Source organism: Tamandua tetradactyla, chromosome 23 (genome assembly GCF_023851605.1).
Source record: "Tamandua tetradactyla isolate mTamTet1 chromosome 23, mTamTet1.pri, whole genome shotgun sequence".
NCBI classification, from domain to species: domain Eukaryota; kingdom Metazoa; phylum Chordata; class Mammalia; order Pilosa; family Myrmecophagidae; genus Tamandua; species Tamandua tetradactyla.
This window is the reverse complement of record NC_135349.1, coordinates 10,402,955-10,471,651: the sequence shown is the minus strand read 5'-3', so window position 1 is coordinate 10,471,651 and position 68,697 is coordinate 10,402,955. Positions and strand designations below refer to the sequence as shown.

General features: G+C 55.7%; 2 protein-coding genes across 3 annotated transcripts; both read left to right on the top strand.

The window, feature by feature from the left end:
* Positions 1 to 14,336: 14,336 nt before the first annotated feature.
* SRRM3 (serine/arginine repetitive matrix 3) lies at positions 14,337 to 51,093 on the top strand. Of its 2 annotated transcripts, XM_077140199.1 has the most exons (15): positions 14,337 to 14,569; positions 20,869 to 20,970; positions 31,233 to 31,361; positions 31,451 to 31,531; positions 32,101 to 32,130; positions 32,531 to 32,593; positions 32,728 to 32,763; positions 33,758 to 33,808; positions 34,353 to 34,457; positions 34,902 to 35,079; positions 45,143 to 45,510; positions 46,538 to 46,762; positions 47,037 to 47,174; positions 47,682 to 47,760; positions 49,062 to 51,093. In XM_077140199.1, exons 1-15 carry the CDS (start codon positions 14,337 to 14,339, stop codon positions 49,653 to 49,655), a joined length of 2,412 nt encoding a protein of 803 aa, XP_076996314.1. In that variant the 3' UTR covers positions 49,656 to 51,093. The 2 variants fall into 2 exon arrangements, with proteins under 2 accessions (XP_076996314.1, XP_076996315.1); XM_077140200.1 differs by lacking the exon at positions 47,682 to 47,760 and having other exon boundaries at positions 49,062 to 49,398.
* A 6,358-nt stretch (positions 51,094 to 57,451) lies between these two features.
* On the top strand, positions 57,452 to 59,123 carry HSPB1 (heat shock protein family B (small) member 1). The gene is made up of 3 exons (XM_077140887.1): positions 57,452 to 58,009; positions 58,644 to 58,707; positions 58,819 to 59,123. The coding sequence occupies exons 1-3, from the start codon at positions 57,634 to 57,636 to the stop codon at positions 58,991 to 58,993; spliced, it is 615 nt and encodes a 204-aa protein (XP_076997002.1). The 5' UTR covers positions 57,452 to 57,633; the 3' UTR covers positions 58,994 to 59,123.
* Positions 59,124 to 68,697: the final 9,574 nt, after the last annotated feature.

Below are 68,697 nucleotides of genomic sequence, written 5' to 3'. Positions count from 1 at the left end.
GCACCTACCCAAAACAACTGCATTGGAAGCTGGGCATGGGGCCTAGGAATCTGCATTTTTTAAAGCTCCCGGGTGACTGCTGAGAACCCGTGCCTTACTGGATTGCATGTGCCATTCTCCTAGCTTGGGCACCCTTCCTCCCTCCTCCTCCTCCTCCTCCTCCTCCTTGACCTTCAAAGCTCAGCTCAAATGTCATGTCTGTGAGGCCTTGTTCCAAGCTGTCTCCTGGGGTCCCATGGGTGCCTGGGACTGCTTCTTTCTTGGCTCCCTCTATGCTCTCTTCTCTCTGGGTGCGAAGCCTCCTTCATTGTCTACCACGCACAGGCATTGTGCTAAGCCCTTCACAGGTGGCAACTCATTTAGTCCTCGCAGCAACCCTATGACGCAGCCAGGTTACAGCCGAGGAAGCCGAGGCCCAGAGAGGTGAATACCTTTGCCAAGGTCATCCAGCTACTGAGAGTGAGAAGTTCAGAACCAGCACTGCTCTGTGCTGCCGGGGCCCTTTGAGGGTGGGGCCTCTGCGTTATTCCTCATCACAGGTCCCCGGTGCCAGCTCAGGGCCTGGCGTGTAGGAAGCGGCTCGGTTCCCTCATCTGTAGGATGGATGGTCTGAGGGCTGATAAATTCCAGGGCTGCTCTGCAGCTTGGGGGAGTCCCTGGTCCCTGGTGGGGGTTGCAGGCTGCCAGGTGCTTGGTCTGGAGGCAGTAGAGGGGTAGAGATGAGTGCCACGGAGACTTCTCTGGGTTTTTAGGGTGAGGCCGCTTCCCAGACCGGAGGCATTTTTTCCCTCTCCTGCCATGCCCCTCCCACAGAAGTAAGATCGTCTCAATCCTGGATGATGGGTTGGGGCTGCAGCTGGGGTGGGGGCAGATGCCCTGATGGTCAGATGAAGATTCCAGGGCTGGGGGTGGGGTGGGGTAAGGTACTCAGAGAGGCCACTGCTATAGGAGCAGCCCCACTTCCAGCTGACCTTAGGGGGCTCACTCCTTCCCTGAGTAAAGGAGAACCCCCAACCCCACCATTCCTGCCTCCCACCCATGATCCCTCAGGAGTCAGGGGTTATTGTCAATGATGCTGTTAATTAACTGCTTAATTAACTATTTAGGCTAATCAGATTAATTGACATTAATTGGTTGCCATTTGTCAAGGACCCTGAAAAGCCGCGCCTCTGCAAGTTGAAGTGTGCGGTGGTGGGTGGGGAAGTCAGGGAGAGGAAGGGGTGCTGTAGAGCACGGGGCGAGCAGCTGGCAGGTGGGGCGGCCACCAGGACTCCCTCCCCGGGACACCACCCCCACCCCAGGCCCTTGGACTCCTGAGTGTTAACACCCCCCATTTTAGGGAACTCATCTCCTCTTCCTCTCCACTGGTTGTATCAAAAATAAATAAATAAAGAGCAAGAAACTTTCCTTCTTCCAACCCCAAGGGCTAGAAAGACCTCGGAGGGGGAGAGGCCTTAAAATCCTAAATAAGTCATGATCTAAGTAGGTCACCTCAGAGCAACTGCTGAGCTGAAGCGAAAGCAGAGATGAGCAGTATAGGGGAGATAAAATATGCAAAATATTAAACTGTGATAAAATGATCAGATTTGCATTATTTAGTCAATTACAGCCCCCAAAACCCACAGTACATTTTTAGGGCTGTTTAAAGACACAGCTTACAGTTTGAAATTATAGCACTTGAAAAAAAATAACTACTATGAAATGCATCCTATGTTTGGGGAGGAAAAAAAAAAACCAACCCACTCAAAACTGGGAGTGTGAATTTGTCTTCAGCACCATTCTCTGAGATGAAATGACTCCTACATTCAGTCCAATGCTGGGCTGGGAGCCTGGAGCCTTGTCTTGACTTTGACATGGGCTCCCTGAGGGTCCCTTGTCCTCTCTGGCTTTGGTTTCCTCAGTGGTGAATTCCTGCGAGAGGGCTTGCCTGAGGCAGGGAGGTGCGGATTTGGAGTATTCTTGGGATGAATACAAATGTGAGGGGAGAAAGGGGGTCCTTTGGGGAGGGAGGGTTGATCTCCAGGCATGGGGGACGCTTCTTGGGAAGAAGGGGCTTGCTGCTTGGTAAGGGAAGGTGTGAAGACATGGAGAATGCATATGGGGGTCTCTCGCTCCCCTTTCCTGCCCAATGCTGCAGCCCCTGGGGGAGGAAGGACCAGCAGAGACTGGAGACGGTTGCTTAGCAACCAGAGGCGCATCTGGATCGATGGGAATGGCAGGATGCTCCAGCCCCCAGCCCCGGTTCTCTCTTTCATCTCACCCAGCCCAGCAGAAATCTGGGGGGAATGCCCAGGGCAACCTGCCTGATTGGAGCTGAGTCAATAAAGGGAATTTTCCATCCTGAGATTGTGTGGCCAGTGGAGGCACCTGCCCTGGCTTCTCCCATCCCCCTCCCCATTGGAAGGAAGGGGTCAGTCTGTCTGTCCAGCATACACCCTTCCTGCTGACAGTTGCATATCCCAGCCCCAAGACTGCATATCTCAGTCTTGAGCTGGCAGGGGATCAGAACCCAGCCCTTTCCTGGCCCCACCAGCATGTGGGCCCCTGACTTCCAGTCCAAATGGGGAAATTGAGACTCGCCAAGGAAAACGGACCTTGTCACACGGCTTCTGGCCCGTTCTGCCCTTCCTGATCCTGGGAGTAGGAGGAACGAGGTGATGGAAGCTGGCGGGAGTGCATGGGCCCTTCTGGTTTCACTCAGGATCAGCCCCAGAGGCCAGCCTGCGAAGGACCTCAAGAGCATGGCATCCTGGCACAAACGTGGCCCAAAGGTCCTGTAGTTTCCAGCCTCCCCAGAACATGATCCCACTTCCCTGGCAGCCTGTCCCCTCGGTGACAGCTCCAGCATGAGGAGGTCCTTTCTTAGGCTAAACTGGAGCTTCTCCTTTGGGACACCCTCCCTCCATCTCCAGTCTAGCCCCTGCAGTACAGAGAAGGTGTATGCTTCCCAGCTGGAAGGCTGCAGCCTCCCTGTAGGCCACTGACCATCCTGAAAGGGAGCAGAACGGGGCAAGGATTTCTTTGTTCCTCTAGAGTGCAGAGCAGGGGAGAGTAAAATGCTCCTTGCTTTGCTATCTGCACAGTTCTGTCTCCTGGGTTGGACTGGGTTATTTTCGATGAACATGATTGACTGTTCTGATCTATGCCACTGGTCTATCACACCCGTCCACACTGGTCAGTGGGGTTGGAACTCTGGGTTTGGCTGTGGCTGTATATTTTACATTTCCAAGCTTCTGTGTGGACTGTCCTGGGCTACCTGAGCTGCATTGCCCATACTGTGCACACCTCTAGAGGGAGCAAATCTCTGGGGCCTCCTTGTCCCTGGGACCTGCCAGCCAGGCCCTCCACTTTGGGAACCGAAATCAGAGGCAGCAAGACCAGAGGGAACCCTGGGCTGATGGGTGGGTGCCTGGGTGCCAGGCGAGTCCTTTTCTCATATGTTCAAGAGAGAGCTGGGTTCACAAAATATGAACACTTTGACAGTGTGACCCATGTAAATGTCGGCACATGTAGTTCAAGCACATTAAGAGAAGGAATTTAAGACCTCCCACTGAGATCCCTGGAGGTGGTGGTGGTAGAAACAGGTAGTGAGCTCCCCATCAGTACAAATACAGGCTAGATTTCAACATACATCTCAGATGGCTGCTCGATGCTAAGTCCTGTGTTGGGCACCAGGGACACAAAGAGAGATGTAACACAGCTGCTACCCTTGCAGAGACTTCAGTGGTGATCAAATGAGGTGAGGGCTGACAGCAGTAATCAGAGGGCCAGGCCATGAGACCTGGGTAGAGGTGCATCACCCAGTGAAGGTCAGGGAAGGCTTCACAGAGGAGGCAATGCTTAGCTAAGTCTTGTAGGGTGAATGGAAGGGGAGGGCATTCCAGGCACAAGGAACAGCATGGGCCAGTGTGCTCCTGGGTAGAGCGGAGAGCAATGTGTCTGGAGCACAGGATGGGTGGGTCAGAGACCAGGCTGGGGCTGGATAGATTACCCAGAACCCCAGAACCCATGTGCCTGAACAAGCTGCCTGGGCTTTCTCCTGTGGACAGCAGACTTGCTTTCCCTGCATTGTCTGCCCTGGACAGCCCATCTTGGCTCTGGGAACGTCCCCAGCCAAGCTGCACCCACTCCACAGAACAGACTAAGATTGCAGGAAAGGAACTAGCCTCAAGCCCTGAGCAGGCATGTCTGGGCCCAGTGCTGGCCTGGATGGAGAGGCCAGGGAGGGACCACAAAGGCTCTGGTCACAGTTCAGCACTGTATTGTCTCCCCCCAGCACACAGCCCAGGTGCCTGCCCCTCCCGAAACCAGCCCTCCCACGCCCACCCAAGCCAGACCCTGCCTGGGAGCTCTGGCCAAAGCCTTCACCAGGCTCCAACAGGGGCGGCAGGAAGCTCCAGCTGCTGAATAATTGAAAGGAAGGCTTTCAGCGGCTCTCCCTCCCCCCTGCAGCGTCTTCTCCAGGGTTGGGTAACAAACAGCAGCGCCAGCATCTCCCGAGAGAGACTCTAAGGAGGCAGGGAGGAAGCTCACTCTACTAACCCTCTCCCTGCCGGCCCTTCTGAGCTGTCTTCTGCCCAGATTCCTCCTGCAGCATCTGCTTACCAGCGTATGCTGGTCTATACTGGTCCCCACGGGCTGGAATTGGTGGCAAGCAACCTGATTGGCCCCACAGTCTTACAAGTTTGTACTGATTTAGAATGGTGCTTTATCTACCCAATCTGTTCTGATTTATACTGGTCTATATTTCTTACAGGTGTCGCTCACTGCCCATTGTGGTTTAGACTGGTTGGCATTGTTTATAAATCAAAATTGTTATGGATAATAACAGCTAATAACACTCAAAACTCAGCTAACAACAGCTGAAAATTCAGACATAGAACTTACTAGGTGCCAGGCAATACACTGTATATATGTTGATTTGTTTATTCCTACAACCACCCTGAGAAGGGGCTATTCATCTCAACCCCATTTTACAGCTGAATAAAGTGAGCACAGAGATTGTCACTTAGTAAGAGATTTGAATCCAGGATTTGAATCCGGGTGGGTAAGGCTGTCTGCCACTTGGCTCTACACCACTTACAGATCTGCACAGAACCTTCTCGGTGAATGGGGACTGGGATGTCCTTTGGGGTCAGACCTTTCTCCAAAGGGTAGGGGCCACTAAAGTGAGGTACTGGGCAGCCAGGGGAATCTTTCCAAAATGTAGATCTGACCATGACCTCCCCAGCTCAACATCCTTCGCTGGCTCCCTATTGTCCACTCAATACCCTTCCTAACTCCTCAGCCTGGTCTGCAAGCCCCTCTGTGACTTGGCCTTTCTCCCCTCCTGGTCCACAGTGCTCATACTCTTTCTGCCCTTTCCTCAAACCTCTTTTCCCACTTGCCCCACACTCTCTGCCCAGGACGTTTAAGCATACAGATCTCTCCTCCAGGAAGGCTTCCAACCGCGTTTCTCCTCACACGTCCCAGCTCAGTTAGATGCCTCTGCCACTCATCCCTCTCACAGAACACTTCTTGCCGCATTATAGCCATCCATATGTGCTTCTGTGACCACCCATCTTCTTCTGTGCTTCTTTTAACCATCCATCTGTTCTTCCTTTCTCTTTTGTCCTCTGGTGGGCCCGGAGTAACCCCTCACTAAGAGCTGTACCATCAACGAGTGACTCACTCATGCCTAGAGCTCACAGGGTACCTCCCAGGCCTGTGGCCTTGACTCTCCAACCCCACCCCCTTGGGCAGAATGCACCAGGGAAGGTTTCCAGTTTGTCGTGGCCACTGCTTGATTACCTTTGGGCCCTCCTCGACTTGTGCGTCTGCTCAGAGATTCAGGTCTGGAGAAGCGTTGCCACAGGGAAGGGAGAGGCTGACAGGAGGAGAGCTCCTAGCTCCAGAAAACATGACCGTGTCGGGGGGGTGGCCTGGTTTCAATGTCAAGACATTGTGGACCACAGCTAGGTTCCATGGACATGATGGAGATGGCTTTTCTTTTCCAGCTTGATAAAAATATCTTGATACACCACTGTTGTTTGCACACATTTTTATGAAGACCTGGGCTTAGTTTCACAGCCTAAGAACTTGGTTTCATGTGTGTTTGTCAGTTCTGTCACGTTTCTGACAGTTACAAAGAATTTTTTTCCTCCAGGAAATTCAGGAAGAGGCATGTCCCTCCTCTCCCCCTCCCCCCACACTGGGCTTTTTCTCTGGATGGTCTGATCTTATGTTCTGGCCCCCACCTTCACAGGAATGCAGCTTCTGACATCATGTTTTCCATTCTATCCTGGCCTTCTTAGTCCAAGGTCCCTGGACCCTGATGTGTCCTTCCCTCTGAGCCTATCCTGTCCCCTGTCAGAGCAGTCATTTCCTTACCTGGGGAAGACTTATCTCTCAAAAGGCCATTTCAACCATCATTCCTTTAGTGAAGCCTTCCCAGATCATCCCAGGCGAAAGTAACCCCTCCCTGATCTCTTGTTTGTCCCCCACCCCCAACTCCAAGGAGTGTCAAGCTCTGTCCTCATGACAAGTTGGAAAATGAATGATTCCCAGCAAGACAATGGAATTTTGTTTCCATTCTGCAGTTGAGAAAATTGAGGCTCAGGGAGGTTTAATGATTTTCCCTGGTCACCCAGGCAGAGATGGTAGAGCCAGGATTCAAGCTTAAGTCTTCTGACTCCAAATCCAGGGCCCCTTGTCTATCACCCCCTTTTCTGGGCATAGTGGAAGACAGCAGACTTAAGTGCAAGAAGGTGGCTAAACTGTGTGTGACCATAGATGGAAGGCTTAGTTGAAGCCGTGGGAACCTGCAGCTTTGATGGGTGTGGAGGACCTGAGTCCTGGCATTTTTGCTGGGGAGATGGGGTCTCTGGCAATCAGGGGCAGGGAAAGAAGGCTCCAGGGAAATGGGTGCTGCCCTTGGCAAGAGAGGCTTCCAAGCCTCAGGAGCAAAGGCAGCTCCCAAGGCCGAGGATGTGGGCGCTGTCCGTGGTGCTGGAGGCCTGTTGTTGAAGGAAGCGGCCCAGGTCATCTGAGCAAGCTCTTCTGAATTGATGCTCACTCCTTACCACACCCTCTCACCTCCACACCCCCCTTGCCTGGGCTCCAGCTTCTGCCTTCTCCTTCTCTCCATGCATCCTCCCCAGACACTCTGGTTTCAGTTTCCAGCTATATCATCACGATTCCCAAATCAGGACTCTAATGTCACCTGTGTGAGCTCCAGACCACAATCGCAGTTCTCTTTGACATCTCCACCTGTATGCCTAGGCACTGCTCACACTCACCATGTCCAAAACAGGATGTGCTGCTGCTGACAATTAATAATGCTCATCAGTACCACTTATGAGATCCTCACTGCATGCCGGGCATTGCATGCATAGCATCTCATACGTATTTGGTCTTTATAGCAAACTTAGAAGAAGGTGCTATTAGTCCCATTTTACAGATAAGGAGGCAGAGAGAGTTTAAGTCATATGCCCAAGGCCGCGAGGCTCACGAGTTTCCAAATAGCACAGCCCTGTCTCACCTTCTTAGTAGGATCCCCTAGGCAGGGCTGGGTCTCCCCGTCAGACCCATATGTGACCCACTGCTTACTACATCCCTGCTCCCCCCAGTCAGACCTGACCAGGCCACCACTGACCTGAGTGTCCTTCCCCTCTGAAACCCTAGTCAGTGATGAGCTGAGCTGAGAAGCCTCCATGCTTGTCAGCAGCTGAGTTTCTGGAACAGACTGGACCCCACAGTACAGATGGACTGTTTCACCTTCAATTAATCTCCACCAGCAGGGCTGGACTCGCAGGCACCAACAGCCAGTGTGTAGTCCATCCTGCAGCCAGGTCTGCAGCCAGACCTGGTCAGAGGACACAGGCTTAGGCCTGGGGAAAGAGGACTAGCCTAGGAACCCAGCAGTGCAGCTTGGAAATCGGGGTTCTGGCCATTTGATCACTTCCTACCTGGAGACAGGATTCAGATTAGAGCCTCATGACTTAATCTGCACTTGGGGGGGTTGAATCCAGCATCTGCACTTGCTTAGGACCTGACCTTGTGTGCCTCTGGCCATTGGCTACCTCAGTAAGAAGAGGGCGGGCTGGAGGTTTGGTGGTGGGCATATGGAGCCGGTGTTGCCAGGAGTCCTTGCTTGCCAGGGCTGATGTAACAAAGTACCACTGACTTGGTGGTTTAAAAAAACAGGAATTTATTCTCTATGTTTTGAAGGCGAGAAGTCCAAAATCACGATGTTAGCATGATCATGCTGTCTCTGACATCTGTAGTATTCTGGTGGTAGCTTGTTGGCCATCCATAACTTAATCGCTGCCTCCATTTACGCACCCATCTTTCTCCCCATCTGTTTTCGACTGCTGTGTCCAAATACCCTCTGCTCATGAGGACACAAGTTCTATTGGATTAAGCCCACCATGATTTAGTTTAACTAATAAGTTAATAACTTAAGAGTCAGATCTTAACTAATAAGATCTTCAGTGAGATAACATCCACAGATCCAAAGGTTAGGATTTGAACATTTCTTTGTCGGGGATGTGATTCAATCCATAACATCAGACTTCCAGGGCAGGAAGGGACCTGTGGAGTCTTTGAGACTGCCTCTCTCATTGTCCAGTGGAGAAATCAGGGTCCAAAGAAAGGAGGGGACCAGCTCAGGACAATCAGTGGTAGAGAAAAGACTCCTTATTTGCTGCTCTGTCTCCAAAGAGATGCATGTCAATATCCCAAGGACCAGAGCAAGTTAGGGTTGGGGTTGGGTTAAGGTTAAGACTCTATACTCCTTATCTGCCTGTTCGGCCCCCACAGGCTCCTCTTCCTCAACACTCCCCCAGTAAGGAACTTCAACCTCCATGTTCCCCCATCACAGTAAATGTCCACACCATCCACCTGGTCACCCAAGCCAGTGCCAGCTGAGACACCTTCCTCACCTCCACATCCAGTCATTCACAAACCCTGTCAAGTCTTCCCATTTATCTCTTGAATCCTGGTCTAGACTTCACCTGCTCCAGTCTATGTCCAATTTCAACCCCTCTCCCACCCCTGCTGGGAAGCCTTCCTTGACCAACCAGGCAGGGCTGCAGACACTTCTGGATTTCCTTAGCTTCTCACATCATCTTCCAACACACCACACTGCTTTGTATGTGCTGGTCCCCCAAACTAGCCTGTAAGCTCCACATCCCCAGCCTTTCATAGGATGGGGCTCAGAGTAGATGCTGGGTGACTATTGACTGAATGAGTGAATATAGTGTCTATCTCCTTTTTGAACAGCTCCTATAAATGAGGAGCTCACTCATTTTAAAGAGCTCACTGCCTGGCTTTTTAAAAGTTGATTGCTTAAAAAAAAAAGTTCTTTCTTAGACTGAAGTCAACTCTAGATGACTTCCCTGCAGCAGTCTTGGCTTTGTCTTCTGGAGCCACCCACGTTGGCTAGATACTTTCTCCTCAAAGTGTGGTCCAAGGACCAGCAGCATCAGCATCACTTGGGCACTTGTTAGAAATGAAAATTCTCAGGCCTCACCCCAAACCTACTGAATCAGAAACCCTGGGGCCCAGTCGTGTTTTCACAAGCCCTCCAGGTGATTCTTAGTCCCAATAAAACTTGGCAAGCAGTGCTCTAGGCCACACTTTCAAAAGCCAATTCACAGATAGGCTGTTTTAGAATCACCTGAAATATTAGAAAGCTCATCCTCAGAGATTGTGATTCAGTAGGTCTGGGGTGGGGCCCAGGTAGGAGTGACATATAAAATACAGAACATCCTACAGGATGATCATCTAAATTTGAACTTCAGAAAAACAACGAATAAGATTTTACTATAAGTATATCCCAAATATTGCATGAGATTCAAATTTAACTGGGTGTCCTGTATTTTTATTTGCTAAATCTGGCAACCCTAACTAGAGCCCTCTACTTTTAGAAAGCTTTTCAGCAGATTGAGCCAAGTCTGGCTTAAATCATCTGCAGTCCTTCAAGTATTTGTATTTACTTTTTTTTTTTTTTTTTGACTTGGGCAGGCTCCGGGAATCAAACCCGGGTCTCCGGCATGGCAGGCAAGAACTCTGCCACTGAGCCACCATTGCCCACCCTCCTTCAAGTGTTTGAAGATAAGGATTCTAGGCACCTATATATTCTTTTCACCTCCCCATTCTAGACGTATTTTTGTTGATCCAGCCTAAGATGATGTGCACTTTTTGGCAGCCACACCATGATATTGATTCAAATTGAGTCTGCAATCATTTAAGATCCCTAAATCCTGTCTAAATATGCTGTGGCTAAATAAACTATGTCTACCCCATTCCAGTTTTAGAAAGTTAGTTTAGGACCCAGCATCAGAATAGGGCATCACTCACTGTCCTGTTTTGCCTTCTTAAATCCTCCCCCCCCGCCCCCATCTTTCCAGTCTTGACTACTTTTATGAGCCCTCCCTGGTTGTGTCCTAGGTTAATCTGATCATCAGGCTGTCATTGTTCCCATCCAGTCAATGCTAAACATTGGGCCAGACATGGTTAAGGAGAAGGCATCGTGGGCCTCCCCTAAATATCTCCATCTAATATGGCATTGACCCATTCATTAACCAGCTCCCTTTGAGCATAGATCAATCAACCAATTGCGGTTGTACAGACTATTAGTACCTGCCAGCACAATGTCTCCTTCTTTTTATGACATCTCAAAAGGATTTCATAAAACATGAAGTCAGATGCCTCACTGAGAGACCCTGTGCCTGCAGTAGCCCCCTGGTCCACTGGCCCAGCAACCCTGACCTAGGAGGAAAGAGACTAAGTTAGTATACAATGGCTCCTTATTAGGAGCTCAGAGGTCATTCTTTTAATATTCTGACTCAGAGTCCTGCCTGGCTCCTCTCCAAATCACAGGTGAAGTTGGTAAGAGCCACCATCTGTTCTAGTGAAAACCCAGGCTGCATCTGCCCCCTCCCGTCTTCACACCCTTTTCCTTTCCTCCTCAGTCATTTCTGCAAAGAGAACCTTCAGCAGCCTAGCAATCCCACCTAGCAATTCTCCCAGTGCTTGGGGTCTGAAGATCTGGGTGCATTCAGAGCTGCTCCTGCCAGCTCCCCCTCCCCTCTCCCAAGAAGCTCAGCTAGTTCTAGGATGGGGAGTCTTGCCCAAGTTAGAGGGAAGACATACAAGACAGCATTGCTAAGCACGTGGCTCCATGGACTCTCGTTGGGGCCTTAGCCTTTTCTCCCCACATCGCCAGATGCTCTGGAGAACCAGAGGTGAAGGAATGGTTCCCTCCTCTCAAAGGGCTCACAGTCCAGAAGGGGTGACTGACATGCAAACAGCAAACTGAACCCCAGAACCTGAGTGGCATATCAAAAAGATCTGGGCAGAACATATGGAATAAAAATTAATAATAGGGGGAACAAATATTAAAATAAATTTAGTTTGAGATGCTAGTGGTAAATGAAAGTGAGGGGTAGGGGGTATGGTATGTATGATCTTTTTTTTTCTGTTGTCTTTTTATTTCTTTTTCTGAATCGATGCAAATGTTCTAAGAAATGATGAATATGCAACTATGTGATGATATTAAGAATTACTGATTGTATATGTAGAATGGAATGATATCTTAATGTTTTGTTTGTTAATTTTTTTTAATTAATAAAAAAAGTTTAAAAAATTAAAATAAAATAAATAAATAAAAGATCTGGGCAAAACCTGTGGGAGCATGAGGAGGGAATGACTTATCCTGCCCCCTGAAGAGGAAGGCTTCCCAGAGGAGGTGACATTTGGGTTGGGCCCTGATGAGTGAAGAAAGGGGGTAACAGAATTCCAGCCAAGAGGAACTGTACGGGCAAAGGCACAGAGAGGTGAGAAGGCATATTTGGAGAATGGTGACCAAGGCAGAGGGGCTGGATGTTGGTTGCAGGATGGGGTGTAGCAACGGCTGAGTTGGTTAGATGGCATAAGGCAGTGTGAACGGCTTTATTTTAAGGACCATGCCATGGACTTCCTCCATCCCCCCTCCTTTGGCAGTTGTCTTTCATTTGTTCAACCAGCATGCTCTGGGCTCCACCTGTGTTAGGCATTTGGCCAGAATTGGGAATTAAAAGCTAACTGCCCTCCGTCCTGGGGAGCCAGAACTGCAAACCTGCAAGTGACAATACCGAGGAAGAAAAGCTCTAGGAGAGTAGCACCAGCCAGAGGGGTGAGGGAAAGCTTCTAGAAGACAGTGATGCCTAAGCTCAGAGACTTGGAAGACAGGTAGGAGTCAGGTGAAAAGGATTCCAGGGAAAGGAAGCAGCAAATGCAAAGGCCTGGAGGCAAGCGAGATGGAGAAGGTGTGTGAGGTGGGACACAGTGGTGGATGGGGCCGGCCTGGGAGGCAGGGCCATGTCACCATTTTAAGAAAAGGTGAAGGAAAGCTCTGGAGGCTGTCTATCAGTGTGTGGCATGGTCTGAGTTGCTCCTGGATGATCTCTAAGGTTGCTGAGGGCGGATGGACAGAAAGGATCTGAAGGAAGGAAGGCCAGTCAGGATGTTGCAGCCCTGGGTCACGGTGAGGATGGGGCTTGGATTAAGGTAGCAGCGGGCGAAGGGAGGAAGTGTACAATGTGGGTGATGTTGAGAAGAGGGGACAAAGGGCCAAACTTGATGACAGGTGAGATGCAAGTGGCTAGGTCAAGGGGGGGTCCCCAAATGTGGAGGGGTCACCTGGGAGCCAGGCACAGTGGCCAAGGCGGGTGGCGAGCAGGGCTCCCAGAGCTCTGTTTGGGGCAAGGTGAATGAATGATGCTATGGGCCATCTCAGGACAAAGCCTGGTGGAGCTGGTAGTGCAAGGCTGGGCTGGGGGCAGAGGCAGGGTTTGGGGGTAAAGGTAATTCTGAGGGGGGGGTGAGAAATGCAACTTTTATCTACAAACCCCAAGGAGCTGCCACCCCTTCCCCTAAAAGTTCTGAATGATGCTTCTATCAGAGGTGAGGATCATTAGTTCCGAGAGGGCCAGTGACTTCCTCAGGGTTGCACAGCAAGTGGTGGAGGAACCCAGCTTAGAACCCAGGGACTTGGGACTCTGGGGGATAGACCTGTAGAAGGAGCTTATGTTCTATCACCACTCCTAATCCCCTGTCACCCTGTCCCCTTCAGAGCCTCTAGTGCCTCTCACAGCCCTTCTTACTTTGCCCTTCCCTCTTTGTGGTTCTGAACATCCAGCCCGCCCCCATATCTGAGCTGTAGGGGATGTGTATTGGGGGTTGGGGGGCTTAGTTACAGGGAAGGCCCTATACTAGTTGCCCAGATATGCCCTGTTCCTACTTCTCTGCCCCCCTTCTCCACCCCTTCCCTCCCTCCCATCCCACTCCCTGGGAATGAGGCCTCCCTGTTGCCTAGCAACTAGCAGAGCCTGGGAGAAAGGAAATAGAAATAGCTCAGGAGGTGCCTCCCCCCCCCCCCCCCCCGCCCCGTTAAGATGGAGATCTTTGGGGGGTGGGGGGGTGCCTGTGCCTGTGCCTGTCTGCTCCTCTACTTTGGGCCTAGTGCACAGCTGGAGCGTCTCACCTCCAAAGCCATGCTGACCCCCACCCCATCACGAGCCGGCAGGAGGGAGTGGCTCACTGCAAAGCTAATGCCAGTGCCACATCAGAAGCAGTGTTTCAAGAACAAAGGCGAGGACAAAGAAAGGGACAGGCCAGTGGGTGGGCCAGACCCTTCCTGGAATATTGGCTCTGGAGGAGCTGGCCAGATCGAAGTGGGGAACTGAAACCGACATCTGGGCTGGGAATGGAGTTAATCCTGGACAAGGGCCACCTTTCCATCTCTGTGGGACTGCAGAGGAGGGAGCACAGGTGGTCTGTGACCCCACAGGCTAGAGCCAGGACAATGGGTGGGAGGGCGAGGGGAGGGAGGTTTAAGGTGAGCCCAAAGGGAAAATAAGAAAAAAACAATCGGATTCCCGAGGCCGTCTGGGTTGAGCAGGAAATTGGCGAGGTGTCAGGCAGGAGCTGGGTGGTGGCACCCCAGGTATTGGTGCAAGGCAGAGAGGGTGGTCCCAGGTAGCTGCTACTGTTCCCTGACATGCCACCGTTCCAAGCCAAGGGCCCTTAGAGGCCATCTAGCCAGGCCAGCATCCTCCCACCTTACAGGTGAGGAAAGCCCAGCGCCCAATCCCTTCGCATGCCCTGCGGTGTGACCCAAAGGTGCAAACTCGTCGCCTGCCTCCCTCTCCAGCATAAAGGGAAGCGGATTAGCACCGTGAGTGGACCCTTAAATCCCCAGGATTAACCAGGCGCAGAAAGGAGCTTAGCAGGTGGCCGAGAAGTGACCATCCCGCCTCGTGTCTGTCCCGCAGGGCCGGCGGCCGAGGCCAGCGGCTCCGGGGCCAGCCGCCATGTCCTCCGCGGTGAACAACGGGGCGGCCAGCATGCCGTCCCCGCCCGACGCGGCCAACGGCTTCCCGCAGCCCGGCGCCTCCTCCGGGGCCTGGCCGCGCACCGACGAGGAGCCGCGCGCCGCGGAGCCCGGCCTGGCCAAGCGCGCGCACCGCGAGATCCTGGACCACGAGCGCAAGCGGCGCGTGGAGCTCAAGTGCATGGAGCTGCAGGAGATGATGGAGGAGCAGGGGTGAGCCCGCCGCGGGGGTCAGGCCCCAGCCTGGGGCGCGGGGTCGGAGCTGGGACCGAGGGCGGAGGCGGGACTCCATGGGTGAAGGGGAGGGTCACGGTCAAGGGGCGTGTCCGGAGGGAGGGGCCGGCGGAGACGAAAGGGGCGGAGACAAGAGGCGTTGGGCGGGGCGGGCGGAGTCCCCGCCCAGGGCTGAGTCGCGGCGCCTGTTGGGCCCCAGAATCCCGGGCAAGAGGCCAGAGTGTCTACCAGTCGGGGTGGAACCAGCTCAAGCCCAGCTCCCCCTGCATTCATTTGTTACTCAGGCTGTAAGCCGTCTTTGAACGCCTGCTCTACGACAAATTCTGAACCGGACTGGGATTTAGAGTCCAAAGAGACACAGTCCCTGCCCTCCAGAAGCATCTAGCCTAGCGGGAGAGAGAGGAATATGAACATCGGTGACCACACGAGGCCTCGGTTTTCCCTTCTATCAAATGGGTGGATGGAGCTGCCCAGACTCTGGTAACCCTGTGCTGGGCTCAGCTGCAGGGAAACACCAGTAGGCCCCTACTGTAGGCGAGGACTGCCTGGGGTTTGAGCAAAGGGATCAGGTTCCACCCTGTCTAGCTGGGAGCCAGTCTCAGGAGCACAGCACACAAGTGTGCTGGGAACAGTGCTGGGCAGTGCTGCTGGGGACCCCAGAGTCATTTGGGAGACATTCCCTGCGCTCGAGGATGCACACGCACACCCGACTCACCAATCTAAGAAGGGGAACAGGCATATTCTTGACCAGCTCCACCTTAGAGCAGAGTAAAATCAGCCACAGGACAGGAGAGGGCTAAGTGTTTCAGGAGCTCAGCGGAAAGATCCCCAGAGGAGCCTGGGAAGGCTCCCAGAGAAGATACTAGAATGGGCCTTGAAGGATGAATAGGAGTTTGTGGACCGGGAAGGACCAGGTGCTAGAGGACACCACCAATCAGTTCATCCATCAGTCAGTAAGGGTTTAGGGAGCCCCCACCCAAGTCAAGTGGAGACAAGACAGCCCTCACACTTGGAGCTAGAGGCAAAGAACAGAGAGATCCCTGTTTGTGCAACACCAAGGAAAGCTGGTGGTTCCAGGAGCTCCCTTTGGCATCTGCCCTGAGTGCTATGAAATGAGTGGGCTGGCTGTGGAGGCAAAGTGGGGGGATTGATGCCTGGAGCTACATTTGGGCCACATGTGGCCCAGGCCTGGAGGTCCCCAACCTGGGCAAAGCAGGAGGCAGCCAAGAAGTGGGCCACCTTCCCTGTGGTGCTCAGAAGGACACTGAGGCCCAGACAGAGTCAGCCAGCCACTTGTCAAAGGCCATCAGGGAGGCAGAAGCAAGGCTGAGCCTGGACCCGGGCAAGGCCATGGGCAGGGGAGAAGAACAGGGAACAGAAGCGGGGTGCTCTCCTCCCACTGAGGACCAGGTGGGGCTGGGAAGGGTCCCTAAAGAGAGAGGTTCATGGATGAACGGGTGCTGCAGACAGACAGAAAGAAGGCCTCCAGCTGGCGATGCAATCCCGTTTGATGAGCTGTGGGTGCGGGAAGAGGAAATGAGATCCCAAGGGGCGGGGTTGAGTAGGAGGTGGGCGTGGAGTATGGACCTTAATTAAACCTGCAAATCCTGCTGAGTTGGCGGACTCAAGGAGGGAGGGGAATGTGGGCAGGTGGGTGGGGCTAGGGAGCCAGAGATGACAGGGACCGCCAAGGGCCAGCCTTCTGGGCTTTATTCTCGGAAATGGTCCCCTCCCCCGCACAGCGCCCCACTCCTTCATGGAACCCATGCCCTCCCTCAGCCCCTCTCCCCTCACCAGGCCCCCTCCCTGGACCCCCAGCCCCTCACTGCACACGTGGGAGTCCTTAGTGGCTGAGCATAATGGTATTGGGTGCCAGACTCTCGGCATCAAGGGTTGCTGCCTTTCTGGGAAGCACCCACTGGGTCTCTAGACGATCAGCAGGACCCCTCCCCCAGCCAAGCTCTCCCCCACAGCCCCCCAAGTTTCTCCCCCAAATTACCACCTCCCTTCTGCTGCCCGTGCCTCAGGCAGTCTGGCCAGTGAGTGGAGGGCACAGCCCCCACGTAGCCAGCAACCCAGCCCGTGACCTTGGCCACGCCATGGTTTTCTCACCTGTAAAATAGGCACGGTGGCCCCTGCCCAAAGTTGTTCTGAGGATCCAGAATATAAAGGCCCAAACGGGGCTGCCCAGCCTCCCGCCGGGCCCCAGGAAACGCTCCATAAACACTAGGTACCTTCGCTCTCTTGCAACATCAAGTCATTAATATCCATTTCCAGGAACACTGGTTCATTCGCATTTATTTACCAGATTCTCAGGCATTTGACAAATATTCGCGCCAGTCACAGGAATGCACATTCTTTTGGTCCCATTAAAAAGCAATCCCTCTCCTTAATATTGATGGATGGCCAGCTAATTCATGGTGATTGATGCTGCACTTGGATTCACCTTCCTGGGGAGCCTGTTTACACCCTGCAGTCACCGCGGGGGGTAGGGGAAGGGCCCCCCAAGTTGTGTGATATGATGCTCCCACCCCCGCCTCAAGCATCCCCTCACCCAGTTTCTTGTCATGTCCCTTTTTGTGAGGACACTTGGAGGTGGCCACAGCATGGCTCTCACCCTAGCTGGGCTTGGGGCCCTGAGCCCTCCTTGCTCTCTGTCCTGTTTCTCATCTGTAAAATGGGAATAACGATACTTCCCACGCCCTAGAGCTGTGGTGAAGATCAAATTCACGACCAAGGAAGTGATTATCTAGGGCAGACAAGATTAAACATTTTCCACTCCAGAGACCTCTTTTAAAATGCAGCCCCTCCATCGTCCACCCCACCACCACCATCACCAGTTCAGAGGGTGACTCAGGAAGTCCTCATAGCAACAATGAATTTGGCGTGTCCTTTTCTCCTGGCCCATGGAGTAAGATGAGGGCCGCAGGAGCCCACTGGGGGAGGGGGCAGCGTCTGAGCCAGGAGGCTGGGGACAGTGAGGCAGACATCGCTGCCCTCCCCATTCCCCACCCCCACCTCTCCCCCTCCAACCCCTCGCCCTTTAGGCTGAGGCTTTGGCACCCCAGTCAGGCCTCCTGCATGCCTTAAGTTGGCAGGTGCTGCCCCCTCCAGGGAGTGCGGGGTTGGGCATCAGCCCCCTTCCCCATCTCAGCCTCTGCCTCCTGGGAGAGCAGAGAGAGAGGCCAGGAGATTCCCGAAGTCCTGGCCCTGCACTGACCTCGCAGGGATCTGGGGTGGAAAAAGGCAAGGAGTCTGCGGCCACTGGACTCCATCCCCACTGCTCTAGGGCAAATCATCACCAGCTGGTACCATTTATTGAGCATCTACAACATGCCAGGCATGGTGCCAAGTACTTTATGCACTCCTCTCCCTTAATCCTTGTCATGGCCTTGAAAGGCAGGTGGCTATCCCTTTTCACAGACTTAGATGCCAGGCTAGGGGTGGTTTGTGGACCTGCCCAAGGTCACAGAGCTAGAAGGAGGGGCTTCCCAGGGTTCAGAAATACCCTGCCTGGCTCTACTGCCTCATTCCTTAATCACTGCCCCACATGGCCTCCCAGACAGGGCTGACCTCAAGGAATATGGTGGTCACGCTTGAGACCTCTTACCCAGTAGACAGGTGTCAGCCCTGGGTCTCCAGCCTCTGCCAACAAAGGACCTGTGGTGCAGAGGAACGTCCCCAAGCCTCCGTGCTGGTTCAGTCCAGCCTGCCCCCCAGCCACTCCAGCAGGCAGGGGTAGTCAATTCACCTTAGACCTGCTGGTTCTGGGTTGAGCCCTAGCCCCCTCCCCCATCCCCCCCACCCTCATAAGTGCTCCTCTAGGTCTTAATGAAACCCTGGGCTTTGCCCCCGCCTCCCAGCCTTCACACATGCCTACAGACCCCCAAGCGTGGGGCTTGGACCCTGCCTGATGCTCCTCCCGAGAGACTGGGGTTCTGGCCCAGCCTCACCCTTGGGACATCTCCTCCTTCCCCCGCCTGGCCAGGACCCTTCCCGATGCCCCAGCCAGCCCTGCCTCCCTCCTGGAGCTCTGTAATGGGGGCTGAGCAGGGCTGAGGGACCTGTGCCACGTTTACAGCCTCTGTGCTATGACCATGTCAGGTTCATCTCCTGAGAAGGCGAGATGAGGAATCGTTCCTCTCAGCTGCTGCTGCTCGGGGGTGGGGGGCACCCCCTTCTCATTGGGTACCAGGCTACCCAGTGAGCAACACAGGCCCAGGGGCCTCCAAGCCAAACGCCCAAGCCTGGACCTAAGGCGGACACTGATAAGCCAGGACTCAGAGCGTGCTGAAGCTGGGTTAGAGATGTCAGCACAGGGTGGCCCAGGCTGCATACCCCCTGCCATGGAGGTGGGGATTAGAGGAGCTGGGTGCCCCCTACCTCGCCCTTGCTGAGCCAGGACCCAGCTCTCCCCATGGTGGACTATGCGGGATCTGGAATCTACAGCAGGTCAGACCCTTAGTTGGGGTCAGATGTAGCCATGGGGACACTGGTTAAACAGTGGCTGGTACTCCCCATCCAAGTCCCCAGTGCACAGTCAGCCGGTCCCTAAGTCCCAGATGGGACTTGCTGTTCTTAAGTCCCTCCTCAATGTTCTAAATCAATTACTTCCCTCCACCCTTGGGGCCACTGTTTAGTTCCCTCACCATCTCCTCCCTGAACCTTTGAGGTGGCCTAATGCAGGCCTCCCTGCCTCCAGCCCCCTCCTCCAGCCATGAGCCACTGAGGCCATCGCTCCAAAGTGAAAGTCCCACCTTCAGATTCCAAGTGTTGTGCCACCGCCACTCACTCATTTATCAAAAAAATTTTGGATGCCCCAATGAGGCAGGCCAGACGCTGACAGTAGGGATGCAATAGTGAACCAGACAGACAAGGCCTCTGCTCTCAGGCCCCTCCCAGGCCATGCAGAACCCAGAGAAGTCCACCCATGATCACTAGAGCATGAACTACCTGGCAGGATCCAGGAGGTCCTGTTTGCTATGGAAACACAAACACTGGCACCTAACCCGGTCAGGGGTATTCAATCTGTGGTAAACATCCAATGAGTCAAATCTTTGTGCTTGACCATAATTATTTCCATAGAGTCAAACTAGAAGTTAATTTATGAGTCAAAGGATGTGTTCCTTTTTTTTTTTTTTAACATCTTTTCAAAGGAATTGCTGATTGCCTTCTAGAAGGCTGGGTCAATCTGTGAATGCTTATTGCAAAGCGGAGAGGAAGAGAGGGAGGAAAGGGAGAGGGAGAAAAGAGATGGATCCCAGGGAGGAAACAAGACGCCATTTCCATGGACAGGCCGAGTGGGGAGGGCTGGCCCTGCCCGTGGGACAGACTGTGGGTGGCGAGCAGGTGAAAGAGATGAGACAGGACTCCCTTTCCCCTTATGCCACCATCTCTCTGACAAAGGCAATGACTTTAAGCACAGGAAGGGAAGGCAGAGGGTTTGAAACCCCAAGATTTGTTCAGTAATAGCCACTGGATATCTTCTCTGAGCTGGGCAAAGGTCAAGGGGCTTGTTGGGCAAAACCACTTGAAGGGCTGGAAGGGGAGATGTGGGATGAACTACGAGACCCGCAGTGCTGCAGTGAGGGGGGCAGAACCTGACCCCATGGTGTGGGAATAGGGATGAGGAATAGACAGGACTTTGCTCCCTAGCCTGAGACTGGGCTCAGGGAGGGAAAAAGAGGGGAGTCCTCCATTCAAGGTCCAGACTTCCCCCACCACTACCACCCACACCGACCCAGCAGCATAGGGAAGCAGTGGAGTAGCTTACTGAGAATCTGGGCAAGCCTTGGCTTCACAGAGGTGGGGATGCTTTATCTACCTCCCAAGGCTGAAGGTCAGATGCCAATGACCAGGAAAGCAGGAGAAGTTGTGTGTGGATTCGAGTTAGCACATGCTCTGGAAAGTAGGAGCCACCGCTCCAAATTCTCATTTTTACCCTAAGGTGTGGGCGGGAGGCCTTACCTATGGTTGGGAGCGGGCAAGGAAGAAGGTCTCAGCCTCACCTGAGTGGACACCCCCACCCTCACCCCCGGAACAAATCTTCCTTTTGCGTGTATGTGTAGCTGGTGGGTTGTTTGGCTGGTTGGTTTGGTGCAAAATGGGTAAGTCTTGGGCTTCCTCAGTGCCAAGAACTTGGTTCTGTGACCTTGACCAAGTTCTTACAAGCTGGGATGGACACTGTGACCGAGGGCTGGGGGATGGATCAGATGGGGACAGTCAGGAAGGGAATCGGAGGCAGGTCAGAAGGGCTCACCCTCTCTGTGCCATGGTAGGTACTCGGAGGAGGAGATCCGGCAGAAGGTTGGGACTTTCCGGCAGATGCTGATGGAGAAGGAAGGAGTGATCACCAGGGAAGACCGACCTGGAGGCCACCTGTGAGTGCTAACCTGTGGCAGGGGGAGGGGTATGCAGGCTCAGGCAAGTTAACTGGATGCCAGGGGGCTTTTCCCTGTGCTCCCTTGGGTGGCTGGGGTGAGGACGAGGAGGAGGAAAGGGCATGGCCACTGGATGCTCTGGCCTGGCGTGACCCACGGGTGCCTGGCATGGCACCTGGGCATCACCAAGGGTTTCCCCTGCCCTCCCCTGGTCCCTATATGCGGCTCAGCAATGGGAGGTGTGGGGGAGACAGTCCAGATCTCAGCTCAGGGATCCTGTGCTGCAAATCAAGAGACTTTAGAAATGTCTGACCAATGTGTTTTCACTGGCTGGTAGTGACCCGGGCAAGTCCTCTGCACCCCAGTTATTAGCACCTGGGAAATGGGCTCCAGAGTTAGCACATGCTCTGGAAGGTAGGAGCCACCACACCAAATGCCACTGCTCCTTGGCCAAAGGTTTGGCAGGTAAAGAGAGTGTGGGCTCTGCTGGGGTCGCATCCCTACAACCTATCCCAGACACAGGGAGCACTGGTGGGCTGTGGGCCTCCGGTGGTCCTTGGGTCAAAAGGGAAGTTAATGAGGTAGATTTGACTCTGCTTAGAGGAAAACTATGAACCACTCAAAACCAGGCAATAGAGGAGTAGGCTGCTGGAGGAGGGAGCAAGCCTGGTCTGCAAGTGTTTGGGGCAGAAAGTATGTACTTAGGGAACCACGTGGAGCCCACGCTGATGGGCCTTCCCCATCCTAGACCTGAAGATCTCCACCGGGCACTGACTTCCTGGTCTTCTCTGGCTGAAAGTGAAGCTGAGGGTGGGTGAAAGGTTAGGGTAAATGTGGCTGGCCTTTTGAGGACGGGAGTGGTGGAGGAGCCTCTTGCTGAGGCCCTAAATTGCTGTCCACCTTTCCTTACCCAAAAATAAACCGACGGCAGTGCCTTTGATGTGATTTCTTCTTGCAGTCTTCTTAAGGGCAAGCAGCCTTGTGGAACTAGATGACCCCTCCATGGGGAAGCCCTTCTCTGCAGATCTTCTGTGGTTTGGGGGTACCAAGGATTCCCCACTCTATCCCCCACTTAATCCCCCTAAGTAGGAGTTAAAGCAGGGCCAGGGGCAGCCTCATGTCTCCACCACCAACTCCTCTTGAGCTCCCAGAGCTCCCAGACCCCTGAGCAACTTCTGCACCGTGTCCCCGCATTGATGCCCCAGCCACAGGCTCAGGGCCAGCCCTTCCGCTCCGTTCTCAAACCTCCTGAAAACCAGATTCTCTCAGTGTTGCCCACACCACCTCCCAAACCTCTGAGCTCCTCTGGAAAACTACCCACCCTTTCCTCTTCCATCCAGTGGGAAGGCAGCGGGGCCTCCTCTGGATTCCATCTTGCCATCTCCCCTGAGCTCTTCCAGTGTTAACTGCCCCCTCCATCTCAAGCCTGCGGTTCTTCTTTCTCTCTGGCTCCTTTCTCTTAACCTAGTTCCTGCCCTAGAAAACATTTAAATCCCTCCCTCAACTCTGCTCCTCCAGCTACCACCCCACAGTTTTTCCTCCTTTCACAACAAAATTTCTGCAAAAAGTGAACTGTATCTATTGTCGCCACTTCCTTAAGCCCTTGGTGACCTGACTTCTGCCCCCCACGACTCCCAGGACCTGACCACACCCCGGCCACCAGAGTCTCCTTACCCCAGCCTGTGGGTCTTCAGGCCTGGCCTCTTCCCCCTTTGGAAACCTACTTTCCTCCTGACTTCCAAGATGCAGCTGCCTGTGAGGGTTCCTCTGCCCCTCTGATGGCTTCAGCAGTTTCCTCTTCTCCTGCCCATTTCCCAGACATTGGTTTCCCCCAGGGTTCTGTCTTGTTGTATCAGTTGGGGTTTTCTAGAGAAACAGAGTCAACAGAAAATATTCGTGTCTCATGTAACCGTGGGAATGTAGTATCCAAAATCTGTAGGGCAGGCTGTGAAGCTGACGATTCCGATGGAGGGTCTGGACGAACTCCACAGGAGAGGCTCGCTGGCCGAAGCAGGAAGAGTCTTCTGAATCCACCTTAAAAGGCTTCCAGTGATTAGATTAAGCATCACTCATTGCAGAAGACACTCCCCTTGGCTGATTACAAATGGAATCAGCTGTGGATGTAGCCAACGTGATCATGATTTAATTCTATGAAATGTCCTTATAGCAACAGACAGGCCAGCATTTACCCAACCAGACAAACAGGTACCACCATCTGGCCAAGCTGACACTTGTCCTCAGGTCTCTTCCCCACATCTGCCTTCTGCCTTCCCTCTGGGAGATCTCATCCCTTCCCCAGCTAAACTCTCTCCTCCTAGTGGATTACTCCCAAATCTTTTCCGTTAGGCCTGATCCTCTCTTTCATCATATGAATGAATGCAAATGAATGAATGAATTATGAATTTAAGAACCAGGACACATTAGAAAATACGCCATGGAGAAGCTTCAATGTCTCCGTCATAGAAAGAAAATTGCACGTGCCCAGCCCTGAGCTGGTGGTGTGAGTGGGAGTGTGGAGGGGAAGATGTAATTCCTGCTGAGTTGCAGACCTCCAGCCTGATACCAGGAGTTACTGGTAACCCCTGTCGAGAAGATGCAATGTGTCCACCTTGACTATTCCATCTCCAAGCCGCATGGGCATTCCATGGAGGAAGAGATTGGGACAGACCAGAAGGTCAGTCGGGAAAGTTTCCTCGGAAGAGGTGGGGCCTGGAAGGCAGGACAGTCAGGGAGAACTGACCTGGCAACTGATGAGACGTTCTGGACACAGGGGATAGGACAGACCTAGCAGGGCTCTAGAATCCCACTGAGCTGTTAGCTGCCTGCAGAAAGGATCTTTATCGGTTTCGTTTACTGCTATATCCCTGGTGCCTAGAATTGTGCAGCTTGCCCAATTCCCCCCCTCCCCCAAAGCCTCAGTTCCTGACCCTAATCCTCCACTCATGGATTGGGCGTTTGAGATATGGAGAAATCCAATCTCCTGCTTGAATGAGGTGACACAGCCAGACCCCGACCAAGGGGTCTTATTAATACTGGAACATTCTTATTAATTTTAGAATGCCAACCCACCTCCCCACCCCCCACCTCCCCATGGACTGTAAAAGCCTATGCTGCCTCCACCCAGGAAAGGGGCTGGGTCACTCCCAGAACTTTCTGTCCCCAGGGACTATCCTTATACCAAAGTTAATGACCTGGTTTAAGTGATAGTCTCTGGGGGGAAGGGTCCCCAGTCTGGCCTATCATCTACCTGGACACAGAGTGCCCTATTACTGCAGTGTCTGGACTTGATCCCAAAGATGCTGCGAGCCAGTGAAGTTGTTGCTGTTTTATTTTTTTATTAGAAAAGCTGTAGGTTTACAAAAAAAAAAAAAGAAAAAGCATGCATACAATGCAGAGTTCCCACGTCCAGTGCTGGTCTCAGAGAAGAGGTGTAAAGTGACCAGCAGGTGTCGATGACTTTCTCCTTTGGAAGGTGGCTCAGAGGGGCAAACTACAGGGAGTGCGTGGAGTGACTGCTGATCTAATCGGGGAGAGAAAAGTGAGGAGGAGGAGGACTGAGCTTCCAGAGACACCGAGGGAGGGCAAGTCAGTGTCTTTGCAACAGGGTTGGCTGTGGAGGGTGCTGTTTTGCCAAAGAAACATTCTGTGGCTCCCACCGCCCATGCAAGAAAGCCCAGACTCTTGGCCTGGAGTTCAAAGCTCTACGCACTCCGGATTGGGCTCATCTCCCCGCTCTGGGCACAGGCAGCCTCCAGCCTGCCCTGCTTGCAGTTCCCAGTCAGGCCAGCACATTCCCGCTTCCACATCTTTGCTCGGGCCAGGCAGGCGCTCAGCCTGAAGCTCTAGCCCCTTTGCGTACCATTCAAGGCAGCCTCTTAAAAGCACTTCGCTGCGCTACCTGCAATAAAACTCTTCTCTTTGGAACACACGCACACATGCATTTTCTCTTCTTCTCAAAGCTGCTATCAGTTATTGCTTTTTTATCCCACTCCCATACACAGCCTTTAAGAATAATTGTTTTTATATGCAATGCAATGAAATGTCTGGAAGAAGTATCCAGAACTCATGGAAAATGATATTCATCAGCTACTTCCTATCACGGGCACGGTGAACAATTTGGAGCATCTCCTTTTAGTCTTTTGGTTTTCTCTGCATCTAATTTTACCCCGAGTGTGACCCTAGGCGAATCGCTTGCCTTCTCATGCCGTGTTACTGCATCTGTACAAAAGGAATATTCACAACAGTTCCACATCACGGGCTTGCTTGAACATTCAGTGAGATAAATACAAGTAAAGTGCACAAACTAGGACCTGGCTGCAAGTTGGCAGTTAGCATAACATGCACCTGTGTTGTATTTTTGCCCTGCATCGTGAACGAGCTAGAGGGGAAGCTGTGGGCAGCTTTCACCCCATCTCTGCCGCTCCCGGTTCTGGCAGGTACCGCAAGCTGCGGGAGAGAGTGAGTGAGTGAGCAGAGCACGCAGACCCCTTGCCCAGAATCCTCCCGCTCTTGTGTCTGGGCTCACTCATCCGTCAATTGGCCATTGTGCTCCTGGCTAATGGAAAACAGAAGCAGTTAATTACCCAAAACTGCTGGCATGAAGGAGAACGCATGACAGGCGGCTTTTCCCAGGTCAAAGCACTGCCCGTCCGGCCCTCGTTCAACCCTGATGCGTTGTTTGGTCCCTCTGGGACCGACTCTGCTGAGCTCTGGGGGGCCCCCGTTTGCCGCCTGTCAAAGGCAAATAACGCCTCCCCCACCCCGGCCCTGGCAGGCAGTGAGTAGTCAACTCAAAACCAGGCAGGAATGTAGAGTTTAAAACATTCAACAAATCTAGAACACAGCCCGCCTCCCTGCCCCCACAACAACTGGATCCGTAAAGCTGGGAGGGGAGGCTGAGTTCACAGACCTAGGCTTGGCTCACCTCTGCAGCCCGGAGAGCCCCCCAGCAAAGCCAAGGGCTGTCCTGTTAACACTGTAAATCTTCAAGTCGGTTGTGTAGATGAACTTAACATGCTTTGCTGAAAATCCCAGCACCATAAGGGGAGTCCCTTTCCCTCCCTGGGCCTCGGTTTTCTCATCTATAAAATGGGGGTGGGGGCGGTGAGGGGTTGGTAATTTCTGCAAGCCAGGAAATGGCTATGAATGGGCTTTGTGAACAGTGGAGAGCTATTCAAACACGGGAGAACCTGACTGTTGATGGATCACCAGTAAGGGCGGATAGGGGAAGCCAGGGCTCTAGCTTTGGGAAAGCCACAAAGCAGGTGAAGTGGTAGCAGCAGCACAAAACCAGCAAAAGAGGCTGGAACTCTCAGGACAAGTGTCATCAGAAGGTTCTGAGACCTCGGGCCTCCCCTTCAGCCCGTGGCTCTTACCCCATACCTGTCTTTCAATGCTCCCAGCAGATGAGATCCCAGGTAAAGCGCTTGGAAAGGGAGGGAAGCCAAATGATAAGGCCCCAGGAAGGAAGGATGGGGTGAGGTGGGATTGGTGGGAAGTTCTGTTCCGGGGAAAGGAAAGATATCCTGAGAGGGACAGTCAGGCAGGATATGGAGGAGGTAGTAAGGGAAGGAGGAGTGGTGAGGGGAGGAGCCTTGGCCAGTACCTGGGGCCCACCCACCTGGGAAGTTAGAAGGCAGGAAGGGATTCCTGCACATCTGAGACAAGAGCACGACATTGTGCGTGGAATTGTATACTTGAAAGTGGCTGAGATGGGAGATGTTACGTTATGTTAACACAATGAATTTAAAAAAAAAAAAAAGGAAAAGAAAAAGAAAAAAGGATTCCTGCAGAAGGCAATGCCCAAACTGAGATATGGTATTAGGTAAATAATCGTCATCAATCTTGTGTCAGGCTGAACGGAGGCTCCCTCCTGCTCCCACGGGCTCACCCACACAACATTCGAGGTGCCTTTATGTTATGCTAAAGGCTATGTTTGGTGTGTCAGGCCTTTGGGTGGCGGGGGGGGGGGGCTGGGTAGGGGGTGACAAGCCCCGGGAAGGAGGGGGCTGGGCAGGCCCCGGGAGGCGGAGATTTTCGGGACAGGGACAGGAGGTAGGAGGCCAGTAGCTTCAAGAAGAGGAGCGTGGGGGCAGAGCACAGAAGTTCCATGAAGGGAAGTGGGGCTCTGGGCTCTGCAGAGGCAGAGGGACGACAGAGCTTCTCCTCCATCATCCCAAAAACTCCTCCAGTATAACCTGTGCGACTTTCAAGGCTTCAGGACCAGGTTGGCGTTTGGGAATTAAATGACATTTTTTAGAATGGCCTCAAAGCTAGCTAAACCTTGTCATATGTGAGTTACATTCTTTATTTTTCTTCTTTCCTTCCTTCTTCGACAAAATCAGCTATCATTGTTTCAATTCGTAGGTTCCCTGTTGGACATTTGTCCCTTGAAAATCTTTTCCCCTGTAGCATCCCCTTGCTGTCTCTTCTTCCCATACGGCAGCCCCTCTTCTCCCTGGCAGGACAGGGGTCTGGAATGGCTCGCGCTTGTGGGACAGCAGTCCCCGGCCAGGCCTAGTTTTGGGAGCTTCATAAACAGGATCTTACTTAATCCTCTCCTGAGATGGAAGACTCCTGTCCTCGTTGCATAGAGGAGGACCAGCCGGCTCAGTGAGCGCGGTCACGCCTGGATTCAGACCTGCTCGTGTGAATCCAAAGCCCGCGTCCTTCACGCTTCACCACCTGAGCCCAGGACCTCCCTGGCTCCGGGCAAGGAACGGACTAGCCAGGGGAACAGCAAACAGGAGCGAGAGGGAGGGTGGTTCTGCCCCAGCCAGGCTGAGCTGTGGTCCGAGAGGCATGCGGACTGGGCCAGCATGGAATGACAGATGGGGGGGCGGGACCCCCCTGGAGACCACTGCCCTGGGGCTGGCCTCGGAGGGTCACTTCTGGGCCTTCAATAAAAAAAGAAAGAAGCCTAAGTTGGTATCAAAGCGAATGAGACTGTAAGGGGTTTCGGATGTTAAGTTTAAACCCCACGGTGACTACAAAGAAAGTATTGAATATGCGAGCTCATAGAGACAGAAATTAGAGGACAGGTTGCTGGGGGCTGGGAGCAGGGAAAATGGGGATTTACTGCTTAAGGGGTATAGGTTTTCTGTTTGGGGAGATGGGAGAGATTTAGTAATGGAAGGTGGTGAGGGGATGGCTTGCGAGTGGTTGAGATGGAAAGGCTTATGTTGTATATATGTCCCCACAATTAAAAAAAAGAAAAAGCGCGTGGGCCACGGTGGCTCAGCAGGCAGAGTTCTCACCTGCCATGCCGGAGACCCGGGTTCGGTTCCCGGTGCCTGCCCATGCAAAAAAGAAAAAGCAATTAAGACAATGACAATTAAATGCAATATTGATCCTAGACAGAATCTAGCAAGGACGGAGAAAAGGCTCAAAGGGACATTATTGGGACATATGAAAAAATTAGAAGTTCAAGAAATTTAACTTGGTAGGAGGCCAATGGCTTCAAGAAGAGGAGCGTGGGGGCAGAGTACAGAAGTTCCATGAAGGGAAGTGGGGGGCTCTGGGCTCTGCAGAGGCCAGAGCCCCCCACTCACAGTCTATATTCTAATTGAACAAGGATGAGTGACTATCCTTGTTCTTAGGTAATATATATATGGAAGTATTAAGTGTTCAAGGAGCAGGATGTATACAGACCTACACTCAAGGGTTCAGAAATGGATGGATGGATGGATGGATGGATGGGCAGGTGGAAGGGTAGGTGGATGGAAGGATGGGTGGGTGGATGGATGGATGGATGGAATAATGGGCAGATGTGGCAAAATGTTGAGGTCGGTGGGTCTCAGTGTCTGGGACGGATGGGGTTGTCTATTAGAGTTCTCGGCTAGGGATTTGTATTATTTTGTAGTTGAAAGTATTTCAAGGTAAAAAGTTAAAAATAAAAAATAAAAAAAGGAAAGGAGGTTGGGAGGGAGAAAGGAGCTGCCCAGCACCCATTCCCCCCACCCCCCAATCTCCCAACAGCCCTGTGAGAGTCCCCACCTTCACCTTGGAGAAAAGGCTCAGAGCGGGGGCAAGACAGTCCCCAGGTCACGGAGCCTTTGGGGGACAGGACCCGAGGAGGGCATGTCTGCCTGGCTTCAAAGCCCATGCTCTTGTCTCAAGCCCAGATGCCTTTAGGAAGAAATAATCACCCCAGAAGCACAGGCAGGGGGCAAACATCTGTGGCAGAGGATGGCTGGGGTTTCCCCCCACCCCCACCCCGAGCCAGGAGCAGAGGGTGGGGGTCCCTGCTGAGCAGAGGGGACAACACTGCAAGATGGATGGGGAGCATGGAGAGGCGGGCAGAGTGCCGGGGCAGTGATTAATGAGGACATCCATGCAGCGCTAGAGGAGCAGCCAGGCCTCCCGAGAGGCGAGAGGCGGCCAGGGCTGGGGGAAGGGCGCGGTCTGGGGGAAGGGAGGCCCTCAGCCCGGGGCGTTGGGGAAGGACATCTGGTGAGGGCAGCTTGGGAAGCGGGAAGCTAAGAGAAGGGTGAGGGGCTTCGGAGAGGGAGTCGGGGGCTCAGAGGGAGCGCGGGGCCTCACTAAGGAGGAGGAGGAGTTTTCATGAGGGTGAGAACAGAGAAAGGGTGGGGGGCCCAGGACAGAGAGGGGGCTCGGTGGCTCTTTTTTTTTTTTTAATTTTTATTAATAAAACCAATCAACATACAATATGAACATTCTTTTTTTTATCACATAGTTGTATATTCATCATCATGATCGTTTCTTAGAACATTTGCATTAATTCAGGAAAAGAAATCAAAGAAAACAAAAAAATTCATACATACCATACTCCTTACCCCTCGCTAGCATTTCAGTCTACTTAACTTATTTTAACATTTCTTCCCTCTATTATTTGTTTTTAATCCATATGTTTTACTCATCTGTCCATAAGGTAGATAAAAGAAGCATCAGACACAAGGTTTTCACAATCACACCGTCACATTGCGAAAGCTCTATCATTATACAATCATCTTCAAGAGTCATGGCTACTGGAACACAGCTCTACATTTTCAGGCAGATCCTGCCAGCCTATTACACCTTAACTAACAAGGTGATATCTATTTAATGCATAAGAATAACCTCCAGGATAACCTCTTGACTCTGTTTGGAATCTCTCAGCCATTGACGCTTTATTTTGTCTCATTTCTCTCTTCCCCCTTTTGGTCGAGAAGGTTTTCTCAATCCCTTGGTGCTGAGTCCCAGCTCATTCTAGGATTTCTGTCCCACATTGTCAGGAAGGTCCACATCCCTGGGAGTCATGTCCCATGTAGAGAGGGGGAGGGCAGTGTTTGCTTGTGGTGTTGGCTGAAAGGGAGGCCACAACTGAGCAACAAAAGAGGTTCTCTTGGGGGTGACTCTTAGGCCTAATTTTAAGTGGGCTTAGCCTATCCTTTGTGGGGTTAAGTTTCATATGAACAAACCCCAAGAATGGGGGCTCAGCCTATTGCTTTGGTTGTCCCCACTGCTTGTGAGACGAGAGGTTATCCTGGAGGTCATTCTTATGCATTAAGTAGATATCACCTTGTTATTCAAGATGTAATGGAGAGGCTGGAGGGAACTGCCTGAAAATGTAGAGCTGTGTTCCAGTAGCCATGTTTCTTGAGGATGATTGAATAATGATACAGCTGTTACAGTGCGACTGTGTAATTGTGAAAACCTTGTGTCTGATGCTCCTTTTATTTACCTTGTCAACAGACGAGTAGAACATATAGAATAAAAATAAATAATAGGGGGAACGAATGCTAAAATAAGTTTAGTTTGAAATGCTAGTGATCAATGAAAGTAAGAGGTAAGGGGTATGGTAGGTATAATCTTTTTTTTTTCTTTCCTGTGTTCGTTTTATTTCTTTTTCTATTGTCTTTTTTATTTCTTTTTCTGAATTAATGCAAATGTTCTAAGAAATGATGAATATGCAACTAAGTGATGATATTGTGAATATTTACTTGGTTTGTTAATTATTTTATTTTATTTTTATATTTTTAATTTTTTAATTAATAAATAAATTAAAAAAAAATTCTCTACTTGGGGAAGTTGAATTTTCTCCCTTTCTCACCATTCCCCCAACAGGACTTGCTGGGGGGCTCTTTTGCAAAATCTTGCACCGCAGGGGCCGGGGAGTGGGACCTGTAAGGGAAGGTCCCAGTTGGGTTACCCAAGTCCCAGCCTGACCCTCTAGGGCACTCTCCCCCCATCCCGAGTGCCCCCTCCCCGGTGCCAGGGCGCCGCGCGGAGGCAGGGGTGGTGAGTGGCCCTGTCGCCGGCAGCGTGGCGGAGACCCCGCGGCTGACCGAGGGCGCCGAGCCGGGCCTCGACGACGCGCCGTTCCACGACGACGACGGCCCGGTGGACTGCGACTGCCCGGCCGCCTGCTACCGCGGGCACCGGGGCTACAGGTAGCACCCGCCGCGAGCCCTGGGGGGGGGGGGGCGGCGGGGGGGCCGCCGGGGCGCCCCTCACCTCGCCCCGGCCCTTTCTCGCCCAGGACCAAGCACTGGTCCAGCAGCTCGGCGTCGCCCCCGCCCAAGAAGAAAAAGAAAAAGAAAGGCGGCCACCGCAGGAGCCGGTGAGAGGCGCCGCCCGCCGAGGGGGTGGGGGTGGGGGGCGCGGAGTGTCCCCCTACCCCAGTGTCCGTCCTCTACATTGGTGGGACAGCAAGGTGGCATTTGCGAGTCCTGCCCCTGACTGAGCCCCTCGCCCTTTTTGAGGCCCTGCCCTGCTTGCCCTCCTCTCAGCCTCCCCCCACCACTACCTCCCCTCCCCTCACTCAGCCTCCCCCCACCACCCGGACTGGACCCCTCCCCCCTCACTGAGTCCCCCCCCTTCACCAAGCTCACTCTCCTTCCCTAGTGGCCTCACTGCACTTACCTGCCCCCAGGACTGGACACACTGAGCCCACCCCGGGGTCCCACCCACCTGCTCTGAGACCCTCCTCTCCCCCCCCACCCCACCCCCATCTTGAACCCACCACACCTGCCAGTGGCCTGGGGGTTTGGCTGGGCCTCAGCTGTGAATCAGCCATCTCGGAAAGCCCCGCCTCCCCAGTCCTGAGAGGACACCGTGGCCATGCCCTGGGACCCAACTAACCCCCTTCGTCTGTCTGTCCTTCTTTCTCCCCCCGGCATCTGCCCTCAGCAAAAAGAGGAGACTGGACTCTGAGTGCAGGTCAGTGGGGAAGGCGGCCGGGGCGGGGAGCTCTGCAGGCAGGTGGGACCCCAAGCCCCTCCCCGAGAGCCTGAACCCTGGACACTGCCCCCCAGATGCCAGGAATCCCACCACTGGTGCCTCTAATCTTTGGGTCCTCACTTCCAATGCCAGGGGGTCTGCAAGGGTAGCAAAGGGAGACAACACAGGCAAGCTCCAGCAGCCACCCCCTAAGGGACCTTCCCTGCCCTGGGGGCTCCCTTCCCTTCCCTGCCACAGGCAGTTGGGGGTTTCAAGGCCCAGAATCCCCTATCCAGCTCCAGTGCTCCTGGCACCCAGGCTTCCGGGACCATCACCCCCCTAACCTACCCCCGCCCCGCCCCGGCCCAACCTCACCAGGGCCTACCCGCTCTGTCCCCAGCTGCGGGAGCTCCTCGCCCCTGCGCAAGAAGAAGAAAAGTGTGAAGAAGCACCGCCGAGACAGGTAGCCTCACCCCCCAGCCTCCCTCCCCGGGAGCTCCGTCTGACCTCGGTGGGGCCCCGGACCCAGGCTGCCCAGGATTGGTGCTCCCCAGCCACCCCAGGTGAGCTCAGGAGAACCCCTTTATTGTCCTACAGGTCAGATTCCGGGTCCCGAAGAAAGAGGCGGCACAGGTGAGCAGGAGGGTGGCAGGGGAAGGTGTGGTCAGAGGCCAGTGCTGCCTTTCAGGGACCAAAGCCGGCAAGGAAGCAGTGATTTGGGGGTGCAGGGAGGAGTAGCTGTGAGAGGGTCGGGGGAGACCAGGTCCTGCCCCTGCTCCATCCTCCCACTGCAGAGAAGGACTCCTCCCCAGTGCCAGACACGGGACTGGGGTCAGGGGAGGGGAAGACCAATCCTTCGCAAACCCTGCCTGCCCCATGAATCAGCCTAGATGTGGGGGTCCCCAAGGCTTTCCAGACAACACAGAGGTTTAGCGGCCATGGGGTGTGTCCATGGAGGTGCCAGTTGGGGAGCCAGAAGCATCAAGGCCCCAAATTTGCAGAGGAAGTTCCTACCAGACGGAAGGCCTTTGTGAGCTATGAAGGCTCAGTGGGTGGGAGATCGGTGGGTGGGCTGTGGCCAGAAGTGGGCTTTTTGCGGGGCAGGTGCTCGCCTCCTCCAACAGGCCTCCCTGCCAGGCTGCGCAGCTGGGAGCCAGCATGGGGCTCTGAGTAGGAGGGGAGGGGACTTGTTCAGGAAGGAATTGGGTAAGGAGAGGGCAGGAGGCAGGAGCTAGGCAGAGGCAGGGAGAGCCAAGGGGGAAGAGAAGAGGTGGATTCTACCAATAAAGTAGAAAACTCAGAGCGTTGGGGGAAGGAAGCTGTGAGGCAGACATGTTCCCAAGGTTGGCATCCCACCCAGACCCCCTCCCGGAAGCCTGGGGAGGGGCGGGTCCTCAGCCCCATCCCTGCAGGGGGAGTTTGCCCAAGGCGGCTTACCAGGTAAGGGAAGACTTAAAAACAAAGGTAAATCCTGCCCCAGCTGATGTTACACCCCAACTTCAGTGGACCAGTGTGAGCCCCTACAGTGCACACAGCTCCCCCCCCCCCCAGGGGTCATCATTCACTTCTAGAGACCCTCTGGCTTCCTGGGACTGTGGGGTCACTGTGTGGTCTCTGCTATCTGCAGATCACGAAGCCCCAAGAGCAAAAGAAAAGAGAAGAACAAAGAGAGGAAGAGGTGAGCTCCTTTCCCAATCTCCAGTTCCCCATACCACTCAGTCCCCCTCAAACACAGTCACAGCAAAAACCCAGCCTTTTAGAATTGCAGATCTGACGCGTAAAGGTAGCTCATTTTGTCCCCATTGCCCAGATGGAAAAGTTGAGACACAGTGGGGAAGCCAGGAGCCCCCAGTGCATCAGTGGCAGAGCCAGAACTGGAATCCAGCTCTTGCCTCCTGGTCCCGGGTTCTTTCAAGGTCATTTGGCTGAAAAACCCAGCTTAGTCCTCTGTGTCACCAGCATGCCCCCCTCCCCACCCCCGAAGCAGACCTTGTGCGGCTCATTTCACAAGAGCGCCAGCTGGAGGGCAAGCGGAGCCCGTGAGCCTCCACCTGGGGCTGGGGTTGTGGAGAGGAAACGGTGGCTTTTCAGAGCCTCCCACTCACCCCTATGGACCAGCTGGGCCGCACGCCTGGGGGTGGTGGTGGGGGGGGTCAAGCAAGGTGGGGCCCACGGTGCACAGATCATGTGGACAGTTGAATTTCTTTCCCTCCCTGCGCCAGGCCGCACGCGGAGTCCCCCAGCCGGAGGTCCCATCGCCACAGTAGTGGCAGCTCCCAAAGCCCCTCGCTCTGTTCCCACTACAGTGATTCCAGATCGCCCAGCAGGTAGGCCCGGGGCCACTGGGAGGGCTCAGGGTGGGGCTCCTAACTGAGCACTTTGCAATTCCCAGATGGGGGAGGTGCAAGCTTGAGGATTAAACACCCGCCAGGGCTGGGGGCGGGGGTGGGTGGGGAAGGGCAGGGCGGCAGCCAGTGGAGGAAGCGTAGCATGGGTGCTACCTTGAACTGGGCGAGGGGCTTGGGCGATGGGGAGGGGCCATCACGAGTCCTGGACCCTGAACTGGAAAGCAAGTCAGGGCTTGCTCCCTCTGGCACCAGTTTCCCCAGTTGCTCTGGGCCTGGCTCTCTAAATGCAAGGGCTTCCCGGGCCCGGTGGAGGGCAGGTGGGGACCGACCCCTCGCGCTCCCATCGGGAGCAACCGCTGGTGGAAGAGGCGGCCCACGCCGGCTCCCCACCCCCACCAAGTCCCCTGGACCTGCCCCCACCAGGCCGAGCCCCAAGCACCGGGATGACGGGCGGAAGCCGGGCAGTCAGCGGTCCAGCGGGAGCCGGTCGCCCTCCCCGTCGGGCGGCAGCGGATCGGGGTCGCCCCTGCAGAACGGCGGCAGCCGGCAGCGGAGCGGAGCGCACGGGGGCCGCCCCGGCTCGGCGCACAGCCCGCCCGATGTACGTACGCCTCGCTTTGCGGAGGGGTCCCGCGCCGCGCGGGCTGCTGCGCCGTGCTGGGTCGGGCGCCAGGACACCCGAGGGGCAGGGGGCGGTGAGTGCGTGGGGGGCGGGCCCGGCCGCCGGCCCCTCCCTTGCTACGCCCGGCAGTGTCATTAGTGTTTCTCACTACTGGCCTGTGGGCTTGGGCCACCCTTGAGTTTGGCGAACTGAAGGTTGGAGAGGGGTTGACTAACGGGGCCCTCAGCCAGTTGGGAACACAGCTGGGGTGGGGGGTGGAGGAGGTGACCAAGGTCTCCTTCCCCCCCAAGGCCTGTGGGGTGGGAGGGGGCTTCCAGCGGCATTGCAAGGATGCAGTTAGGAACAGGATTCAAGAGACAGACTCTTCCCTGGGGGATCCCTTGGGCCCTGAGCCTCCCTCCCCTCACTGAGCCCTTTCCCCCTTTCTGAGACCCCTCCCCTCTCTGAGCTTCCCCCCTCCCTTAACCCAGTTACGAGCCTCCTCCCCCTCTTTTTGCTCCCTCCCCATCCCCGTTCCCTTGCTGCCATAGAGCTGCATTTCTCAATCCATGCTCCAAGGAGAATCTGCCCTTCGCTGACACACGTGGACAGCTTCTCAAACCTGCCTGGTCCACTCCCCACGGCCCATCCCTCCTAAGGCCCCACCCCCACCCCGGCTTCTGCTCCAACCTGAGCGAGTTGTCCTTCAGAGACTTCACCCCAAAACTGCCCCTAAAGCCCTCCCCACCCGTCCTCCAGGAGATCCGCGGGCCCCCCTGGGGAATGGTAGGCACTGGCACAGGAGACAGCTTCTCAGCCTTTTCCCAGCTGGATGGGTGGGCCCAGGGTAGGGGGCTCCCTAGGTCTGGGGGGGAGGCCCCCATCCCCTTGTGTTTGTTGATCAGAGAGTACAGGGATGAGGCCCCTCAAAGGTGGGGGGGGGGCTGCAGAGGCAGCAGGGGCTCTTGGGAGGGATGCATAGGACGTGGGGTGCGGAGGCTTGCGGGGTCCCCCCCAGACCCGCAGACCGCCCCACACGCCTCAGCAGGGAGGTCTCAGCAGCAAACCTGTACGTGTCGGTCAGTTTCATTTTGATTTTTGGCTGTTTCCTTTCACTCCCTTTCTTTTCTCAAACACCCTTCCTCAAGGCCTCAGAGGGGAAAGCCAAGGGCAGCTGGCAAAAGGCTCTTGGTCTCAAAGTTAGTTTCTATTTAAGGATCGCTTGTCTCTAGACTGTTCCCCGAGGACTGGGCTTGGCCTGAGGATCACACCAGTGCCCCGGAACCGCCTTGGGGTGGGAGGGGGCTCCTAGAGGTAGCAGAGGGCGGCCCTTGAAGGGACTGGTGTTGGGCCGAGGTGATGCCCGATTAGGGCACCCCCAGAAGAGAGCACCCCTACCCTCCACCCCATGAGCACAAGGCCCCCAACCCCCCCTCACATCTTCCTGTTTCACCTCCTCCCGGAGCCTTCTGAGAGGCACAGAACCCCCCAGCCAGGGCTCAAAGGAGGCCCCTCCCCACTTCTGCTCCCCTCCCCAGCCCTGGAGGGCTGAGCCACACGCCCCCGGCCTCCTCGGGGCCCAGGGCCTGCAGACAGAGCGACCACAGCCGCTGGCAGCACCCCTAGGAGAGGGCCAGCAAAGGAAGGGGAGGGAAGCCTCAGCAGTGCCCAAATCTTGTCTCCCTCCCCAAGTAGGACTCCATTTTGGCATTTCCCTGGGAAGTTCTCCAGGAGACACTACTTTGCTCCTCTTTTCACAAAGCATCGGCCCCCAAAATCCTGACCCCAAGTTTTAGGCTCTGGGAAACCCTGAACCTCTCAGTATTGCAACCTTGCCCAGTGTCCCATCCTTGGCTCCCCCCGGCCCCTGCAAAGAGGCTCTGAGTTGTTAAATGAGGCCAGTTGAGGCTCAGCTCCAGGGAGGGGAGGTGGGCGGTGGTGGGGGTGTGTGGCCAAGACTTTGCCTAGTAACAAGAAATGTCTTGGGGGAAAAGTCCTGGGGGTGGTATTCTTGGACGCTATCTTTTAAAAGAAAAAAGAGAGAGAAACAAACGCAAAAAGAAAAGCTCAACATTTTTTAACCCCGTCTATGTTTTTGTTTGTTTTTTAGCCTCCCATTTGAAACGTGGTAATATTGACTCCATTTCTTGTTTAGCCAGCAAGGGAAGAGGGTGGGGAAATTTATGTAACTTTTCCTGTTATTTTGTTTTCGTTTGTATTTCCTCTTCTTTTCGTATCTTTTCTTCCTTTTGTAATGTACAGAAATGCAAACTATCTCTCTGTTGTTTTTTTTCCTACCTTCTATGTTTTTCTAGAATTTTGCTTTTGTGCGTGTTACTGTGGGAACAAACCTTTCCTCGTCAATTCAGAGATGGTTTCTGAATTTCAAGTGAACATTAATCATATATATATCTCTGTGTTTTCCCCCCTTTGTAATCAGAATTTAAAAGGGAAGGTAACTCTAAAAAGAAATGGCTCCCACACCAATAGCTCCTGCCAAATCAGCAGCAGCAGCCACCTGGTGCTGGGACTGCCTCAGCTCTTAAATTAGCAGAAGTGGTGCAGACTCCTGCTTCCGGGTCCCCATCTTAAAATGAACCTTGGAGAGAAGCTGAGACTCAGGGAGGGAAAGAGACTTGTCCCAGGTCACCCAGGGACAGTGGACTTCCTGTTCACCCTGGGATGACATGGCTGAGAAGGATCCAGAAATCTGGGTGGGATGGGGGCAGAGACAGAGGTGGGGGGTAGGGGATACACTGCTCAGCAGGTCAGGCCCAGATCACCAGCAGGCCCTGGATGAGGGGGATGAAGGCTTTTGCTTGAGTTCAGACTTTCCAGACAAAAGAAGTTTGCCATCCTGGTTTGGACACTGAGGACAGTGGGTGATGGTTCCCAGCACACCTCTTTGTTGTCCCCTCCCAGCCCAGACTGAGCCCCAAAGGACTCTCTGGGTTCTGCTGCTTACAACAGGGGAAACTGCAGCACAGAGAGATCAAGGTCACACAGCTTTTACAGGGCCCAGTGTTGTCAAGCCCACTCTACACGACAGCCAATTCAGATATTCAGGGAACCCTAAGCACACACAGTTCATTAACCTCTGGGGGAAATAATGAGGCTCAGAGAGGGAAGAGGATTGATAAGTCAGTCTGCGGTGGAAGAACAGGTTGCTGAAGAGATCTTGTGACAAGACTGTTTCTCCAATCTCCTTTGTGCCTTCACTGGTCTCCTTCCAGTCCCCGGGGGCACAGGCTGGTGCTAACCTTGCCCACCACCCACCCAGGGCCCAGCACGTTGGCCAGAAAGGATGTGCAGATGTCACAATCTGAGACGTGAGGCCATCCTGGCCCCAGCTGTCCCCAGGATTAGAACTGTCCCTCGGAGGTGGCACCACTTGGCGAGAGTGACAGAGAAGGCCCGTGCGAGAGCAAGGCTCCTGGGGCTTTCCTGTCTCTGCCTCTGACCCGTATTTCATCACATAACGGGCGGCCCAGAGCAAGCCCAGGAGGAGATGCCCATGGCACCCCCCACCCACCTCATCCCAGGCCTCCCCACTGCCCCCCACCCCCCCAGGGAAGGAGTCGGGGAGTCAGAACAAGAGGGGATACCTTGGCACTTCTCCCTGGATGCCTCCTTGTTTCTCAAGGGCCAAGCCAGGAGACAAGAGGGGTGAATTTTGCTAAGAACAATGTTGAATCCAGGGGAGAGGGAATGGGGTTGGGTTGAGACCAGGTCAGTTCTCCAAATTGAATCTATGGTTGCCTTCCCTTTTAAACACGCAGTTCCCCTCTCACCCCATCCGGCCACTCTGATTGGCCTCATTTAAACAGATTTTCTCTCTTTTTTTTTTTTTTGTCTGGGGCCACCATTCTCTCTCTTTCCTCCTATCTCTCTGTCTCTCTTTCCTTCTGTCTTCTGTTTCTCCATCTAACCCTCTCCCTATTTCTTTCTGTGTCTCTGTCTGTCTGTCTCTTTCTCTTTTGCATCTCTCTCCCCTGACATGGGCCTCTCCCCTATGCTGCCAGCCCCTCGTTAGCTCACCCTGTGGTCCTGCTTCTATCACCTGCTTCCTGCATGCCCTCTGAAGGTTTTATGTTGTTTAAAGAATTAAAGAAAGTTGGCTATTGGAGCCCATGGTTAAAAAAAAAATTAAAGAATGCAATGAAATGGCTGGGCGAGAGCCCCCTCCCAGCCCTGGGACTCCAGGGAAAGCCACACAGGCTGCCCGCCTGCCGGCTCAGAGGGGGAGTGCAAAGTAGAGTCACTGTTTTTTCCCCATTCTGCATTCCCAATGCGGAGACCTTCTTTTCTTTTTTATTATTGCATTCCTGTCCCTGACCACTGAGAAGGTAGGTATCGCCGGCTCAGCTGCGCGCTCGCTCGCTCCCATCTCCAGATAAGCCCTTTGCCACGCTGCTTGGTTTGAATGTGGTTTTCTTTCTCTCTCTTTCTCTCAATCTCGTTCTGGTTGGTTTTATCCCCCACCCCCACCCCCACCCCCTCTCTCTTTATTTTAGTGACTACTCATTTGTAACTTGCATTTTCTCCAAATGAGCTACAAAGCAGTGTTTCCTGGTTTGTTGTTTGGTTTTCTTGCCTTTCCCGACAATTTTTTCTGGTTCATTCTTCTCTCCTTTCCACTCCCCTGCCCCTCCTCCTTCCTCTCCGCCCTTCCCCCGTCCTCCCTCACTCCCCCTCTTTCTCATTGTGGTGTCCGAATGCATTTCTGTGTGGTTTAGCATTCCAACTTCATGTGCCCGTCCTGAACTGGATGCCGAGGTTGAGCCAATTTGATTTCTGTGGTCTGGAGTAGCCGCTCAGCCCCTCGCCCCCCACCCCTGCCAGCTTCGGTCCCTCCCCTGGCCCTCAGAGGGCCCCCGTGGGCAGTAGGCAGTGATGGAGGACACCTGTGCTGGACCCAAGTGGCTGACGGGAGTTGTGGCTGAGGCCGGGCACGAGGAAAGAGCCCTGTCTCCCCGCCAGGGGCCTTCTGGAACAAGCCGAGCTCTGGGCTTTCATGGGTCCCTTCCTGGTGGGAGAACAGAGCTGTAGGGGGCCAGCGGCAGGGCTCTAGGGCAGCAGCCGGTGCCAGGGCCGAACCACTGCTCTGTCTTTTGGGTGCGATGGTGGATTAGCTGTGGGGGTGAGCTGGCCAGGATCAGATGCCGCACTTAGAGAGCCCGCTTTGCAAAGTCTCTGTGCGGCGGTCTGGGGGCTGCAGTGGACTCAGCTCACCTACCCTCTGCCTGGAGCTTAGGTCCCTGAGCTCTCCCCCTCTACCTAGCCCAGACAGGGGCTCCTTCAATCCCCCAGCATCCTTCCTGTTTTCTGGATTTGAGCAGCTTCATGTGGTCCCTTGGTGCAAAATGGTTCCGAAGAGACAGTCAGTAGAGGCTAGGGTCCCCCAAGGTGTTGGGTGAGAACCACGTCCTAGCACTTGGGACCCCCAGCCCAGTGCTCATCCAGCCACACTGAGAGTTCCAGAGTCAGGGATAAGGCCCTCAGGGACCCCACCTCACCACCCCTACCCCTTTCTGTGCCACCTGGGAGCGGCTATGGAAGTTTACATCCAAACCCTCATGAGGCCTGCGTGGGCCTCAGTTCTCAGTTTTGAAAAGGAAAGGCCCAGTGATGACCCTAGCGGCAGGTCCTGGAGTGCTTACCTCCACACAGAACAACCCCAGGAGGTGCTGGGAGGGCAGACATGGAAGTTGTCCATGGAAGGAGAAAGCACCACTGGTCTGAAGAGGGAGACTCAGTCCCAGCCTGATGGGAGGTGTGGAAGCCCCACCCTTAAGGATTATCTAATCCAACCAAGGAACCAGAAGTAGGAACCTTGAACGCTGAGCTGAGGGGGTGGGGGGTTGTCTGAGCCCCGGTGTGGGGTGGGGGAGCAAGAGTAAAGGATCCCCCAAAAGATGCTTATTTACCCATAACCTTACAAATAGCAAGAGCCAGTGAACACACCATCCCTTGCCACTCTCTTCCATCATCTTTTCCCCTTGACCCTCAAAAATTTCATACAAGAGCAAAGGAAAAAAATGTCAGGCAACAAGTGACACTGAGTTGCAGAAGGGCTCCAGGGAACAGAGCTCAGAGGCATGCAAGGTCCCTCATTCACTCATGCCCACACTCACTAAACACGCATTTACAGAGCCCTGCCTCTGTACCAGGCCCTATCTGGGCATCCATGCCAGGAGACAGGCAGCCCCTACTTCCCGGGCTTGAGGACCAACAAAGATCACCAAACGATGAAAGGGGGAAATCTCAGATGGTCCTGCTTGTCATGGCGGTCCCAGCCCTGGAACAGGCCTGGTACAGAGTCCATATTAAATAAAGGAGCCCAGGGTTCTCTGGGAGGAACAGACGGAGTATATCTAACTCAGCCTGGCAGTAAGGAGAGGCTTCCTGGAGGAGGCAGCCACTGAGCTAAGGTTAGTGGGACTAGGGGCACAACAGGCATTAGCCAGGTGGTAAGTCAAGGGTGGGAGGGGGGTGTTCCAGGCATGAGGAGCAGGAGTCACGAAGAACAGGATTCTTGGAGGAAAGGTTTAGAGGTCTCTGGCCACCATGGTGGTGTCCAGCTATGAAATCCCTGGTTTCTGGGCTTGGATCTTCCCTCAATACCCGGGAAGAAGGAGACACAGCCAAGGTGAGAATGAGCAGGCTCATGGTGACCCATTCTCTGAGGCTTCTGGAGAGATGGGATGAAAAGGATGTGCCAGTGGCCCTAAGAGTTCCCATCCCTACCAAAGGAAAGCTCTCCCTGCCACTTTACCCAGCATCATCCTGTCCTCTGCCATCCTGGCACTTGGGGGATGCTTAATGGGACCCCAGACCTTCTGCCACTTCCCTGTCCCTGTTCTGACCCTGGTGTGTGAGGAGACCGTGAGTCACTTGTACTGTGAAACCTCCCAACCCCCATACAGGCCCATCCAACAAGGACCCAGTTATCCCCGTTGACCAATGGGGAAACCGAGATCCCCAGAGCTAGGTCATCTCCTCAAGGCCCCACCACTAAGCAGCATCAGGGCTGAGCCCAGTGGTTCCACCTTGCCACTTACATCGTCTTGAGCTGTGGTGGGCCGGCTGGCTTCGCAAGTAAGTGAGAGGAAAGTGGAAGAGCTGGACTTCAAGGCCGGCCAGTAGGCAGCATCCAGGTCAGTACAGGAGACCTGGGCTCAGAGGCTTGGACCTAAATGGTCAGGGGCAGCAATAGGATGGGAGGCATCCTTGCCCCAGACCATTTTTGTTCCTAATCTTCCCAACTCACTCCCAGCCAAAGACAGTGGGAGGAAGAGAGGCTCTGCAGTGCTCTTGGGAAAGAACTTCATGGTGGCCCTTGTTTGGTCCTCTTCCCTGACCACTGATTGCTTCCCTGAATCAGAAGTAGCTCCCTCAGGTCCAGATTCCGAGCTGGAGCCAGGAGTCATCTCCAGGTCCTGATTCCCAAATTCAGCCTCTGCCCACATGCCTTGCTCCTCTGCTGACCAAAAGAAGCAAGCAAAGGCTTGAAGGAAGGGCAAGGGGACTCTTGGGTGATGGGGTGCTATGTGCTGCCTCCCAAGACTCCTCCTTACCCACTCTGTTTGTTCTCTATACCCTTTGACAACCCAGGGCATAAGGCAGAAACTAGGAATCTGAGGATCCTGGAGACCTCTTCCTTATCTGCCTCCCTTTGAGAAACAAGGATGCTGAATGACAGAATCCAGTGCTGGGGGGCTGGGAGCTGGGAGCACTCACCATCTACTGGGGTGGAGGGGCTATGCCTCGTTGGACTGAGGGTCTCCTGGTGATGCCTCTTGAGAAGGGAACTGCCATCTCAGAAGGGCCATAGCTAAACAACCCACCCTCCATCTCTCCTAGCCTAGGGGGTAAGGATGAATTGGCAGTCAGGAGAGTGGAAAGAGAGGACTAGGGGTACCTCAATGTCAGATCATTTCAACCACTCAACCACCTCTGCCTGTCTCTGCCCCAAATGAAGAACCAGACTCTTCCAGGAGAAGGGTGCGTGGCCTGGCTGGCTTTGGGCAGCTGTTCCCAGTGCTGGGGTAATGTGCATTGGTCGCTTCAGCCACCAGTCATAAGCTGGCCGTGCCTTTCCACCTATCGGGCTGACCTTCTCGGCTCTACCTTCATGCCCAGGCTTGATCCAGAGATCTCAGCATTACCCTGCCTCACCTGCAAGGAAACCAGGTTCCTTCCCAGTACCTGGCAGCAGGGTGCCCTGAGGGGTGGTAGCTTTTTTTGTCCCTTCATCCAAAGAGTTTCCTCAAAACAGCTTGGTCAGACCCATCCCCTCTTCTAGGACTCTCTGATTTGGCTCTGGTCCTTCTAAAGACATTTCTCCTTTTTCAGCAAAGGGAGGCCCTGCCAGGGCCTATAGAAACTGAGGTTACAGAGCTGAATTGGAAATCAAATTTGCCCAGGAGGTGCCAAAAGTCAAGTCAGGGGTGCAGGTCTGGCTTATAAAGAGACAAGTGGTCAGCTGTTAACAGAGGGGGAGGGGTCAGGTATGTGGAGGGAGGGGAGTGGGAGAGGGTGCTGGGGGCAGGCAGAGAATCCTGGAATGTTTGACATCAGAAAGCAAAGCCAATCCTCTTTTGTGGATGGGGAAACTGAGGCTCAGAAGGGGGAAGTGACTTGGCCATGTTCACCTAGCAAGGTAGTAGCAGGCTCAGCCGCCTGATTCCCAGCCAGGGCCCTTTGAAAGGTACCATGTGCCCTTTCTGGTTTTCTGTTTCCCAACCCTTGTGTCCTAACTCCACTTTTGGAAAAACGTCTGGCATCTCTATCCAGCAGTCATCACATGGTGGCTGCTCAGGTCCCAGGAGCCGGACACTGCCAGTCCTTCCTCCGGAGGCGGCGTAGCCTCCTCTGAGGCCTAGAATGGGGTGGTTGCGTTTTTCTCTCTCTCTCTCTATCTCTCTTGCATTTTTGTGAATCTAATGATGAACTTATGCTACCACACTTTTCCCTTCTCTTACACACCTTACCTACTAAAGGAGGAAGTGCCACTTTATTGGTAAGTGGACGTTAACCAAGAGGGACTTAAAAATCAGAACTTAAAAAAAAGAAAAAGAAAAAGAAAAGAGAGAAACAGAAAGACAGTCGGGTGCTACTGACAGCTCCACAGCTCTCTGCAGGGCCGGAAAACAAAAAAAGAAAAATATTAACAGAAAAACATGTCAGTTCCCCCAGGAGATCAGACATTGTTTTTGATTTTGGTATCTAATGACATTTGTGGATTTTGTTTTTTTAAATTTGTTTTTCCTTTCTTCGGTTCAGTTTTGAGTTGAGTTGTCCTGCCCCACCCCCACCCCCATCTGTGTGCCGTGCGTCCCCTCCATTCCTTTGCCCACCCCATGCGCTGGGGGACCTGGCCTGCTGGGCTGGCCCTGGCCCGGCCTCCCTGCGCCTGTCCTCTCTCTTCTCTCTGCCGGGAATCGTCAGTTCCCCACCCCCACCCCCCAGGGGGCAATGCCAGCCCCGGTGCCCGTCCTGGTGCCCCTTTCTTTCCAGCCCCCCTCCCGACCCCCCGAACCCCCACCCCACTCCGTCCCTCTTGTGTTTTGCATGCCGAGAACCTTGCATGAGCTGCACTGTTGAGGCCAGAGGTGGACACTCAGGAGAGGCAGAGGCAGGGCAGGCGCGGGGACCGGTGTGTGCGATGCGCCGGGACTGGCAGCCCCCGTCCCGGGCCTGGTGAAAGCCCCCTCTCCTTCTCTCCCCCCACCCCACCCCCGCTCTCTCACCCTCAATCTCCGTCTGGCCTGTCCTCTCTCTGCCTCTCTTCTTCCTCCGATCTCCCTGTCTCCTTCCTGCCTCCATTTAATTTCTTTGCCTCTACCTTCTCCCTGCTCTCACCTGGCTCTCTCCTCTCTCTCACTGTCCTCTCGGTCTCCTCTCCTTCCCTCGGTCTCTCTCTTCTCTTGGTTTTCAATCTGTCTCTCCTCTCTCTTGCCACCTCTCTCCTTTCCCCGGTCTGCTGTCTCTCTCCGTCCTGTCCTCTCCGTGTCCTCTCCCTCTCCCCCCTCCGTGCCCTCTCTGCCTCTCTCCCCGTCAGAAGCCCAGCTCGCCCTCGCCCAGGGCCCGCGATAAGGCCGAGGCCGCCGCACCCACGCCGCCCGCGCGGGGCAAGGAGAGCCCCAGCCCGCGCTCGGCGCCGTCGTCCCAGGGCCGAGGAGGCCGCGCAGCCGGCGGGCCCGCCAGGCGGCGGCGGCGGCGGCGGCGGCGACGGCGGCGACGGCGGCGCTCCCGGTCCTCGGCGTCCGCGCCCCGCCGCAGGGGCCGCCGGCGCGCCCGGCCCGCGCCGCCCCGGGGCTCTTCGCGCTCGCTCAGCAGGGCCCGCTCCAGCAGCGACTCCGGCGGCGGCGCCCCGGGACCCGGGCCCGAACCCGGCTCCGAGCGAGGCCACGGCGGCCACGGAAAACGGTGAGCGGCCTCAGCCCCAGGGAGCCGGGTCTCCGCGCCCAGAGCCCCTCACTGGCCCGCTCCGCCCCTCCCCCCTGCCCCCACAGCCCCCTCCTCCTCACTGAGCACCCTCCCCACAGTGGCCCCTCCCCCTGCTCCCACAGCCCCCTCCCCCACAGTGGCCCCTCTCCCCCGCTCCCACGGAGCCCCCTCCTCCTCACTGGCCCCTCCCCCTGCTGCCATAGAGCTCCCTTTTCCTCACTGAGCCCCCCCAGCCCCCTCCTCCTCACTGGCCCCTCCCCCCTGCTCCCACAGAGCCCCCTTTTCCTCACTGAGCCCCCCCAGCCCCCTCCTCCTCACTGGCCCCTCCCCCTGCTGCCATAGAGCCCCCTTTTCCTCACTGAGCCCCCCCAGCCCCCTCCTCCTCACTGGCCCCTCCCCCTGCTCCCACAGCCCCCTCCCCCACAGTGGCCCCTCTCCCCTGCTCCCACGGAGCCCCCTCCTCCTCGCTGATCTTCCCCCCCAGAGCCCCCTCCTCCTCACTGGCCCCTCCCCCTGCTGCCATAGAGCTCCCTTTTCCTCACTGAGCCCCCCCAGCCCCCTCCTCCTCACTGAGCCCCCCCAGCCCCCTCCTCCTCACTGGCCCCTCCTCCCTGCTCCCACAGAGCCCCCTTTTCCTCACTGAGACCCCCCAGCTCCCTCCTCCTCACTGGCCCCTACCCCCTGCTCCCACAGAGCCCCCTTTTCCTCACTGAGCCCCCCCCAGAGCCCCCTCCTCCTCGCTGATCCCCCCCCCCAGAGCCCCCTCACCTCCGCGGAGTCTTCTCCTCCACAGAACCCCCCTCCCCACCGGGGCCCTCACCCCCCACTGAGCCCCTCTGACTCTCCCCTCGCTCACCCCCGACCCTGCCCCCCCTTTACTTTCGCGGTAACTAAGCCCCGGCTTCCTCCCCCTCACGGTGCCCCTCCCTTCACTGAGCCCCCTCCCCCCTAACGTGATCTTCCTCCCCTCTCTAAGCACCCCCCTTCCCTCTGCCCCGTCCTCCAGGGCGAAGGAGCGGCCCCCGCGCGCCCGGCCTGCCAGCACCTCCCCGTCCCCGGGGCCGCACGGTCGGCATGGCGGCCCGGAAGCGAAGAGCTCGTCGCGCAGCCCGGGCGCCCATCCGCGGTCGTGGAGCTCCAGCCGCTCGCCCTCCAAATCCCGCTCGCGCTCCACGGAGAAGAGGGCCCGCAGCCCCAGCCGCTCGCCGTCGCCCAAGAAGGCCGTCGGCAGGTGAGTGCGCCGCCGCGGGGGGCCCGGATCCGCCCGGCGGATTTAGGGAATCCCCAAAAGTGGGCCGAGTGGGCGGGGCAGCGGGCCGAGCGGGCGGGGCAGCGGGCCGAGAGGGCGGGGCAGCGGGCCGAGCGGGCGGGGCAGCGGGCCGAGAGGGCGGGGCAGCGGGCCGAGCGGGCGGGGCAGCGGGCCGAGTGGGCGGGGCTCCGGGCCCAGCTGTAAGGCTGGGGACTGCGGCCCGGCCGCATCGCTCACCTTGGGCGCGGCCCCGCAGGGACAAGGACAGCGAGGGCCGCGCGAGGCACGCCGAAGCCGAAGCCGCCCGTGCCCGGCGCCGCTCCCGCAGCTACTCGCCCATCCGCAAGCGACGCCGGGACTCCCCCAGCTTCATGGAGCCGCGGCGCATCACCAGGTACGCAGCGGCTCTGCAGCACTCGAATCAGTGACCAGGGACTTCGGGGTGAGGATATACCGGGTCCCAGGTTCCTCCTGGGAGGACAGACTGAACCTCTAGCCTGGGAACTGGGGGGTTTGGTAAAAGGAGTGGGGAGGACACCAAAGGATTCAGCAAAAGAAGAGGCCTACAGGGGACCTGAGGGCCACTGAGGCAAGGGCTCAGAGCTGGAGGATTCAGGGAGGGGAGGGGGCTCAGAAGTGGGACGGCACTCAGCCAAGGGTACGGGGTCTTTAGCGACGGTGGAGGTGAAGGTTCATGGAAGGGAGGGCTCATGCAGGGGAGGGTCTTCTGTGGGGCCTGCACGCTCACGCAGGGGAGGGCACTCTGTACTTGGGTCTGGGTGGGCACCCGGCCGGCCTGGAGTTCAGCTCTGGAAGATTCCAGCAATCCCCTCTGGAGCCACTCCCTCCCTCACCACACCAGCTTCCAGCAATGATGTCTCCTTTTCTCCTTCAGCTCAAGGTGCAGCCTGCTGAGTGGCCTGGGGCCAGCCTGGGGGCCCCGTGGACCCCTCTCCCCAGGTTGCCAGGGAGATGCCCATGTGAGCTGGTCTGGCTCTATTCAGCTGTCCGTCTGTCTGCCTCTCCTTTTCTCTCTAACCTCACTGCTCACCTCCCAGCCCCCTGGGGAATTCTGGAGGAGGAGGCACCAGCAGTCTGTAAGAGGAGCAAGTCCCTCCCATATCACCCCCCCACCCCCCCCCGCAGTAGATTGCGGCGGTGGGGGGGGGCCTGGTATCACAGAAGCCATGCTCAGAGTTTCTCTGCCATGCCTGCAGGGTCTGGGCCTGGGTCTCCATGAGAGATAACCACCATGCACCCTGGAGCTCTGGCATGGGGTTGTGGGTGGCAGGGAACCCTTCTGAACTCCTCTCTGCTATAGCCTTACTAGGCAGCCTTGGGGACCGGTGTTCCTCTCCGGGTGTCAGTTGCCACACATGTACAGTACCATCTTTTCATCTGTGGTATTATGTGATTCTCCAACTGGCCCTCCCTAGTCCTTGGTGATACAGATCTCCAAGGGAGGAGATGGCATTGCCTCCTCTCCCCGACCCCACTCCAGAGATAGAGGTCAGACCACCAGGCTTGGGATACCCCCAGACAGGTCACACCCATAGGCTGGGGGTCCTAAGGTGGCCAGACCCCGCCTTCCACTGGCACCCACCTCAGCCCCTCTCCCGGGCCGCCTCCTCCTCCCACTAACGCCTGTTTTCTTCCTCAGAATTAACCCCACGTCATGGGGGCACTGCTGCCCCCTTAACTGCTTTATTTCCTTTTCTCGGGTCACAGCCTCCTGGCTTCAAACTAACTCCGGGCGGTGGGAGGTAGCTGAGTGAGGAGCGGGGGCCAGCAGGACTGGGCCGGGGTTTGGGCACGGGCAGCAGAGGCCAGGGGTCCCCTCCTCATTCCCTTCAGATGACCTAAAAAAAATCAAAATCCTTACTTCCAGGGGGAATCTAGAAGCTCTCCCCTCGGTCACCAGCAGAGCTGGGCCAGATGCACAAACGCTTGCACGCACAGAAGCCACTACTTTGCTTGGTTGATCTCAGTTGTCCATATTTAATCATCTCCTTCATTCGACAAATATTTAGGGAGCTCCTGCTAGAGTGAGGCACAGACTTGGTCCCCTTTCCCAGCAGACAAATGGGGGAAAAAAAACAAAACGTAAAATAATCAACATGGAACTGGCATGTGGCTGAGTCAAATCCTATTGGGGGCTCTCAAAGTCCAGGGCACAGCAGAAACTGAGGTAGGGAAGCCCTGGCCACTGTTGGGACGGGGCTGGGGGCCTGTGTGTGAGGGCCCCCCGAATGGTGTGTAACCCGCTTTTTCTTCCCGACAGTGCCCGCAAGCGCCCAATCCCCTACTACCGGCCCAGCCCCTCCTCCTCCTCCAGCTGCTTAAGCAGCGACTACTCCAGCCGCAGCCCCAGCCGCAGCCCCAGCCCCAGCCACGGAAGCTACAGCAGCCGCAGTCGTGGGACCCGCAGCCGCACACGCAGCCCCTCCCGGACCCCCAGTCCCAGCTACCACAGCCGGAGCAGCTCCGAGAGCGGGGGCTTCTGAGCCCAGACAGACCCAACTTGGTGTCCCCAGCCCAGGGAGAGGCAGGAGGCCAGGCCCCTGGACCCTGGGGGGGCCTGCACCCCCACTGCTACAAAGAGCATCCTGGACCAGCACACGGGCAGGTGGCACCAGGGAAGACCTTGAAGGTGGGTGCCCTACAAACATGGAGGAGTTGGATTCTGCTGCTTCAAGAGGGTGCCCACCCACTGCGACCAGAGAACAAAGAGCCGTTGCAAACACAGGGATCACCCTGCCCCTTCCTGCTTGATGCCACTCACCAGGCTGGGGACAACTACCGGTCAATGGGCACAGGAGTCCCAGGTCTGCTGTGTCACTTCACCTCAGTTCAGTGTACCCAGGGACACCCCTGAAGGTGCCAGACCTGGGAGCCTCCCTCCCCACTCCACAGGGCCTCACGCCACACCATCACCGGGCAGACAAAGAGGTGGTACAGCAAGCGGGATTTAAGTTAGACAGAAGGAAGAACGGCCTGATATTTGGTGCACCACCACCCAGGCTAGGGAGCTGTTTCCTTCTGAGCTGACTGCAGGACCCTGCCCGGCCGAGAGCTGGAAGCTGGCCCCTACAGCTTACCCCAAAGCGCTTCCCTGGCCAAGAAACGCCCAGACTGGCTGCACCCCTGAGCTCCAGCCCAAGGGAACAGAGAGCTCAGTCTTGGTCCCACCTTCCCAGGCCAAGCCCTCACCCTGGGCGCTGGGCCAAGGCCACACCAGCCGGGCCTTCTTTGAGACTAGGAGTTGGGGTAGAGATCACAACTGCATCTGACCCTGAGGTCAAAAGGCGTTCAGGTCAGGAGGTGAAAGAGGGGAGGCACAGCTGGAGGAGGAGCCTGTGAGCAAGGATGGGGAAGAAGCAATGCAATCTGATGACTAGCAGCCCTCTTGCTCCTCCCACCGAGCAGGAGGTGAGAGGGGAGGAAGACAGGCCAGCACTACCCCAGACTCTGCCGGAGAGGAGAGGAGGGCAGCATGTGCCTGGTGTCTGGGACATGAGCCGGATGGCCACTGAGTCACTGGCAAGGCAAAGGTGGGCCATGGGTCTGGAGAAGGAGCACCTCCTCTTCAGGTCTGATGGGGAGGTGGTCAGCCCCAGAGAACAGGTGGTCCAGCCGTCAAAGGAAGGGCAGGATCTGGACTGGGGGCCTCTGCCCGGGCTGTCGATGGGGAAGCAATGCCCCCCAGTCCTCTGCTGCTGCTCCCTGCCCCCTCCTCCTGGGGCCCTCAGGGATCTCACAAAGTCTTCCTTGGCCCAACAGGGCAGATGCCCCGGGATCTGGGGTCTGGTCCGGGTTCCCCCTTTCTCTGTTTCCCCTTTCCTCTTTTCTCCGCGGTGCGGATAAAAATTGGACTCTAATAAAACACTTGGTGCCCGGATGGCAGGTGGTGACAAGATGTCTGGACTTGGGCACCTGGGGAGCGTGGGGAGGGCATCCTGGGGTCCTGGGGTCCTTCCCTCCAAGGAATGAGAGGGACACCTACTCCTCAGAACCCCAGAAAGATAGGCTGGCTCCAAGGAACCAGGAACCAGCAGGTACATGCCCCCTGCATGAGCCTAGGGCCTTCCTGTGACTCAAAGGGGAAATCTGGGACCCCACCTGGAGGCCCTGTGAGCTTCAAGCAACCCCCACATCGGCCTGATCCCCTCACAGCCGAGCTCCAGCAGCAGGTGGAGAAAGGGGCAGGAGGGAGGAGGCCTGGGGCCAGACACGTGGAAGTCCCTCGCCAGAGTGGTTGAAACGCGGCTCAGAGGTCAGCACGGGGTGCAGATCCTGGCTCCCCACCTCCCCTCTGGGACACACTCAGCGTTGAGAGGATGTTCAAATAAAATTTTATCTTGACAGCGAGTATTCAATAAGTGGCCGCTAAACAAAACCTCATGTGCCGGCCCTGGCTAGGCACTGGTTTGGGAACTGGAGAGAATGGTTTAGAGGGGTGGATTTTAACCTTGTTTGAGTCAAGGGCTTTGAGAATCTGATGAAGGCTGCAAGCCCTTCCCCAAAAGAATGCCCTCGTGCCCAAAAGCTGGCATGTGATTTCAGCTCTCACAGGCACTCTGAAGCCTCTTAGGGACCCACGGTTAGGAACCCTGGGCCACCCCTGCCTCATTGACACGGGAGATGTCTGCCCTGCTCCCGCAGAGATTAGGGGAGCTGTGTTCCTGAAACCCTTCCCAGTTCCTCCTGCCCCTCAACTGGAAGGGACACCCAAGGTGGCCTTTGGCCAGTGGCTCTGTCTCTGATCTGAGGAAGCAGTTTATGGTATCCCTGGTCATCTCTCAACCCTTTGTTCAAGTTTAGCAACTCTGGGACTTGTGCGGGAGGTCGGGGCTATATCTGGGCCACAGGGAAAGCACTGGCCTGGCCTCCTGCTCTGGAGATACCCTCTCCTCGGAGTGAAACACACCCAAAGGCTGTCATAAAGAGCCGCGTGACCCACACCAAAGTCATCCTGGGCCACTGGCCCTGGTGCTATACGGCTCCTTCCCCCATTCCACTCCCTCACTGCCCAGCCCAACCTCCTCCTCCCCACCCCACAGCAGGGGTGGCCCCAGACAGAGGCACCTCTTCCCTTCCCAAAAGCCCTCAGCTTCTGGCCGAACAAACCTCCTGCCTCTCAGCAGGATCCCTGCAATGCCGGCCTCCTCTCTGGCCTGCCCTCTCCAGCCCATTCTGTTTCTAAAATGCAAATCTGGCCATTCATTCACTCCTTCCACAAATATGTACTGCGCACCCGCCATGTGCCAAGCACAGCTGGCTTTCTGGTCCTGTAACCACATCCACCAGCTCGTGGGCCTCTGAAGGCCTTCCAAATGACTCTGCCTGGAACTGGACACCCTTTCCTCCTACTCCTGCCAGCCCTCCAATCTCATCTTCCACCACGGCCCCTGACTCCCAGTACATCCCAGCCCAGCAGACCCTTACCCTGCCTTCTTCTACCCCCTGCCTCCACAGGTTCAGGCAAGCTCATCATTCGAGGCCCAGCTCAACAGCAGCTTCCTCCACGCAGCCTTCCTGTTCCCCAGCGGCGGTGGCCACTCCCTCCTCTGGGCTTCTCCTGCTCTGGGACTGTTCCTGCTTTTAGGACCCCAAGTTCCTGTTCTAGTCATTTCTTTGTTGGCATGCCTACTCTCCCCTCACCCACCCACCCAGATATGTGCGCTTCTGGAGACTGGGCCGTGTCTTCTTGATCTCTGCAGTCCCAAAACAGGCACCTTGAAATGTTTGTTGAATGAATAAGTGAGCGCGCAAACGCGGGAGCCGGGTGTGAGCGGCATCCAGCACAAGGAAGGACTGGGACCAAAGGCGAGGCGTGGTGGCGGCAGGAAGGCACTAGAGGGAGACAGAGAGAAAGGAAAGAGGGGCCACTTGGTAGCTTGCTATGAGGGGCAGGACACAGGCCTGGACAAAGGAGAGGACCCTGGGGATGGACCCCAGAGCCTGAACGCCCCACGCCCCTGTCCTCATCACCCTCCCCGGCTACTTGGGAAAGAGGTAAGCTGCCCTGTCCCTCCCGCAGACCATGGACTCGGCCTGAACTCCTCCACTTGCGGAAAGGGAAAAATCCCTGCCCAAAAAGGCAGGCAGGAAAACAGGAAACGCCAATCTTGCCTCCTGTGGCAAGAGGAGGGGCACCCCTTGGGCTCAGTGCAAGTTTTCAAATTTGGGTGAACCCTGTGCTGGGTGTGCTTCTGTGGGAAAGAGAGACAACACTTTGGAATGCATGTAAAATTAAAATTATGATTTGGATTGGGGAAAACTTCATCAAATAAATTAATTTTCTAATCCCCAATAAAAAAAAAAAAGAAGGGGAACTTCCCTAGGACATGGGCCTTTCTTACCAAGGAATCCTGAACCCTGGACACACCCTTCTGGTTTTGGGGTGTAACAGCATCTCCCCTGGCCTCTCTCTCCTCAGATGGGGGCCTGTGGGGACCCTCCCGCACCTCCTCTTTCCCCTCCCAACATACGCAGCAGCTAGGAGGCTGGACAGGGCTTTTCTGTTTCCTCTTTGCCTGGCAGAATTTTTCCCTTTCTTCTTAACCATCTTCCTGCAGCCCCAGACCCAAGGCAATGAGGCACAAGTGCCCGTGCCCAGCTAGGGTGTCCCAGCTCTGGGCCAGTGACCCCTGTCCCCTCCCTCTCTGAGATGCGCCTGGCCACCTGCTGCCCCTCTTGGAGCTGAGGATGCCCTCGGCAAAGGGGTCCCATCCTTCTCCAGGCCTCCCCTCCACCGGAGGAGGGCTCTCGGGGGGCCCACAGCCCGGGGGTGCCCCAGCCTCAGGGTCTCCCACTTCTGGCGCTGGGGGCTTCTCTCCCTTATCCCAAATCCATCCCAAGACAGGAATCTCCTCCCCACCTCCCGCAGCCCCTCCCCACCCCCACCCCCAGTCTCCTACAGGTTTAGGGAGGATTCCTACCCCCACCCTTTTTTCTCATCTTACTCTGATTTAAAGAGAAAGCAGCCCTAAATCACACCCAGGCGCAACAGGAGTGGGGGGTGGGGTGCCTCCACTCACTATATATACCCCCCCCCACCACTGCAGCATCAGACTGCAGAACAGGTCATTCAGGGGGCATGGGGGGAAGGAGGAGAGTGGAGGAAAAACTGTTGATTCATGGTTCTGGAAGGAGTCCAGTGGTCTCATTGTACAGATGAAGAAAATGAGTCACAGGGGGCCGGCCCTTGGCCAAGCTGTCAGAGTCCAAGACACCCCAGGTCCCCAGCCTCCCAGCTAAAGAGATTCTTTCTGCCTGACGGCAGGCGGGAGGGGTGGGAGGCTGCAGCACCAGTCTTCCCCACCGGCCCCCTGTGGTCCCTTCAGCAGCCTTGGGGGAAGGCAAGCAGAAGCCCAAGGCCTATGGGGTGGGGCAGGCAGAGATGAGCTTTCGGAAATAGACTCCCAGAGGCACACTGTCTAGACGCTTCTCGAAAGACCCATACAAACACACACACCATGCTATAATTACTACTGCTTGCATTGTCAGTTCCCAGCAGGCCCAGTGGACTGGCGTAATCCATCAGCTGTCAGGCCTCTCCAGGGAGATCAGACAGCTGCCTGAAAATTCTAGTACCTTCTCTGAGGCTGGGCCAGAGAGGGAGGGGCTGGCTCAACCACAATAGCAAAAGCCTGCCAAGGGTGTGGCTAGCATGCCCAAGGCCTCAGTGTGGGGGGGTGGGGGCTGGGGAGGCCGGGCATGGGGGAGGGGGCTGCTTTGGAGTGTTCCAGACTTTAGGAGAAGGGAAGAGAGGAGGGGCCACCTCCAATGCAGGAATCCCCAGACCCTACAGGGGGTAATGGGATGAGGGGACAACTATGACCTGTCCCTGTGGCTTCTGGGAAACCCTTGGGGAATAGAGTTGTCCTCTTTCTCACAGGAAAACTCCCCCTGGCAGCTCAGTGTCCGAGGACGCTGGAGTCACAGGTTGTCAAAGAGTTACTGGGTAGGTGGACGAGGGCAGAATGACATCCAGTCCCTGCTGCCTGCTAAGCCCTATGCCTGGGCACAGAGTACAGCCTCCTGGAGAAGTCTCGTGGTCAGAGCTCCTGGCCTGAGCTGGAAAGGACCACAGAGAACCTGGCCAAACAGGGAACAGGGGGTGCCCACCTCCTCTGCACCCTGGAAGCCCACAGCTCTCCCTGGGCTGCCTGGGAAGTTTCTCCCCTGCTGGACAGGGAATCAAGAGGCCTGAGTTCCAGTCTCTCCCCACCCATTACCAACTTTGTGAGGCAGGGTATGGGAACAATTCTGACCTTCGGTTTTCTCATCTGGGACTGCTAAGACACTCAGAAGCTGTAAAGCACATGCAACTTATTCTGTTACTATCCAACGTTAGAGACCCTCTTTCCTAAGTAACACTGGAAAATGCAGAGCTGGCAGGAGGAGAGTCTCAGCCCCAGGACAGGGGCAGCTAACAGAGGGAGTGTGGGAAAAAGAGGAACTGGGGGACCCCAAGCCAGGAGTCCCACAGAGATAAGAAAGAGCCCTGGGTACGAGGGAGACAAGAAGCTCAGCACTGCTGGTATTTCTTGGGGACAGTGGACATCACTTGGGGACAGTGGACATCATGCATTCGAGACCCACCGATGCCCTGCAAAATGGGTACATTTTGCAGATGGGGACATGTGAGCTTGCAGAGGTCACCAAGCCAGTCCTGTCTGACCCCAAAACCCAGTTTCTTACACCCCACACCCCACTCACCCACTCCCACGTGGCTCAAAGCCATCCATGTCCCCTCCCTTATGACTGGCAGCACATCTGCCCTGGTTTCAGCAAGATGAAGGGAGCTATGAAAAGGGCTTGTGTCTACAAAACGCTGGCAGCCAGGTAGGCAGCCCCCACCCAGAGCGTGGCTGGGCCTGGCAGGGCCACACTTGAAAGCACCCATGATTATATAGGGTGGGGTGCCCTGGACTCCAGTCTGAGCGAAGCTGGGCAGGCAGGGGCGGGTGAGGGCCCTCCTTGGCTACTGATCTCAGCCCGATTTTATAGAGCTGGGGATGAGTGGGGCTGGGAGTGCCAAAGAGCCAAGGCCTGGGACTTCCTGAAGCTGAGACCCTTGGGGGTGGCCTGTGGCTCCCTACTGAGACCCACTGGAGTCATGACATGATCCAAAAAGGGAGATGGGACAGAGAACGGGGTCCTGCCTGCCTCCCACCCTTGACCCCCCAGACCACTAGGAGATCAAAGGCCTTTCCAGAGGTGACCTCAGTTTTGTGACTCAACCCCAGCTCCTCTCTGCTGGGGAGCAGATGGATAAGAAGGAGAAGCACCTATGCGTCCTCTCTCAAAAGGGAAACTGAGACTCAGAGAGGGCATGAGACTTAATGCCCCCCCAGCCCATCAAGGAGAATGGCTGGGAGTCTGGCTCCCACCCCAGGCTGTCCCCTGAGTCTGGGCCTGTGCAGGCCAAGGGCTTAGTAGTCCCCTGCAGAGCTGGCAGGAGGAGAGTCTCAGCCCCAGGACAGGGGCAGCTAACAGAGGGGGTGTGGGAAAGAGAGGAATTGGGGGACCCCAAGCAGGAGTCCTACAGAGATAAGAAAGAGCCCTTGGTTTCCTCATTTAAAAAGTGGGGATAACTGGACTTAAGTCAGGGAGACGGAAGGCTGGAATGGGGTCACGCCTATGTAGGCAGGAGAAGGAGGATGTCAAGGGTATGGCAGGAGCCTATGAGCAGCCCCCTCCAGAAGTAGGATTTGGGGGTGTCGGGATGCCAAAGGATCAGCTAGAAGGGATGGGGTTATGGGCTGGGCCTCGGATGCCCAGCAAGTTTGAGCAACCACACTGCCTCGGGTTCCCCATCCCTTTGCACTGTGGGAATCAGAAGCAAGAGGCACTTGGAGCGTATAATATGCAAAAGGGGAAACTGAGGCCAGAGAAAGGAGAGGCCTTGCCCAAAACGACACAGTATATCAGCAGCAAAGGTCCGACTAGATTCAGGACTGCCGCCCTTCAGGTTGCCGGTCCAGTGCTCTTCAAGGAGAGAGAGACACAAGGGGAAGATTTGGCAGTGACCTTCCCCCTCTCTCCCCTCCTGTCATCAGACCCAGTGTTTCTGATCTGGGCCAGATCTGGGGGCTGGGGGCAGCGGGAGAATGGCCAAACCTGCACAGGCCACTTCCTCTGCAACAGGGCTGGGGCGTGGAGGAAAGAGAGTTTCCCACACACTCTCCTCCAGCCTCCTCCTTTTCTTCCATTCCCGGTAAACAATAATAATGAGTAATTATTACCTCCTGCCCCGAGCTAAAATCTTTCCTCACACCAGTCCAATGACGTCAGCATTATTGTTATCATTAATTTCTATTTTCCAGATGGGGAAACTGAGGCACAACGAGTCTGACGTGCACAGGTCGAATCAGTGAATGGTAAAACCACAGTGGGAACGCAGGCAGACTCCTAAAGGCTATCCCGAGTGCTTCTTAAGACATTTCACACACAGCCCGTGGCTCTAATGCTGGTTCTGCCACTCGCTGGCTGTGTGGTCCGAGACAAGGGGCCTGACCGCGCTCAGCTAGCTCCGTCCAGGGCTTTACCTCCCGGGCCTGCGATCGGTTGTCCGGAGGCGGGCAGTGCGCCAGCCTGGGCGCTCAGGTCATTTGTTTTCTTTACCGAGAGAAGTTTCCAGATGTGGGCAGGACCTTCCTCGTCCCGCCCCCGCAGCCCCCGGACGGTAGGAATGCAGGGGGCGGGGCCGCCCCCAGCCAGTCCTTGCCTTTAATAGAGACCCGAGACACCGCCTGCTAAAAATACCCGGCCCGAGAGCCATAAAAGCCCGGCTCACCCCGCGGCCCCGCACTTCTCGCAGCCGCAGCCCGACGCGCCGAGCCAGCATGACCGAGCGCCGCGTGCCCTTCTCGCTCCTGCGCAGCAGCCCCAGCTGGGACCCGTTCCGCGACTGGTACCCGCCCCACAGCCGCCTCTTCGACCAGGCCTTCGGGCTGCCCCGGCTGCCCGAGGAGTGGTCGCAGTGGTTCGGCCACAGCGGCTGGCCGGGCTACGTGCGGCCGCTGCCGGGGCCGGCGGTCGAGGGCCCCGCGGCGGCGGTGGCCGCGCCCGCCTACAGCCGCGCGCTCAGCCGGCAGCTCAGCAGCGGCGTCTCGGAGATCCGGCACACGGCCGACCGCTGGCGGGTGTCCCTGGACGTCAACCACTTCGCCCCCGAGGAGCTGACGGTCAAGACCAAGGACGGCGTGGTGGAGATCACCGGTGAGCACCCCCCACTGCCCCCGGAGGGCGGCCAAGTTAGGGGGCCGAGCGCGGGGCCTCTGGCCGGTCGACCCCGGAAAGGAGAACTGGGCCGGGGTGGGGGTGGGGGTGGGTGCCGGGAAAGTGACTGGAGGGGCCTGGGGAGTTCCGAAGTGGCCGAGGGCCGGGAGGCAGGAGCCCTGGGAGTTGGTCCCAGCCTGCCGCGGCCGCCTTGGGCGTTGGCCCAGCCCCCAGGCCTGGAACCTCCTGTAGGGTTCTGGGACGGGGAGCCCTAAGGGCTTTTTCAGCTCTGTTAGGGGTAGAAACGCCCTTTTCCTGGGGAGACGCTCCATCTCACCCCGCAAGTAATCAGATCTTCCTGCGCCCACCCATTGGGTGTGAGCCGCTCTGTTCCTGTCCCTAACCCGGCCAGTGCAGGGGGCGTGGCCCCACCGCTTCAAAAGGCATGAAACGAATGTTCCAGAAGTTTCTAAGGCCCGGGTGAATTGGGCTGTCCAACCCCTTCAGTCAATCAGCTCTGGCCTCGGGGGCCCTCTAGAGAGCAGATGACAGCCTGCCCTGGGGACGATGGGGGGTGCGAGAGACAGCCCCCCCCCCCCACCCCCAGCAGCCTCTGACCACCACCTCCCCACAGGCAAGCACGAAGAGAGGCAGGATGAGCATGGCTACATTTCGCGGTGCTTCACCAGAAAGTACACGTAAGTTTGGGGGCCAGACGGGAAGGGAAGAGGTCCCCAGGGAGGGGGACCTGAGAGGGCGTGCAGTGTGGGTGGATGTGTAACTCTTGCCTTCTTCCTGTGCGTGCCCAGGCTGCCCCCAGGTGTGGACCCTACCCAGGTCTCCTCCTCCCTGTCCCCTGAGGGTACGCTCACCGTGGAGGCCCCCGTGCCCAAGCCGGCCATCCAGTCTGCCGAGATCACCATTCCTGTCACCTTCGAGGCGCATGCCCAGCTCGGCGGCCCAGAGGCCGGGAAGTCGGAGTAGCCTGGAGCCAAGTAGAGGTCTTGGCCCTGCCCACCCAGAGTCCTTCCCAGCTGTCCCTGCCCGCCCACTGGATGCTCTTTTGATACGTTTTCTTTCTGTTTAAAATAAAAGTTGGGATTATCAGAATTTATTAACATTAGTGTCACTAAAGTTGGTATACAGCTCCTCACTGCTGAATTTGACTGGCTTTTTTTTAAAAAAAAGTAAAAGAAAGTTGGGAGAACTGCCCACCACTGCCTCAGACTCGGCGTTGTGGAGCCCTTGGGGCAAGTGCCACTTGCTCATGCACAGAGAGTGATTAAGAGAAGCAAATGATTGTAACCAAGTGATTAACTCAAGGGCCAAGTGCAGAACTAGGGGCACCTGACTCGGCCTTGCCCACTCTGGTACACCTAGCCTGGGGACAGGTGAACGGGGACAGCAGGGCCTGGGGAGACCAGCTTTCTGGGAGCGCACAGTCCTTTCTGACTTCACTGTCCTTGCAGAGAAGCAGGACCACCCAGAAGGCTGGGTGGAGGTGGGGTGCAGGCTGGCAACTCCAGGTCCCTTGCTGAGGGGCATAGCCTAGTCCCCTCTCCCCCAGGACCCACCTGTACAGAACGGGGCCTGGGTTCTCAGCGCCCCAGGGTGCCCTGCAGAGAGTGAGGTGGGAGGGGTAAGAGTCTCACAGAGGGGTGACCCACCTACCTCAGTACCACCTTTTGTCTGCTCTGGCCCCACCCTCTGACATGGCCCCAGTCCCCAGGGATCTGAGGGAAGGAGAAAGCAATTGGGGATTTTGGAAGCCAAGTTCTCAAGTTCCCCAAGAATCCGAGGAACCAAACCCTACCCCCACCCTCCAGGTCCTGGGCGTGAGGCTGTGGCAAGACGCTCCCACACCTGTTCAAATCCCCAAACCCCGCTTTCCCAGGGTCCCTGAGGAGACGCAGCCCATAGGCAAGGGCCTGGAGCACGTCCCTCCTCCACATGTACACTCGTGCCAGCTTCTCTCCTTTGTTCACTCCCTGGTGTGGGTGCTCCGTGGCAGGCCACTGACAGGTAGAGCAGGTTTAAAGCGCCAGAGCAGGTCTGAATGGTCCAAGGTCTCACCGAATGAGCACACAGGGCGTGAGTGAAGCTGGCCCAGCTGGGAGCATGGGTCTGAGCCTGTCGGCCAGAGCCCTGCCCAGGCTACCCACCCTTCCACCCACCAGCACCTCAGCCTCTGTTTAGGTCCATTTCCGGAGCCCCAAATTGCTAAATCTACCACCCCTCCTCTCCAATACACACGTCCCAGGAGTCTGCGGCCAGGACCCAGTCAGGCTGTCTAACTCTCACCCTCACTTCGCTTGCCAGGTTCAAGCCCTAAGAATTTCCCATGTGGCTGGTACAGGGCTGTCCCTGACCTCTCAGGCCTGTCGGAGATGGCAAGGGTGCCAGGTCTACTGCCTGTGCCCTTGCAGTATGCTAAGGCCGGGGCTAAGCTTTTGACAAGTTAATCCTCATGTTAACTCTGGGAAGAGGTGTAACTACTGCTTAACAAGCAGGAACAGTGAGTCTCAGCATGAAGATTTTGCCGAAGTCCACACAGCCAGTCTTCGATCCCCAAGCTGGGGGGATCCTGTGTGGTCATGGGCAGGGGAGGCCACAGCATTGCTCAGATGTGAAGCCTGGGGGCAGCAGGGAGGGTCTCCAAAGCTTAAAGAGCTGCCTGAGACTTGGGTGTCTCCGAAGGAAGCAGGCAGGCAGGCAGACTGCAAAATGGCATGGAAAGGGCTGCCAGGGGTCTCAGGCCCAGAATCCTGGGGTTTGGCACTGGAGGAAAAGCTCAAGGGCAGCAGCTTTGAGTCTGGGGCCATCTGCTGAGATGGGAAGGTAGGAATTCAGTCCCTACAAAGGAATCAGGCCCTATTTTCCATGGGAACCTAAAGTAAGAGACAGGGAAACTGCGTCAGGGGTCTCTTCAGTCCTTCCTGGGCCACCTTGGGGGCAGAAGGCAGAAGGGAGGTCTGAGGGGGCACTGGCCCTATACCCAGAGTGCAGCTCAGATGTGAGATCTGGGGCAGAGTGGGCTGAGGCTGGAAGAGTAGGGCTGGCCAGCCCAGGTCTGGGATGTCTGCTGGAAGGGGCTGGGACTAGGAGACCCGTGGACTGGTGCATCTCTGCAGCTGCACCAAATCTCTCCAGGTCTTTCCAGTCTTTCCCATGGGTCCATATCTAAAGCTTCTGATGGCCATCACGAGGGCTCAGCCACCGGCCTTGATTGAATGAATGTTGGTATCTGAGCCCTTCTGCTCAGGGCTAGGGTTTCTGAGTGGTCGTATCCTGTGCCCCAGGTGGATGACAAAGGTGGGCAGCCTCAGCTCCCCCGAGGGAGCTACCCCCAGCTCCAGGTGGATCTCCCTGGGTCTCTTCTCTTCTCTCTCCCCCAACCCCTATTGGCACCTCCTCTGGGCCCAGTACTCAACCAGCAAGTCCTAGTCTCTGGTCTCAAGGCGGGGGAAGTGGAGGAAACAACAGCCCAGTGACAAACGACATTTACTGTGCACCCAGAGAGGGCCAGGACTGGGGCAGGGTCTTAGCGGGAGTGGGCCGGGAGGGCGAACAGCTGAGCCTGAGCTGGAGGCTGGGGTTGCACAAGAAGGAGAACTAGAGCCTTGGAGGGCAGAGGACCCAGCGAAGTGCAGGCTATGACATCATCAAAGGGTTTAAACAAGGGTGGGGCCAGGTCCAGTCCCTGCTTTAGGAACCTGGGTTAGTCCTTAAAGGAGAGGGGAGGGGCAGAGTGAGCCGAGAGGCAGGGGCAGTTTCTTGCTGAGCTGGAGTGAGCACACCCTGCTGCTGGGAGGGGAAGGGGCCGGGGCCCAGAAAGTAGCTGTGGTAGGCTCTGTGGCATGGGGTGACAGCCTGAATTGGGGTGCTAAAGGGAGGAGAGAATCCTCTGAGGCCCTGGCTCCCTGCCTGGGGCTTGCTGACCACCTCCTCGGTTATGGGGAGTGCATTGTTTCTGGGCATCATCATCCTCCCGGCTGCAGAACTGGGGCTTGGCCAGGCTGAATTTGACTGTCTGAGGAAAGTGGGGAAGCAGGCTGAGAGATGGGGGGCAGAGTCTGCCCACCATAGAGAAGGGCTGCAGAGGAGGCCCCAGTGCCTGGTCTAAAGGGCGTGTGGGGGAGAGGCAGCTGGGTAGACGAAGGAGGTTTACACGGGCGTGGGGTTGACTATTGGAGCTCCCAGATCTGGTCTGTTGGTAGCCACGCGGCCCCTCCTCCATCTTAGCAGAGAGCTCAGGTCAGGCCAGGGGTCAGGCTCACGAGGGTCCTGTGTGCCAGCCTTACCTTGGACCCCCACCATTTCCCCTTTCCCATCCCAGCCCCACAAGCACACCCGGCCTACATGGGAGTTTGGAACAGCCCCAGAACTCAAGCCCAGACTTGGGTGACAGCAATGGAGCTGCGGGCTCAGACGTAAGCCAGGAAGGGGAGAAGGCAGCTAAGGCTGAGAGCAGGCGGGTGTGGCCAGACCCCACAGCTCAGAACCCAATTAAGTGTCTCAAGCTGCTCTTTCAGGCGAGTGGCCCCAGGGAATGGGGGACTCCCAGGGGGCCTGAAGACATACCCGGATATGGGGGCCAAGAACAGTATCAGAAATGAGAGCCCCTAATTGATAAATGTCTAGGGCATGTTAGGAAATGGTGCTCCCTCCATGCCAGGGCCCCAGGGTGACCAGAACCTCTCCCCATACAGAAGGAACCTGAGGTCCTAACAGAGACAGGACTTTCCCAGGGTCACCTGGACGGTCCAGGGCAGAGTAGTATCAGATCTGCTCTTGGGACCTGCCCTCTGGGCTGGAAGAGGCCCAGCATGGGGATACCCACCCCCAAGTGCATAATGTTCAGCCCCCGTGTGCTCTTTGGGGAGACCTGCACGTCAGCCCAAAATCATTCTGTCCCTGGCGTGATCCTCAGCCAAGGGTTCTGGGTCCTTCTCCCTCTTCTATCTCACTGGGTGACCTTGGACCTCACTTCCCCTCCCCCGCTCCCCGGGGCCCTACTCTCCTAGAATTCCTGGAAGAGACGGCTCTGCCATCCTTTGGTTGGTGCCGGGAGAGCTGGCGGCGCGGAGAGTGCTGCCTTGGCCAAGGAGGGGCAGCTCCGGATCAAGAACAGAAGTTCTGGGTGGTCTCAGGAAGGGGCATGGGAGTGTCAGCTTCACCAGCCAGCCAGCCCACCTCCCCACTTTCCAAGGGGCAGACTGGGGTCAAGGCCGAGTCAAATGCCTGTCCAGAGCCCCCAACTCCATGCCCAGGGAGTAAGGGTCATGTTTGGGGACCCTGAGGAAGAGTGACCAGCCCCAGGCAGAGTCCCTGCAAAATAATGGTCCCTCCCGCACTTCCTTCAGCCTGGGTCTGGACCCTGACCGCATGCAAATGACTGGATCAGCTGCAGCAGGGGGAGGGGGTCTTCCCCCTCCCTCCTGCTCCAGGGCTGGCCTGCCTGGCAGAGCCTGCCAAGAGGGCTGGATTAAAGAATGGACATTGGTGGCAGGAGTTCTGTGGCTGGGGCCAGTCCCCCTCTGGGCTATTTCCAGGCTGAGGGCTCCGGGTGGCATCTGAGCCCTTCCAGCCCTCACTATCTGTCTGGAGGACAGGGTGGTCAGTCCTGTATGGGAAGGCAAGGAAGGGGCAATCATCAGGAAGACCACGGGTTACCCAGAGCCCCGCCCCAACAACGGTAGGAGGTCCAAAATTCCAGGGTGCCTGAGGATGTAAGGACAGCTCTATGCAGGACCAAAGGACCCACGCTAGGGTTCAGCACCAGCTCTGAGTAACCCTTTGCTGCCCATGTTCCCCCTTCCACCAGGCAGACTCACTAAGGTCCTCTTAGGGATGGCTGGGCTAGGGGAACAATGGGACAGGGAGACTTAATATTCGTCTCCACACAAAGCCTCCTCCTGTCTCTTACCCTCTCTCAGTCCGCAGACCCTTGCCGAGCCCCTTCTGAACCCCCGGCCTCCTCTTCACTTCACCAAGCCACCTTCCTTCTCTGGCCTACTGTGAGACCCTTTTTTGAGTCCCCTGCCTTCTTAAAGCCTCACCCCACCCTCTTTCAGCTCTTCTGTATAAAATCCCTTCAACAGCCCCACTGAAGATCTGAAGACCCTTTTCTCAAGGCCTGACCAGCCCGAGAACCTTGAACCCTCGAAGTGACCCGTGACAGGGGGCCTGGAGACCCAAGGCAGAGTGGTTCTGGAGGATGGAGCCATCCATCCCCGCCTCTGCCAATGCAACTCAGGCCTCTGGCTATAGGCTGACTCGGGGCAGGAAGCCTTGGCCCCCCTGCGAAGGCTGAAGACTTCAGAGCTGGAACTGCCAGAGCAGTCACAAGGTAGGCCTTGGGACTGTCCCCTACTCCCTCTGCCCCATAGTTTGGGTAGACACCCCAGGCCCAGATTGGATAAGAACTGCCTCGTCACTCTCCCAGGTAACCTACAGATGGCCACCCACCCCAGAACCTTCCGGAATCTTTGCCCTGAGTTCTTGGTCTGCTAAGACCAGAACAGAAATGGGGGCAGGCCTAGTCTGGGAAAATTTCAGCCGCCCCCTCCCCATCCTGAACTCACTGGGCCTTTGGCCAACTTCTCTGCTCTGGGTCACAGTCTCTGAAGACCCTTCTGGAACTTCTCTTCTGAAAGCTCCTAGATCCTGCCGCTGCCATGGTAGGGCCTAGCAGCCAAAGCCAGGAAGTGGGGCCCTTGCCTTGCCCTGCTGCACCTTGGCTGCCGCAGGGGTTCACCACTGCGCCCATTGACTGCCATGCACTAGGCACCTGCTAGCTGCTAGTCACACACAGGAGGACGCCTGCCTTGCTCAGCAGCTTAGTCATTCTCAGAGCAGACTTCGGCCACTGAGAGGCAGCAGAGGTTGGCGTTCGGGGTCCCTGCTGTCAGAGTTCAAATTCCAGATGCTCACCCGTCAGGCACGCTGCTGAGTCTCAGGTTTCTTTATATGTAAAATGAAGTGCATGATATGAATTAATGCCTGTGACCTGTGCCTTGGGCACACAGTAGGTTGGATTATCCCCATTTTACAGATGTGGAAACTGACATTGAGAAGGTTGAGTAATTTCAGGTTATGCCATATAACTAGGAACCGTGGAGTGGGAATTTAAATGCAGAGCTCTTAGGCTTTCTTCCCACCCCCCATCCCAGTACAGTCCTTTACTTAGAAAATGAGTCATTGCTGACGGATGGAAGTCTCACCTTTCTAAACAGTCAGTGGCCACATTGAAGCTGACCTTCAATATCTAAATCCACGTTTGACTGTGACTTGGGCAACTGTCTCCCCTCCCTAAGCCCCCGACTCTCCAGCGACAATGGCGGGAGGTGGGGAGGGGAGTGAGGTTAGAGGCCCTTCCATCCTTGCCATCGTTTCAGGGAGAGAGCTGGGAGATACTGGGAGAGAGCTCGGGCCTGGCTGGCACTGCTCAACTCAAAGCCCGACTGCTGTGAGTGGAGTTGCGGGGGTGGGGGGTGCGTTCAAGCTGAGGACGGGGTGTTCAAGCACAGAAATCGGGGCTGGGACCCAGGGGGCATGTGGATGACTGAGGCTGGGGAGGGGGCTGGCCGTGGAGGGCCTCGAATGCCAGAGGGGCAGGGGCTGCCCTCCTACCGCACTGCTCCACCATGCGACCAGCGTGTGCGATGACAGATTCAGGTCCCCAGGCCCCTTTAAACCTCCGAACTGTTGTGTGGCCGATGTCACCACTGTCCTATAAGGTTTATAAGGCCCTCCAGAGCCCAGAGCAGGTAACTCCGGGTAACAAAGGCGCATGCGGAGAGGACAAAACTCCTCCAAGGGAGGGGCCCTGGGACCGCCGAGCAGACAGACTCTGGAGCTGGGAGCCACGCCCTAGAGACAGGCCGACCATTGGAGGGGCGGGGACAGCCCGGCCTCTGATTGGTCCCCGCCTGGGCGCCGCCCACAGACAGACGGAGGAGCCGCGGCCCCGCGCGTCCATATCCTGGCCTCCGGACGGCCCTGGAACGCCCCCCAACGTTAGAGCCCCTAGTTCTGCAATCTGGGAAGCTATGGGCCAACGAGGTTCATTCAGTCGTGCCGCTCGGCAGCGTGGACCGAGCCCCTGTGGGGCACGCACACGCACGCCAGGGCCCGAGTCTCACGACTCGCCTGCGTGTGTTCTATGCTGTTCACTCATGTGGACTCGCCCGTGCAGAAGCGCATGCACGTGTGTAAACGCTCACCCATGCACAACTAAGGCATCCCCGCAGTCCCTGGCTGGGGGCGACCCGGGTTAAGATGGATGGGGACTTCCCCCCTCCTGACCCCAGGGTCCGGCAAAACCAGCATCAAGTAATGGGACAGGGGCAGTAAGACCAGTTACCGCTGGAGCATTCTTGGGTCCTGAAGCTGCGAGATGGGCCAAGACTTTTTCTTTATTCCTAAAGGTTCATTTTGGCCACCAGGAGGCTTAAGAAATCTCAACCCCAATATATCTTTTGCTTTTGCCCCAGCAGTGGGATGCACAATCTGTTTATTTTGGAGATTTGGAGTCATTTCGGAAGTGACATGGATAGGGACTTACCCAGAATCCCCTAGTCAGCCAGAAGCTACTCATCCTATTCCCTACAACTATCTTGTCTCTGGAATATAATCTTCTTTAGGGGAAAAAAATATTTTTCATTCTTAACGTGCTCATTGCCCAACCCTCACCAACCTAAGCAAGGGACCTCCAACTTCCCCAACATGGAAATTTTTTAAAGAGCAGTTTCCAAACTTTGCAGGCAAAAACACTTGTAAACCATAATACCAAATATATTTTGGATGGCAGTTTGCTTTGGTAACAAACCTAATGGTATCCAAGGTGAGTTTTCCCATCTGGCTTTAAAGAACTGACCAAGCATCAGAACCCCATCCCTACGATTGGCTTCAGGCTAAGGGAGAGTCAGCCAGTCGGCGTGGCAGGGATCAAAGGGGCTGAGTGAAAATAGGGTTTGATGTCTCTTCTTGGCTTCTATTATTAAGTAGCAGGGTGATTTGTCCACCATGGTGAAAGAGCCAGCTTAACATCAAACAAGTCTCGATTCATTCTCCTAATGCAGACTCAACGAAGGCAGCTTCTCAGGCTTGCCTGTTCCTGAGATGGCTTCTGTGAACTAGGGGGGGGCACTACTTCACTGCCTCCCCCAGGCACAGGAGCAGAACAGCTACAGATCACTCATTTCCAGCCCTCTGTGTGGATGGGTGTGTACGTGGGGGGGAAGCTCACTGGATCAGTGTGTACTGAGCACTACCTCATACCTCTCCCATCCACTAAGACTCTGCTGACACAAGGTGGTTCCTGTGGGTTTGCTGCAACTCTGGCCTTGTGGTTTAGGTAATGGGCCCTGGTGTTGGGTGCTGCTGAAGACCACCATAGAAACCACTGAAATGGCTAGATGGAGAGACAAAGCCAAATCCTTACTTAAGACAAAACTACTCCAGCAGGGATGGGAAACAAGTAAAACACCCAGACAAACCCAGAATGTGAGGCATCACTTAGGACTGCAAGTAGCCTGGTCTCTTGAAAAAGTCCAATGCTGAAGAGAAAAGGTGGGAAAAACATTCCAGATAAAAAGAGGCTTAAGAAACCTAAGAATGAAATGCAATAATGAATTTTAATTAAATCCTAGTTAGCAAAGGGTAGGGGGTAGAAAGAGCTAGCAAAGGCATTCTGATGGTAATTTGATTCAGAGAAATTTGAATATGGGTTGGATATTAGGGATATTGACCTCCTTAATTGTGGTTATGTAAAAGAATATCCTTATTTTTAGGAAAAATGTGAACATAGGAGTGAAATGTCAACCACAACGGTTGTATCAACGTGTGGGTATACAGGTTATCACTTAACAATAGTTTCTTTCAACTTTTATACTTGAAGTGTTTCAAAATAAAAGGTTTGGGGTAAAGTGCCCAGTAACACCTAGCTATTCTCTAGATGAGCTTGAATCTTATTTAAGAGATTGGGAACCACCAGATTTCAATTATCCATATTTAAAATACAAGACAAAAACCTTTCATAACCTAGGAGTCATTGTGAAAAAGAAGCAAAAATTCTTCTGTCTCAAAGCCAGAGTCAAAAAGCATTGTCTTAAACTGATAGGCTAGGAAGAACATGTGGTAAATGGTAGTTATCTATCTTCAGGAAGGGCAATGAGTGGCCAGGCAAGAAGCAGGGGAAGGAAACTTACTGGTAAATTAAGGGTCAGCACACTACTGGTCAGGCAGAAAATTATTTTAGATTTTGTGGGTCACTTACTGTCTTTTGTGGCACATTTTTTCCTTTATTTCCCTTTAAACACGTAAAAAAAACCCTCTAAACTTGAAAGCAATCAACAAAAACCTGTTTTAAACTATATATGTTTGTATTTTGAATTTTGTACCGTGTGCAGGCATTACATATTCAAAAACCCATGTCCCTCAGAGTGCTTCCTATGGATTCACCTCTCCAGTACTTTCAGTGGGTAACCAAACACCCTATCATACATTAAGTTGGGAAGTTGTGATTCATTTAAGTATGAATATGAGACACCAAAACACCTATTTCACCTGGGACTGAGCATTCTTGCCAGTGTGGTCCAGCCACTCTGGCCCTAACTCCTCCCTGACCAGTTATCTGTGACTAATTAGAGGTCAGCTCTGTGGCCATTCAGAGTCAATCGTATTTA

What these genes read in the sequence shown, in the direction of transcription:
- SRRM3 (XM_077140199.1), top strand. Translation starts at nt 14,337, where the DNA reads ATGTCCTCCGCGGTGAACAACGGGGCGGCCAGCATGCCGTCCCCGCCC. An exon ending in CGAAGAAAGAGGCGGCACAG is followed by an intron (nt 32,764 to 33,757) that starts GTGAGCAGGAGG and finishes TGCTATCTGCAG; the next exon opens with ATCACGAAGCCCCAAGAGCA. An exon ending in GAGCCGCGGCGCATCACCAG is followed by an intron (nt 47,175 to 47,681) that starts GTACGCAGCGGC and finishes CTTCAGCTCAAG; the next exon opens with GTGCAGCCTGCTGAGTGGCC.
- HSPB1 (XM_077140887.1), top strand. Translation starts at nt 57,634, where the DNA reads ATGACCGAGCGCCGCGTGCCCTTCTCGCTCCTGCGCAGCAGCCCCAGC. An exon ending in CGGCGTGGTGGAGATCACCG is followed by an intron (nt 58,010 to 58,643) that starts GTGAGCACCCCC and finishes ACCTCCCCACAG; the next exon opens with GCAAGCACGAAGAGAGGCAG. An exon ending in TGCTTCACCAGAAAGTACAC is followed by an intron (nt 58,708 to 58,818) that starts GTAAGTTTGGGG and finishes GTGCGTGCCCAG; the next exon opens with GCTGCCCCCAGGTGTGGACC.